This window comes from Schistocerca piceifrons, chromosome 1 (assembly GCF_021461385.2).
Source record: "Schistocerca piceifrons isolate TAMUIC-IGC-003096 chromosome 1, iqSchPice1.1, whole genome shotgun sequence".
Lineage (NCBI taxonomy): Eukaryota > Metazoa > Arthropoda > Insecta > Orthoptera > Acrididae > Schistocerca > Schistocerca piceifrons.
Window position 1 is genome coordinate 57,737,320 of NC_060138.1, and position 72,089 is coordinate 57,809,408.

Consider the following 72,089-nt stretch of genomic DNA (forward strand, 5'->3'; position numbering starts at 1 on the left):
TCTCACACAAAATAGACTTATTTAAACCTGTAATGCAATATATTTGACTCGTATTAGTTATTAAAACTATACGGGTGGTGTAGCTGTTGGACGTCAAAAGGACCTGTTGAGTCAGCCACACATTAAATGTCTGATTTTGAAATTGTCTATCGTGACTTCAACATTAATCTTCTGGCATATCCACGACGTACTTAAAATATTTCACCGCAACCGGCCTTACCTGATATACTTTTAAACCATCAACGTTGCTGGGGTGATTTCCTTTCTTTCAACCCTAAATTTTACAATAATGTGAATTAACAACCATTTGGCGTATTACGTGATGCTTTATCTCCGGTGTTGAGTAGTCGTGGTCCATGAAACGTTTGCGTTCTCAACATTTCGTCTTGAGACTCAGCGGATTCAGAGGCAATGCTGAAGATGTCCAACACACCTCTGAACTCAATGTTGTAAAAAAAGAAAAAAAAAACATGTGCCGCGATCTTACAGTGCGAAGATTTAGAACCGAAGAGAACCAAAATGTTAAAGGCCGAATTCCTTGGTAAATGATCTAGTCAAAATACAGGAAAAGTTTCTGTGTCGTCGGCTGAGTGACCACAGAAAGGTGATAAGCATAAGTCCCCCTGCAGTACGGTTTCAGGATAGGGAAATCCACAGAGGATTGGATAAATCACGCAGTGAACAATGTGAACATCTCAGGTGACAAGTGTGATATAGGCCTAAAGATCGAGCCGGCCGGTGGGGCCGAGCGGTTATAGACGCTTCAATCTGGAAACGTGCGATCGCTACGGTTGCAGGTTCGGATCCTGCCTCCGGCATGGATGTGTGTAATGTCCGTAGGTGAGTTAGGTTTAAGTAGTTCTAAGTTCTAGGTGACTGATGACCTCAGATCTTAAGTCCCATAATGCTCAGAGCCATTGGAACCATTTTTAACCTAAAGATCGAGACTGGGACCTCCTAATTTATGGCGGCCTGCCTTCCAAAAGACTGAACCAATACGAGATTATTGCTCAGAGAGGCGGATGCAATTAGAATACACCACAAAAAAAAGTGAAACAGTCACCTAAGGCTGCCCACATGTTTCTGTCTACGTCTGAGATGTCGTCATAGAGCTGTTACAGAACCGACTTCAGAGTATAACAAACATTAGAGGCTGCATCGCATCTGCAGACGATCTGATAATTATTGTAGCTGCTAACACAACGGTTTAATCGGAAGAAAACTGCAGGGTAGTTCTTCAAAGACTAAGTAATTAGTGCGTATAAAACAAGCTATAGATATCAGTACACAAAATAGTTTATATGTTTCCAGAATGAGATTTTCACTCTGCAGTAGAGTGTGCACTTACGTGGAAATTGCTTGCAGATTAAAACTGGGTGCTGGGTCGAGACTCGAAATCGGCACCTATGCCATTTGCGGGGAAGTTGTCTACCAGTTACCCATGAAAGCCAAAGGTCCAGATTCTGAGTTTTGGTCCAACACTAAGTTACAATCTGCTACGAAATATAAGTTTACATGTTAGTAACAGGGATAGCACAGAAAAATTTGAGTGCTCTGTTTTTCCTCGTGCCGTTGCAGAGTGGAACGGTAGAGATACAGCTTGAAGGTGGTTCATTGAACCCTCCGCCAGGCACTTTATTGTGAATAGCAGAGAAATCACGTAAATGTAGATGAAGTAATATTGGGCGTTCCAAAACAAGTACGAGAATAGTCTAGGTGATAGTTCTATCATTCATCTCGTTCTTTTGTTTTCTTTTGCCAACGGCCTTGCCCGCAGTGGTAACACCGGTTCCCGTAGATCACGGAAGTTACGCGCTGTCGGGCTTGAATGAGTGACCATCCGGTCTGCCGAACGCTGTTGGCAAACGCGGTGCACTCAGCGCTTGTGGGGCAAACTGAGGAGCTACTTGATTGAGAAGTAGCGGCTCCGGTCTCAGAAACTGACATACGGCCGGGAGAGCGGTCCGCTGACCATATCCGCATCCAGTGACGCCTGTGGGCTGAGGATGACACGGCGACCCGTCGGTACCTTTGGGCCATCATGGCCTGTGAGGGAGGATTTTTTTTGCTTCTTTTGGCTGCTGAATTGTCTCAGACAGAGGCAGCGTTAAAAATGAAATTCAAAATAATCCAAGCGATAGAGATATGTCTGCACGCTCCATTTGTTACAATAAATTTGCGCAAATTGTGAGCATGCTGTTTGATTTGCGTCCGTTCTTTAAGACTGCCACTAAACATTTGTAAAGTATGGGCATTAGCGACATATTTTGCTCAAGTGAGTATCTAATCGATTACATTAGATAACAAACTAAACAACTATAGTCTACAAAGCTAATTTACAGCCAAGTTAGCCCCCTTAGCTGAGTGGTTGGCACAGATGGCTACCAAACAGAGGATCCGGGTTCGATTCCCGGCACTGCCAAGAATTTTTGTGGGAGGACTGGTACGGGCTGCACACAGCTCCGTGATGCCAACTGAGGAGCTGCGTCAGCAAGCAGCAGCGGCTCTACAATCTGGAAATTCTGCAAAACTGCAGGGAGAGCGGTGTGCTGACAACATACAGCATACGCATGACGCCAAAAGTCAGAGAATGACACGGCTGTCAGTAGTTATCAATTGGGCCTTCACTGTCTAGACAAGGAGAGAGCGTAATATGACACAGTACTGACCAAACTAGAAGTACACCGTCCAGTCACAGTGATGCGACTGCCAGCCAACTGGGACTGGTTTCTCGGTTGAGGATCCATGGCGCGAGCAGTCAGATCGAGGTTGTCCCACAAATTCACGTTTGGGTTTCATTCTGGTGTTCTTTGAACGACACACGCACAATACACTGTGAATTATGTGACAAGTTGCAATGCCCTGCTGATAGATACCATCGTGAAGAGGAATTGATTACTGCATGTAGTGGTAGACTTGGTCCCCAAGGATAGATACACATTTATGTTGATCTACTGTGTCTCCCAGAACGATGAGATCACGCGGGAAAGACATCGAAAACATTCTCCAGACCATAACGTATGCAGGGTGTTTGCTCAGACGTTTCACGACGTATGCGCCAGTGGCCGTCTCTAAACTGGAGCATAAAATGAGATTCATTTGAAAATGCCACCTGTCGCCTCTCAGTGAACACCCAGTTGCGGTATTGGCGTGAAGCCTTCGTCGTCATGAATAACAGCCAATATGGATGCATCTGCTAGGCGCTTGCTGTGACGGCCCATACACAGATACATTCACTGAACAGTTCTTGACGAGACAGTGCTGGAAGGCCCTTTGTTTCATTTGGGTGGTTAGATGCCCAACAGTTGCACGTCTGTTTGCCTGCACGTATCGACGCAGCTGCCGTTCCGCCCTGTCATCTATGGTCCCTTGTGCATCCACACTTGTCTCGGTACCATTTTTGATTAGCGCCATTTAGCCGTTTCAGAAATGCTTGGAGACTTTGGAGACATGGCCCAAGAGACAATGATTGCTCTTTTGGACGTCAGGAATATCGCTCTGTTTCTGCATTACATCAAGGACTGCACTATTTTGGGTGTCCCATTGCACTCTTTATATGCCCTCCAATGGTAGTGCTGCCAGCTACCGTCTGTGAATCTTTGTTGCACGTTGATGACGCACGTTGGTGATGGTCAGTGAGCCATGCTGCAGCAGGCGTTGGTGCTGTTTGTAGGTATCCGCCTTCTGTTGGAGGCCAGACGGTATCGTTTTGTTGGCATGGTTGCGGTTCTTTGTCTTCTTCTCATGTTGACTGGCGCCGCTCGGTTTCGCAAGCAATGGCTGCAGGTCTGTGCAGTGGCCAGGACACACCGGGACCGCTGGCGGCGCGCATGGACTGCCGGATGGAAGGGCAGTGGTCACGAGGGTGAAAGATCTCGTCGTAAGCCAGATCCGTCAAGCTTTAAAACGAGTGCATTTCAGTCCAAGTAGAGAAACCTCCACCATTGTGATATCTCGAAATTCTCCAATGAGTTGGATTCGTGGTGCTGCTTGCAGTGTCGCTGAGGCGAATAGCAGCGAGTGGAGTGCTTAGGGAAAGCGGATCTGATTAGCTGTCCTCGATTTCTTGTTAATATTTACTGACTTCAATTTGTTAAGTTCAACTATCGGTAATTTTTCTTGCCTGGTGGCCGCCAACACTGCAGTTACTTCCCCTGGGAGTTAGTGTATGTAACAGCAGTGCACGTTTCCTCGCCTTGCCACTGCTGTCTGGTAAGGCGTGTAGTTTTGACAGCTTTCTTGATTGTGGGTTGCTTGGAGATTCTTCTACTCTGGTGTTAGTAGTTCCTTTCTCGTTCTGGGCGCTCTAAGCACAGTATTCTGCAGGTGGAGTCCAGACCGCCGGTTCAGGCTTTGGCGTATTTTTACATCTCTGCATTTCGTTTATTGGACGTCAGATAGCCTCAGCAAGATTATCATTAGTCATTCGTTGGACTGTCACCAGTCTGAGTTACCATCTTGTGAAGTGAATGCAACCCTGTGCTGCCTGTCTCATCGCTCGCAAAGGTGTTTGTTGCCGTTCTCAGAGGTCGATTCCTGGAGCACCGTCTGTGGCCCCTTGGTTCTTGTAAGACATGTGTGTTGTAAAAGAAGGTCTGATGGCCAGTAGTTCAGTATAACGTTCCTTCAGCCCACGCCTTCTGCGGGTATAATCAACCTCAGTACCCTTTAAGGAATTTATGTACTGGTCCTTGTGTTTTATTATTGCATTATTTATTACAGAATCTTGTAATGCGTACATTAAAGGTTATATATGTCTTAGTTAATAGTTCTCGACGCCTTCTGGAATAAATCTAGCAATGTAGTGTTCATTGGATGTTAAGGGTTGTGTTACAAAGTTTACCATAATATTATTTCACCCGTTTAGTGATCAGTTGCTTGTTTTTTAATTAACCTTTGCTACTGTATTTGCTATTTTACAGCAGGTTTTTAAACTTTTTGTATTATTGCCGTCCCTGTGTAAGGCCTTCAGCTGTGCTTCTGGTGCCGGCCGGTGTGGCCAAGCGGTTAAAGGCGCTACAGTCTGGAACCGCGTGGCCGCTACGGTCGCAGGTTCGAATCCTGCCTCGGGCATGGATGTGTGTGATGTCCTTAGGTTAGTTAGGTTTAAGTAGTTCTAAGTTCTAGGGGACTGATGACCTTAGAAGTTAAGTCCCATAGTGCTCAGAGCCCCCCCCCCCCTTTTGTGATTCTGGTCATTTCTTTTAATATTCTAATTTGGTATTTGTATTTTAGTAGTAAGCCTTAAAACCGTATTTACTGCCATTCCCGGCGTCTGATACCTTCTGCAATGTTTGTGGCGACTTACCTTTAATATTTCAGTAACTGTAGCTGTTGACATTTCCTGATCATTTCTTATCGGTTGTGTTCGTATTCCTACTTCGCCACATGACTACTATGCAGCTGTGTGACGTAACATCAGGTACTTCGTACGAATTGTTGTGGGGTTGTGGTAGCATCAGAGCAAGATTAGCGATTCCGTGGAGTATGAACAACATAACGTGAAATGTAATTATCCCAACGAGGAAATTAAACAATATTCTACTACGATACTGCCAACGGCGTTAATCTGACAGGAAGGAGCCATGTACGCCGAAAGACATCTGCAACGGCGCATTCACGCAAGTAATGATTCCAATTCTCAAAAGTGGTAAAGGTCCAAATGTCGGTACTAATTATAGACCTATTGCCTTGTCGTCGTGTGTTGCAAAAACACTGGAACGAATGGTAAAAAGGAGACTAGAATGGTGGCTTCAAAAAAGTAATTTGTTGCCTCGGAGTCAATACGGATTCAGAAAAGGCAAAGGGACCATGGGTAACCTGTTTTTGCTTTCAAACGAAAGAGACAGTAGTGGCAGCTTTTCTTGACGTTAAGGGTGCATATGACCACGTACAAATACCGATACTCTTGGACAAGCTGGCAGGATTCGTAATTCCTTCACGTATGATCTACGGTATCAGTACCCTGATTACTCACTTACGTCCGTTTCAAAGGTACCATGATCGGACCTTTTTATATCTCCCAGGGCTTGCCGCAAGGTGCAATTTTAAGTCCTCTCCTGTATTCTCTGTATACGCATGACCTAGAACGCATACTTACTGCCCCCCACAAAAATCCTACAGTATGCTGATGATATATGTGTTTATTTTACTGCTGCTTCATATCTTCAGGCCAAAACGGCATTAACCACAACCATCGCACACATCGATGAGTGGCTCTCTATCAATGGGCTGGAGATCTCGGCTGAGAAATCAGCAGTCGTTCCCTTCTCCAAGTCGACGGCAGCTCGCACGGAAGATCACATTACCTGTGGCAAGTACACCTTCCAAATAAAATCTCACGTTCGATTTCTGGGGATGATTTTTGACTCGGTTAAGGTGGGCGCCCCACATCCGATCCACCGTTGCCAAGTGTGAAGAAGGTTTAAATGTAATCAGATCACTCACTCGTGCCTGGTGGGGAGCGCACCAGAGTGTTTTACTCACCATGTACCGAGGGATAATTCGATCTCGATTAGACTATGGCTGTCAATTCTACCACACTGCGTCGAAGATTCATCTCCCCAAATTAGATTCTCTTCAATATAGAGGCATTCGTACTTGTCTTGGAGCCATGCGATCGACGCCCACCAATGCCCTTGTAATAGAAGCAGGGGAGATGCCCTGGAGCATTAGGCGCCAAATGTTATCGGACAAATACTACATTCAAGGCATGGCCATTATGGACAGTTCCGTCTATCAAAGGAGAGACTGCATTTATCGACTGTGGATTGCATCCCACGGAAGGAATAAAGTGACAGCCGTTTGAGCCAGCTTTGACACTAGGTCACCTGTCATACATTCTATACGGCGATCAGCGCATCTACTTGTCTTTGAATATGATCTTCAAACGCTCTGCTCCCAGATCCCAGTCCATTACGTACGACCTGGCTGGACGGTACTAATGTAAACGTTGGCTTCAATCGTCTCGTTCAAGCACAATGGCCGGGTTTTCTCTGTGTATATATACCGATGGCTCCAAAATTCCGCAAGACGAGTGTACAGGATGCGCTTTTTTCTGCCCTCAGATCCAGATCCACAAAACCTTCAAACTGCCTACGAGCACTTCAATTTTTACGGCGGAGACAGTGGCAGTTTTGGAAGCACTTGAGTATGTCTCTAGCACTTCCTTCCCCAAGATATTCATAGTATCTGACTCGCAAAACGTTCTTAAAAACATTCAGTACAGTAGATGGAACAGAACAACCAACAGTTATATCTTGGATGTGATATCTGAATATATTCGCAGCACACGCACGGGCCGGACGATCCATTTGTTGTGGGTACCTTCCCACTCTGGTATCCTCTATAACGATGAAGTTAATGCATTAGCCAAACAAGCGGCAACCTTAGGCACCGTCCTGGATCTGCACCTTCCTTATACAGACTACTTACGTGAAGTCGAGGACCACGCAAGACAACAATGGCAGGAAATGTGGAACGTTTCTCAACAGACAAAACGCGGCTATTATGCAGTGCTCCAACCTCGGATTCCTTCACAGCCGTGGTTCATGAGGACACATCTGGACCGATCCACGATTTCTACCATCGTAAGACTCCGCTTCAATCATGCCTCTTTCCCACAACATCTACATCGGATCAACGTTTACCGTTCACCAGCATGTGAGTGTGATCCTGAGTCGGAAGCTGATGCCAACCACATCTTATTTATGTGCCCCAAATTTGACGGTGGACGATTGGTCTTTCTGAAGACATTGCTGAGTATGGGCTACAATCTTCCTCAATCAGCTTCTTCTCTTTTGTGTACTAAAGACGTTCGTCTATATAAAGTGATAGTTAACTTCATCAAGAGTACTGGTTACAATCTGTAGGTTTTCATGGTGTACGTAAATTATAAATATGTCTTGCTGATAAGATATTTCAGAATTGGTGTGAACTATAAGCCAAGACACTTTTAATTATTTTCCAATTCAATTCAATTCAATTTTTAAAACATTATGTACAAAACTGTAACAGTTAAGCTCTTTATTCTTGTAAATATGCATTTCTGTATTTGTTTATTCTATTACGAGTACATCGTCACTATGTGTTGCCAATGGCTAAATTGAGTACACACTCAAAGGCCAAATAAAAAAAAATAAAAATAAAAAAGGCGCATTCAATCAGAAGAAATGTTTACCCACCTGCAGTCACGAGCTTTTCCGCAAAATTGACAGAGATATGCTTACCACAGTTCACACAACGGATATGAAGGAATATGTGTTATGACGTGCCGACTACCATCAAACCAGTTGCAAAGAATTAAATTCCTGGAGACATGATGAGTTGAGCTCCAGCAGTCACATTATATCTTTCACTTACAGCGTGTATAAGAGTTCTGGGCACAAGGAGACACAGCCTGTTTAGGGTTCCGCAAACAGATTTTAAGAGGGACGCTGAAAATTCACTGGTGCCAACTGCGTATTACTTACGTATGACGCAGTATGAGTACGGATTACGACAGTACATTCCCCCCCCCCAGCCTCATGTAGGGTTTGCTACAAATCCTCGAGTGACTGTGGAAGTATCAGAATCACATAAATATTAATTTGTGGCGATGGGATGTTGATGACGGACACATAGAGCCACGCACTTCACGAACGAATTAGTCACGGTATTGGAGAAACTTACCCTTCCAGAAAGACACCGGATGTGGCTTAGTTGCTCTGCGGCAAGATCAGTTTTCTACGCCTCGTACGGAATTACCTGAGAAACGTTTAGAGAGCAAAGGATAGGCCAAGAATGTCTAGTAGCACATTATCCTTGTTAGCCTCAACTTAATCCAGTCGTCTAGGGTCATCCCTATCTGGTCACGAGTGCAGGAGAGGCGCTGCAAACGATGTTGTGGTGTTAGCAAACGCATTTGCGTCGATCGGTTGCTGCCTATTAACGCCAAATTTCTCCGCACTCTCCTAACCGATATGTTCGTCGTACGTCCCACGTTGATTCCTACAGTCCTTTCACGCAGTATTGCTTGTCTGTTAGTAACGACAGCTCTACGCAAACACCACTGCTCTCACTTGATAGGTGAAATCCGTCGGCCGATGCGTTGTCTGTGGTGAGAGGTTACGACTGAAATTTGATATGCCCGGTACACTCTTTACACTGTGGATTTCGGAACATTGAATTCGCTAACGATTACCGAAGTGGAATGTTCCATTCGTCTAGCTCCAACTACCATACAATGTTCAAATCCTGTTAATTTTCGTCGTGCGGTCATAATGTCGTAAAAACCTTTGCATACCTGCGTACAAAAGAACTTCGTGCTTGGGTAGCTCAGTTGGTAGAGCACTTGCCTGCGAAAGGCAAAGGTCCCGAGTTCAAGCCTCGGTCCGGTACATAGTTTTAATCTGCCAGGAAGTTTCTCATCACAAAATGTTTCGATTCTTCTGTGAATAATCCTTGGTAAAATTTGGAAACATCATTTGTTAAAACGGTGCATCGGTTATATTCCTACCTGTCAGCGCATACTTTCTTTGGAAACAGAATTATGATTTCTATCTTGAAGTGAGAGGGTATTTAATTTATTTCTCCTATCTCGCATACCAGGTGAAATCCCTCGAGCCAACTTTTCTTAATCATTCAAAAAATTCAGGGCACATGAGTGAGGGATTCAGCTAACTACTGATACATTTAATGCGATACCTGTTGCCGATGAAAGTCCGATTGTTGTATAGCGACTCGTCAAGTTTTCCCTTGCTAGTTCCTGCAGGGCTTTATCTAGCAGGTGGATCAAGCGTGAGTATGCTGTTCCCATATAAAATGCATGGACTTCGACTGTTATAAGTAGGAAATGAGGTACATAGTCTTATTTTTATTAATTGTTAATATTACGTCATTCTTTTAAGATACCAAGGTAATGAACTAACTGTGATGTTCATATGGAATATACTAACCCACGTTGTTCCAATAGGTTTTTTTAATTTCTGGCAGCTCCCTTCCAACACGTCATCGCATTGCTCTTCTGCTTTCTCTTGAAATTCCGCAGTCACTTCCTTGATCCATCTGCCATCTACCCAAACGGACCGATGACTCGGCTATTTCCATTACTTTTTTATTCCTGTCATAATTACGTCTCCCATGTCAGTTTCCCGATTCATTTGCTTTGTTTTCCCTTCGCTCCTTCTAGCCCCGACAAACATCTTTCCAAAGATCGGTAAACAACACCCATTTTTTGAATCGTTTTCGCATTGGAAGGCCATGACTCTGTGACAAAGTCATATCTGATAATAGACACTCACCGTGGCATCGCAGTTTTCCTCTTCCCTAAATTTTCATCACTGTCCATATAGTAATTGTCTTCAGTTGTCGTACCTACATAAAACCATTTTCCTGCCATTTGTCATCATGACTTACCATGATATTATCTTCCCGTCAGTATGACTCAAAAAGGCTTTTGCTCTTACAGAATGCTTTATATTTAAAGGTTAGCAATTGAAACCTAATGATTTTGTTTCATTATTAACTCTACTAATGTTCAAGTGAGAAATACTAGTTTTTTTATCCCTTGTTACAGATTAATTCGTTAAACTGTGTTCCTTGGGTGTATATGACACGCGACTTTAAAAATTCACAAGATGTACAAATATAGGTAGAAGAATTGTATTTCTCTAAATCGGAGATATATGCATAATAGCAGTTTTGTAAGATGCGGGTGTGTACTTCTTTATGAAAAGTATGAAGTTGCACAGCAATGCAAGTCGCTTATCGTGTACAGATTAGTGGAGGATTAACGCTACCACTAATGTTACGTTAACCACTTCGTGCAGCTGTCATGGCGTGGCAATCGTGACGAAGCTGTATCTTTCTGACGACCAGCTGGAGCATCATTAAATGCATCCTACAGCGAGGATAGTATTTTCGAAGTAGAAAATACCACGAGTGACCACATAATTCATTCTGCATCTGAATAAGAAGAGATTTTTGACACAGATACCTAGGAGAGCAACATCCAAGCGGAGTACGTGGTTCAGTCAAGACAAACTTTTTCCACAAACTGGCAGAGCGCGTGTTGTAAAACTTATACAACTCATTCCTGATCAAAGACGCTTTATTTCCAGAGCAGGTTTGGATGTACCGTGCACTATTCAGTGTCCCCTCGACGATCACCAGTGGTGTACGGCCAGTGTAGGAGATCGCTCCCCACACCATGATGCCGGGTGTTGGCCCTGTGTGCCTCGGTCGTAGGCAGTCCTGATTGTGGCGCTCACCTGCACGGCGCCAAACACGCATACGACCATCATTGGCACCAAGGCAGAAGCGACTCTCATCGCTGAAGACGACACGTCTCCATTCGTCCCTCCATTCACGCCTGTCGCGACACCACTGGAGGCGGGCTGCACGATGTTGGGGCGTGAGCGGAAGACGGCCTAACGGTGTGCGGGACCGTAGCCCAGCTTCATGGAGACGGTTGCGAATGGTCCTCGCCGATACCCCAGGAGCAACAGTGTCCCTAATTTGCTGGGAAGTGGCGGTGCGGTCCCCTACGGCACTGCGTAGGATCCTACGGTCTTGGCGTGCATCCGTGCGTCGCTGCGGTCCGGTCCCAGGTCGACGGGAACATGCACCTTCCGGCAACCACTGGCGACAACATCGATGTACTGTGGAGACCTCACGCCCCACGTGTTGAGCAATTCGGCGGTACGTCCACCCGGCCTCCCGCATGCCCACTATACGCCCTCGCTCAAAGTCCGTCAACTGCACATACGGTTCACGTCCACGCTGTCGCGGCATGCTACCAGTGTTAAAGACTGCGATGGAGCTCCGTATGCCACGGCAAACTGGCTGACACTGACGGCGGCGGTGCACAAATGCTGCGCAGCTAGCGCCATTCGACGGCCAACACCGCGGTTCCTGGTGTGTCCGCTGTGCCGTGCGTGTGATCATTGCTTGTACAGCCCTCTCGCAGTGTCCGGAGCAAGTATGGTGGGTCTGACACACCGGTGTCAATGTGTTCTTTTTTCCATTTCCAGGAGTGTATGATGCATTTCATCAGACTACACTTGAATCCTATATTGGAATGTTATTGTAATCGGGATGGTATGAGTTGTACGGTGAATCAACAAAGAGTCATTGTGATTCTGAAACAGGTATGACCAGCTTTCCCACCACAACACCACAGAAGTGATTCTGTTGTACCTCACATGTGTTACGGTTCAATGAAATATCTGAGCGAAGATCACGAAGAGCAGATGAAAAGTTAGCGTCTATGAGAGTGCTTTGGTAAAAAGTGTGGAAATACTTTCGAAACCACATAATCCTGGCACAGTGTAACTATAGCTTAGCAAATGCAACCTAATGTCATAATTACAATAATTTTTAATAATATAAGGGTATTATACTCTTGATGGACAGTATCTTGAATGGAGGATACAAGATGTACATCAACAAAAGCAAAATGGGGACAATGGAATGCAGTCGAATTAAATCAGGTGATGCTGAGGGAATTATATTAGGAAATGAGACACTTAATGTAGCCAAAGAGTTTTGCTATTTGGGGAGCAAAGTAACTGATAATGGTCGAAATACAGAGGATATGAAATGTAGATTGGCAATGACAAGGAAGCGTTTCCGAAGAAGAGAAGTTTTTTAGCATCGAGTTTAGATTTAAGCGTTAGGAAGTCCTTTCAGAAAGTATTTGCGTGCAGCGTACCCATGTATGGAAGTGTAACATGGACGATAAATAGTTTAGACAAGAAGAGAATATAAGCTTTCGAAATATTGTGTTACAGAAGAATGCTGAAAATCAGATGGGTAGATCACGTAACTAATGAAGAGATACTGAATAGAACTAGGGAAAAAAGGAATTTGTGGCACAACTTGACAACAAAAAGCGATCGGTTGGTAGGACACGTTCTAAGGCATCAAGGGATCATCAATTTAGTATCGGAAGGGAGAGTGGAAGGAAAAATGGTAGAGGGAGACCATGAGATGAATACACTAAGCCGATTCAGAAGGATATATGTTGCAGTAGTTACTCAGAGATGAAGAAGCTTGCACAGGATAAAGTAACATGGAGAACTGCATCAAACTAGTCTCCAGACTGAAGACCATAACAACATACCTTAAATATCAGCCAAGGCATTATGTCCCGAAAGGACACAGCATATTTTAGGACAGAATCAGGGATAATTAGCATTGTTGTCTTTGTAGTCTGCTGTCTACACTCCAATTTTAACTGACTTTGAATCAAACTTTAAAACTTGGTGTTGTCATTAAATTTCATCTGCACATGACACAAAGAGTACAATGCCATAAACAAAATACAAATACGTTCTAGTCGCTTCAGTCTGGAACTGTGCGACCACTACGGTCGCAGCTTCGTATCCTGCCTCGGTCATGGATGAGTGTGATGTACTTCGGTTAGTTAGGTTTAACTAGTTCTACGTTCTAGGGGACTGATGACTTCAGATGTTAAGTACCATAGTGCTCAGAGCCATTTGAACAAATATATTTCTGCACAGGTGACATCATCATAAGTAGTTGTAGTCATTTCTGAGCGTCGTGCATCCATGAACCAAGCATCGCGTGTGGTTACCAGATTTCTTAGAGCCTGCTGTAGAGTAGTAAATACTCTACCTTTTTGTGATTTCTAACTTTCCGGCACAATAGTACACATTTACAGAGGGAACACTCTAGAATGAAGACAAGGCAGGTAACCACGCCGGAAGTTTGAAGTGATTTAGGGCTTCAGGGTGTATGGTGGGCGCCAGACGTAACTGGCAGCACTCGTACGCTGGCCTGCTGACGTGATGGAGGGGTCGATCGAACGGAATCCACTCAGGGAGCGTTGCAGCTCTCGGGCACGGCTCGGCAGCCGTTTGTCTGCCGATGTAGGTCGAGTGTGCCGCTGGGGAGGACCCATTTCCGCCTTCCCGATAACTAGGCTGGCAGCTGGCCTAGTTCTCTCAACACGTCTGGAGAGCCTAGCACATCAAGAAATAAACACGTGTGTGTGCGATAATTTACGGCTCCTCTTGCCCAGAAGAGGATCGAAGACCCTGTTTCTGTTGTGGTAGATATTTTTGTTCATCTTCCATTATTTTCGAGACCTTCGACATAAAATCGTCCGCGGCTGTGCTTTTAATGTTCTGGACGAGAGAAGCCAATATATTTTAAATCAGACTAAAAGAAATGGAAAACTGATGCGGATCTTCTTCTTTTTAACATACACAGGCTGTCTTAATATCCTCACTGTCAGTGCTCGCAAAACGTTTTAAAAGACGTAACGTTCCAATTGAAGTCAAAACAACAAAGTCCTACTGAACAACGGGAAACTGCACCTGCATCTTCTGCACTTCTTTTGACGTCAGTGGAGTATGAATGTCTGTGCTACAGTATCACGGCATGCGATCGCTCCTTACCTGTGAGTATGGTTTGTGTGCTGTGCAAAAATCATCGACGAATCTCTCTTACTTATTACGGAAAGTGTACCTATAGCAACAAATGCAGCCAATAGTAAGTGAAATATTGATGAGATTCCACATCTAAAAGTAATTTGTTTTGTTATGTTTTTGAACTTCCTCTGCTACGAGTGTGAATCCTAAGTCCTTCTTGGTCATGTCGACAAAGTTTTAAGAATTTCTTTGTAAAATTATAGACAGTCAAAATTAAAATGTCCTGTGGTGCCTCTCCTGCTCCAAGTCGACCCGTTTGATGTCCTACTTCCTTTAAAGATTCGAACTCCTATGTGTTAAACGGCTTCAGACGTATGATTGTATAGCAGCTGAGTTAATGTTGAGCTTAGTTTTCCACCTATCTCAGTATTTCCTGATATACGTGTTTTACGATGATGATTTATCCAGGTACATTCATTGGCATACGTGGTCACTTTCCACAAAATGTGCTCTGCTGAGATACCTCACAACAACGGCTTGCGACAGTTGGTACTAGAAGTGCCGTTGACGTCCGTCTGCAGCATGAACGTCGGTGCGTACCAATCAGTCCCGCTGACAGCGAGAATCACGTCCCTTAGAGTGGCAGCACCACCAGGAAGGGAGCCGCGCGCATAAGTAATCGTGCGCAAGCATAAGTTGTCAGTTGCAAGTTGTACGTCAGTTCGAGTCGTGCTAGGGAGTTCCTGCAGAACGTTCGACGTGTCCTAAAGTCTTCCAAATCGTCGGGTGAGATACAAATAGCGGCGTATAGACACACAGCGTTTAGTTTTCAGTATGAACAGAATACTGAAGACAATTATTGTGTATGTACAGAGATTTAGCTGCATACTGTTAGTCTGGAACATTCTCCGAATAGTACGTCAAGACTGAAGACTACTTTTCTTCTGATTTTAGTTCAGAGAACATTATTTAGTTTGTGTTCACGGAAATGTAGTGAACGCAGGACGGATAGGCTAAACCTGCATTCTACAATTGCTGTAACAGGGGTTACCAAAGTTGAGTAACACCTTTTACTATTCACTATTTGTTGTGTCTAGACAAGACAGCCTAGACACAATGAGAGGAAGCCGAAAGGCTCGCGCTTAAACTCACGCAGGCTGGCGTGAGGTCTGAAACAGGATACGTAATGAATGCTATAAAGAAAAGTACGTAGCTTCTGGAATACTTAACTTTAATCCATAATTGTATATCATCGCTCTTGTACAGATATAATCTCCATTTCAAAATACTTGGTGATGGTGCCTTGCTAGGTCGTAGCAAATGACTTAGCTGAAGGCTATGCTAACTATCGTCTCGGCAAATGAGAGAGTCTTCGTCAGTGTAGCATCGCTAGCAACGTCGGCTGTACAACTGGGGCGAGTGCCAGGACGTCTCTCTAGACCTGCCGTGTGGTGGCGCTCGGTCTGCTATCACTGACAGTGGCGACACGCGGGTCCGACATATACTAATGGACCGCGGCCGATTTAAAGGCTACCACCTAGCAAGTGTGGTGTCTGGCGGTGACACCACACTATTCTGTGTCACTATGTTCGCTGTCGTACGAACCACGCATCCGACCTGTCAGGGAACCTCTATTAGACATTTTCAGAGGCAGCGAGATTGTCATCAACTTGTATGTCCCCACCCCACAACGCAAAATGTGTTGCGAGTAGAGTCAGTAGCAAATAAATCATAAATTGAAACGACATGCCTGATGCTGAAGTTTGACTGCGTAAGTAGCCAAAATGTAATAAGTGATAAACGTCTTTCCTTTAATTATTTTTTCGAGGGGGTATCGGCTAGAAAAGTTTCGGAAAGTTTAAATGTTACGAGTTCAGTTAGTTGCAAGTCGCAAAGTGTTCGCACATTCAATTAATGGATGAATACAGTTTAGATAATTTGCATGCAGGGATTTACACAGATTCAAGACACATATGAATTTTCTAACTTTAATGCTTCACTTACTATGTTAAACTTATAATCCAAGATTGTACCTCTTAACGGTACCAATTAGGTCACTAATTGCACGAAACACTGGAAATCAAATTCTTGCTGCTCCTGTGAGCCGTTAGCTAGAGAACACGAAACTGGCCTTGGGCAATTTCAGCCGTTTTGTCGTGTAGTGGCAAGGTGGCCAAGAAAAGTATTATCATTCGCTGGTTACTAATTTACCTTTGTTAGCAGAAAATGCTGGATGGGGGAGGAGAAGGAGCGTGTTTCAACTTGGCGGACGCCCTGCCACAGTTCACCAGTAGCAACAGCCGTGTTAAGCCACGAATATATTTATCCTTGAGTCGGGAAAGGCAGTACTATCCAGCGAGTTCCTACACAACGGACATAATTGGCGTAAATAGATTTCTTTCAGTGGGTTGACATAACATACCTAATGTACACAGAGTTTTCGGTCACCGTGCACAATAATACGGAGCCGATTAATGTAGCGTATAAGGTGATTACTCCAGATATGTTCACAGCAGTGAGATCAACAGTATATGGGTTTTCTATAGTATCCTCATGGTTCTTACTTTCCAATTCTTTTGTGCACTCATGCCCAGAAACAAAGCACTTGGTAACATGGTTTCCATGGTTTTCGTTAAAAGTTTTCAGGCTTACTTACTTGTCCAGTATTTAACGATCGTTATTTACCTGCTGTTCGAACAAAACATATGCAAAATGCCAAATATGAACATTACCGATGGCCCACCGGTTAATAGCCATGTAAGAATTTCTTTGATGCAAAGCATTTTAAAAGTTTTTGATGACTTATCATAACTTTGAATCTTAACTGCCATCGAGGGTGACTAAAATGTCGCGTAGCTGCTCCACGGCATCCCAAGATTCCTCTGTGGGTGGCGTGGAAGCCTCAGAAATTCTGACATCCTATTACGACGATCGCAGTAACGATAAATAGGAATAAGCAATTGGCAGTCGCGATATTTCTCACCAATTTCTCGTTTTATACGAACACACAACTTTCTTAGGGCACAAAACAGTATTAACAAACACTAGTAAATCTGTCGTGTGAAATATAAGACGAACCGCCTTCTTTTTGTTTGGTATACTTGCCCACAAGGATATGTCACTTGTCTGGCGAGTATTTACATTATAATGTATTAAAAGACGTTACATGAAAGCCCAATGAAGAATGAATTGTTAAACTGGTGTAACTAATAACATATCTCTGATATCGATGCATGTATTTACTGTGGACAAAGGTCTTGGGGTCATAGACATGTCGTTACTCGTATCCACAGTCATGTGGGGAAGCGGGACCACTACCGAAAAGTTCCAAGTCGGAACAGGTGCCAAACCTAACTATGAGCCACTCGCATGCAAAACTGTATGTCTTACCATGAGACACATGCGAATAACCACCTACTCATGGTCTAAGTGAGGAACATTGGTAAACGGAGGGAAACAAAATATCGATACAAAAGGATCAAAAACATATCGAAAACAACAAAATATTGCGAACGTCTTGGTTTGTACTTCTTTACGCAATATAAGCTGCACATAAGAAAGGTAGCTGATTTCGTGAGATAACGCGTGGAAAACCATAAGTAAAATTACCCAATCGTCATTTTATCAGCAGACTTCTGTCTGTTCTACACAGTAAACTTCCTGCACCGGAGAACAAGCCTATGCTACAATATGCTTAGTAAAAGGCAGGTTATATCATTGACATACCAGTATTATCGTTTGAAAATGTAATTAGTGTGGTGCTTGGCACTGGACTACTTGAATGGAGAACAAGCTATAGTTAGATGTGTATACTGTCCTGTTCCACTTTGCTTTGACCAGTTCATTGAAATTCCACATCTGCACTTTAAACGCTGAATAGCTGTGCTACAATATCAGGTCAGCAGAAAAAAGTTTGTTGTTTAGACAGCGTAATTATTTTATGGAAAGGGAAATATAGCGTTAAGCCACTACACTGAAATACGTGTGCTTTTGGTGCTGTTGTATCGATATTTTGTTCTTTGCTTTAGCAAAGCTATTCTCATAAACGTTGAATAAGCGTTCGCTCAAATGCGTCTCATGACACGATTTGCAGTTATACATCCGATTAATCCATACGGAAGTTTTTTGGATGAGTGATATATATGCTAAGCACAACCTCGTGTGATTCTGAGCGTTTGAGGTGTCGCAGTTTCTTTGTAAGATGTGGTGCACTTGTCATCCAGCAGTACAGGAAAACTGAGACAATCGCGAATTTGTAACTCACTTACGGAGATATGTAAAAAGCTGAAACTGGAAAATAACCATAATATATCCATTTATTGTCGAGTAGTAAAAGAAAAGCTACAAAATGGGCTGCTCTGTACCCAACTGGTAAAGCTTCAGATCATAATCCAAAATTTCAGACTCCATTCTTTCCAGTTCTAGGTTTCCATCAGTATTTACATACACCGAAAGCTAGTTTTACGTTAAAAAGTGGTTCCGTGATTCGGAGTCGTTTTTCTGTACCTTCCGCCCGTAACTTGGTAAGGCAGTTCGCATCTGTATATTTTGACGATTGCTTTTCCTTTACACAGAAAAATAAAAACATATCAAATACTGACAAAAAGTCACTGCTCACTAACGTGTCCTCTGCTTAACGCAGAGTACTGTTTGGTCCCATGACTATACGCCTGCAGCCAGCAGTCTAGACCACCCTCCGCCTGTCACCGCTTGTCTGCTGCCGCAGTGCCCGTGTTTTGCGGGTAGCCTGCTCCCTGGGGACCCGTGCATTATTTATCAGCGCAGGACCCAGCTGACGTTCCAGCTGTGGGGAGAAGTCCTGACGAAAGCCACCGCTTACACACGGCGACACACGCACGAACTAGATTTACGACAGCCTACTACAGGAGTAAGGGACGTGATATCGTTGCAGCGCCTACAGCCTTAATGAAACTGTTCACGCAATATTTCCTTTAGTGTAATATCTATTTGTGGCCAGTTGAATAGACGTCTATGTACCTGTACACATCCAGTGTAAATTTAGAGAGGATTTAGAAATCGTCACACAATTTGTAAATAATGTATATTCACTTCCTTTAGTCAAAAGTGACGTCAGTTAACCGATTTGAAGTGACCGCAAAGATATCTAGACGAAGACGTGACGTGACGAGTTACTTTTGTAACAAGGAAAAATGCACGCGTGATGTAGGGGTAGCGCTGTGATTAGTAAACGAAACTTGCTCGGTCCCGGGTTCTAAAAATGCCACCGCTTAAATTTTGAATAAAAATCATCAGCAATGACGGCCGAAGTCTTCCGGCACAAAAAGTCGACTCCATTTAGCCAACGGCCTGTCAAAAAGGGCGGAGAAGCGTACAACGGTTCAGGACACTCTCTTGTCGTTGGGATCGTTGGGATGTGAAACTGCCCCTAAGGGTGGAATAATCAGCAATGATCAACGGCATGAGGATGCAGAAGGCAATGGAAACGACTGGATTAAAGACACATAATGTGTCTTCACATGTCATGTGGCCTGTAACTGAAAAAGTGTCATGATGATCTCTTGATATCTGCACTGGCAAAAAATACCGGACTAGTCCCTCATTTAATCTCCAAGGGGGGGGGGGGGGGAGAGAGTGAGAGACCGACCATGAGATTAAGACTGAATGACCAATAACCTACGAAAGGATAACATGCTACGAGACAGGTGGTGGAACATCAAAAGTTTGAATGTGGTAGAGTAGCCTGAAAACCTGGAAAAGGGATATCTTAGGGCTCTATGGAGATATAATAGGCGCCAATGAAGAAAAATGGGAAGAAGATACGTTGTCAGTAGGGAAGTCGGGCTGGGAGTGAGTTAATGTGAACAGTTTAGTGATAGGGTTGTTCTCATCAGAATCGGCAGCAAATCAAAACCGACAACGATAGTTTAGGTACACCTACCGTAGTCACAAGACGAAGACGAAGAGATAGAGAAAGTATATGACGATATACTTGGAACAGTCCAAGAGATAAGGGAAGATTTCAGTTAGTTTACACCATTGTCAGGCAGTGATCCCTAAATCAGATATTGAATTGTAAGCCGTACCCAGGACCGCATATAGACACAGATCACAATTTAGTAGTAATAAAGAGAAGGCTGAAGTTTGAGACACAAGTTAGGAAGAATCAGTTCGCAAAGAAGTGAAATAAGGAAGTACCACGGAATGAAGAGATGAACTTGGATGTTCACTGAGGTTATAAATACTACAACAACAAATATCTCAGCAGATAGTTCAGTTGAAGAAGAATGTATGTCTATAAAAAGGTCTATCACAGAAGCTGATAAGAGAACCATAGGTACGAAGAAGAAAACTGTGAAGAAACCATGGGTAACAGAAGAAATACTTCAGCTGATCGATGAAAGAAGGAAGGACAAAAATGTTCAGGGACATTCAGGAATAATGAAATATAGATCACTTAGGAATGAAATAAATAAGACCTGCAGAGAAGCTAAATTGAAATGGATAGATGAAAAATTTAAAGAAATCTACAAAGTCACGATTGTAGGAAGGACTGACTCAGAACACAGAAAAGCCTAAACAGGCTGGTAATATTAAGATTGCAATGGCAATTCCACTGTTACATGCAGAGGAGAGAGCGGATAGGTGGAAAAAGTTGACTGAATACCCCTACGAGGAGAAAGACTTATGTGATGATTTGATAGAAGAAACAGAAATCGATATAGAAAAGACAGGGGATCCCGTGATAGAATCACAATTTAAAAGAGCTTTGGAAGAGTTAAGTTCACATAAGACAGAAGAAATCGATACCGTCCTATCTGAATTTCTAAAATCATTAGAGGAAATTACAAGAAGACGACTATTCATGTTCTTTTGTAGAATGTATGAGTCCGCCTTCACACCATCAGACTTCGGGCAAAGCATCATGCACGCAATTCCAAAGATTTCAAGAGCCGACAAGTGCGAGAATTATCGCAGAATCAAGTTAACAGCTCATGCAATCGACTTGCTTGCAAGAATAATATAGAGAACAATGGAAAAGATAACTGAGGATCTATTAGATGAAGATTACTTCGGTTTTACAAAAGGTAAAGGCAACAAAGAGGCAGTTCTGACGGTTGATAAGACTACAGAAAAAGCAAGACATGGTTATAGGATCTGGCAGACTGGAAAAAGCGTTCGACAGTGCAAAATAGTTCAAGATGTTTGAAATCCTGAGAAAATTAGGGGTTATATAGGGAAAGACGGGCAGTACACAAAATGTACCAGAGCCAAGAAGGAACAATAAGAGTAAAAGATCAGGAACAAAGTATTCGAATTAAAAAGAGTGTTTGTCGACTATAAGATTGAGTGCTGATATCCTATACTTAGTGAAAGTGAAGAAGAATTACAGGATCTGATGAATGGAACAAACATTTTAATGAGTACAGAACACAGACTGAGAGTACATCGAAGAAAGACTAAAGTAGCGAGACGTACCACAAATGAGAACAACGAGAAACTTAGCACCAGTATTGGGGATGACGAAGTAGATGAAGTTAAAGATTTCTGCTACATAGTCAGCAAAATAACCCATAATGGATGAAGGAAGGTGGACATAAAAAGCAAACTAGTACTGGCGTAAAGGGCATTCCTGGCCAAGAGAAGTCCATCAGTATCGAACATAGGCAATAGTTTGAGGAAGAAACTTCTAACAATGTATGTTTGGAGTACAGCATTGTATAGTAGTGGGAAAACAGGAAAAGAAGAGGATCTGAGCTGTGGAGCTACAGAAGAATGATGAAAATTGGGTGAAATGAGGTTCTCTATAGAATAGGCGAGGAAAGGAATATGTGTAAAACACTGACAGGAAGAAGGGGCCGGATGGTACGACATTAGTTAAGACTCCAGGGAATAACTTCCATGGTTCAACAGGGGTAAATATTGTAGTGGAAGAAAGAGTCTGGAATACGTACACAAATAATTGCTACGGTGAGGCGAAGAAGTTGGCACAGGAGAGGAATTCTTGGGGTCCCGCATCAAACAAATAAGAAGACTGACGACTCGGTTTAAAAAGAAAGCAGTATATTTCAAACAGATCGTCCCCCATTTTGACAAAATCTAATTTCATTTGATGTGCACTCACGGAAGAAAAATATCGCAACATCAAAAATAATTAATGTAGAGTAACGAAATTTCTCAGTGATTAACGAAATGTTTCAAATGGCTCTGAGCACTATGGGACTTAACATTTGAGGTCATCAGTCCACTGGAGCTTAGAACTATTTAAACCTAACTAACATAAGGACATCGCACACAACCCTGCCCGAGGCAAGATTCGAACTTGCGACCGTAGCAGTCACGCGGTTTAGGACTGAAGCGCTTAGAACCGCTCGGCCACCACAGCCGGCAGTGATTAACATTGCAGGGTGGCAGGTTAATTAAACGCGAGGTGACCCATTGCAAACGTGAAATGCTGATACATTAATAACCCGTGTAACTACCAGAATGTTGAATGAAAGCTAGCGAAAGTGCATGCATTTTCTTGTGCAGGTGCTGCGTCTTACATTATGGGATGGAGTTCCATGCCTCCTGTTGCACTTGGTCGGTCAGAAAAATGACGATTAATGCTGATTTTGGATGACACTGGAGTTGTCGTCTTGATGTCACACATGTGCTCGGCTGCAAACAGATATGGTGATCGAGAAGGCGAAGGCATGGTAACGCTTTGTAGAATATATTGGGTTACAACTGCGGTATATGGGCGAGCGTTATCTTGATGCAAAACATCGCTCAAATGCTGTTCATAATGGCAGCACAACAGGTGAATCACCAGACTGAGGTGCATATTTGTAATAAGGGTGAGTGGAATAATCACGAGATTGGTCCTGCTGACATACAGTAATGGAAATAAGTACTCATACACCAGCGCGTGGAAAAGTAAACTGCCTTTATTGACAATACGAAACCAAAAACACTAATTGGATATGCACTATATACCCTGGCCGGTCGCCAAAGCCAATGCAGCTAGACTGGTATATAGAACGAGAATGAACAAGCCTTTACAAAACAACATCCAAACACGTCTGCCAAGTTCTCTACTCCGCTGGGAATTAAGTATTCGTACACCAAAAGAAAATGACACTTCTAAAAATGCCAGAACATGTTTAATACTTCGTATTCATATGCTCACCAACAAAAGCAAAATGAGGATAATGGAATGTAGTCGAATTAAGTCGGGTGATGCTGAGGGAATTAGATTAGGAAATGAGACACTTAAAGTAATAAAGGAGTTTTGCTATTTGGGAACCAAAGTAACTGATGATGGTCGAAGTAGAGAGGATATAAAATGTATACTGGCAATGGCAAGGAAAGCGTTTCTGAAGAAGACAAATTTGGTAACATCGAGTATAGATTTAAATGTCAGGAAGTCGTTTCTTAAAGTGTTTGTATGGAGTGTAGCCATGTATGGAAGTGAAACGTGGACGATAAATACACTCCTGGAAATGGAAAAAAGAACACATTGACACCGGTGTGTCAGACCCACCATACTTGCTCCGGACACTGCAAGAGGGCTGTACAAGCAATGATCACACGCACGGCACAGCGGACACACCAGGAACCGCGGTGTTGGCCGTCGAATGGCGCTAGCTGCGCAGCATTTGTGCACCGCCGCCGTCAGTGTCAGCCAGTTTGCCGTGGCATACGGAGCTCCATCGCAGTCTTTAACACTGGTAGCATGCCGCGACAGCGTGGACGTGAACCGTATGTGCAGTTGACGGACTTTGAGCGAGGGCGTATAGTGGGCATGCGGGAGGCCGGGTGGACGTACCGCCGAATTGCTCAACACGTGGGGCGTGAGGTCTCCACAGTACATCGATGTTGTCGCCAGTGGTCGGCGGAAGGTGCACGTGCCCGTCGACCTGGGACCGGACCGCAGAGACGCATGGATGCACGCCAAGACCGTAGGATCCTACGCAGTGCCGTAGGGGACCGCACCGCCACTTCCCAGCAAATTAGGGACACTGTTGCTCCTGGGGTATCGGCGAGGACCATTCGCAACCGTCTCCATGAGGCTGGGCTACTGTCCCGCACACCGTTAGGCCGTCTTCCGCTCACGCCCCAACATCGTGCAGCCCGCCTCCAGTGGTGTCGCGACAGGCGTGAATGGAGGGACGAATGGAGACGTGTCGTCTTCAGCGATGAGAGTCGCTTCTGCCTTGGTGCCAATGATGGTCGTATGCGTGTTTGGCGCGTGCAGGTGAGCGCCTCAATCAGGACTGCATACGACCGAGGCACACAGGGCCAACACCCGGCATCATGGTGTGGGGCGCGATCTCCTACACTGGCCATACACCACTGGTGATCGTCGAGGGGACACTGAGTAGTGCACGGTACATCCAAACCGTCATCGAACCCATCGTTCTACCATTCCTAGACCGGCAAGGGAACTTGCTGTTCCAACAGGACAATGCACGTCCGCATGTATCCCGTGCCACCCAACGTGCTCTAGAAGGTGTAAGTCAACTACCCTGGCCAGCAAGATCTCCGGATCTGTCCCCCATTGAGGATGTTTGGGACTGGATGAAGCGTCGTCTCACGCGGTCTGCACGTCTAGCACGAACGCTGGTCCAACTGAGGCGCCAGGTGGAAATGGCATGGCAAACCGTGCCACAGGACTACATCCAGCATCTCTGCGATCGTCTCCATGGGAGAATAGCAGCCTGCATTGCTGCGAAAGGTGGATATACACTGTACTAGTGCCGACATTGTGCATGCTCTGTTGCCTTCGTCTATGTGCCTGTGGTTCTGTCAGTGTGATCATGTGATGTATCTGACCCCAGGAATGTGTCAATAAAGTTTCCCCTTCCTGGGACAATGAATTCACGGTGTTCTTATTTCAGTTTCCAGGAGTGTAGTTTAGACAAGAAGAGAATTGAAGCTACAGAAGAATGCTGAAGATTAGATGGGTAGATCACATAACTAATGAGGAGGTACTGAATAGAATTGGGGAGAAGAGGAGCTTGTGGCACAACTTGACTAGAAGAAGGGATCGGTTGGTAGGACATGTTCTGAGACATCGAGGGATCACCAATTTTGTATTGGAGGGCAGCGTGAAGGGTAAAAATCGTAAAGGGAGACCAAGAGATGAATACACTAAGCAGATTCAGAAGGATGTAGGTTGCAGTAGGTACTGGGAGACGAAGAAGCTTGCACAGGATAGAGCAGCATTTAGAGCTGCATCAAACCAGTTTCAGGACTGAAGACCACAACAAACAACATGCATACCCTTCCGATGTATTACTTCTCGCAACCTCTGTGGCATGGAATGGACCAATTTTCTTGTAGTTCCCGATGTGATACCTTCCCATTCTCGAAGGAGAGCCTCTTTCAAAGAGGCCTTACTACGGATGTCGTGTTTTCTTACTCGTGTTTCCAGCTCACTCCCCAAGTGTTCGATGGGATTCAGGTCCGGACTCTGAGCTGGTGTTTTAAGAGTGTGTGGAGTGTTGTAGAGCAACCACAACCGGACAATATGCGCCGTATGTTTGGGATCATTGTTCTTTTGGAAGCAATAACTTCTAAGAAAACTCAAGGCGTCAACACTCTGTTTTAAGTCTGTTGTAAGTTCTGTTTGATAATGTTCATATACACAAATCTGTCCATGGTGCCTTCCACAAACATTAATTTTCCGACACCGGAGGCTGACATGCAGCCCCATACCATCACTCCGCCGCCTCCGTGCTTCACCATGGGTTGAATGTTGTTTCGATCGAGGTCTTCAAGGTCTTCTCCAGACCAAGATCTTACCATCCTTTTGCACGATAATAAATTTGCTTTTATCACTAAACAATACAGTATCCCACAAGTCTGCTGTCTTGGATACATGCTGTTTCGCGAATGCCATCCGCCACATCCTGTTTTTTTTTGCTGATGTAGGGCTTTCGTCTCGGGACCCTGGCTCTGTAACCCGAACGATTGAGAATGGTACGAACTTCCCTTGGGGGGATATCCTTTCGGAAGTGGCCGTGTACATCTGCGGATAGTGCCGACGCTGTCGTTTTTGGGCTTTTCTTGGTGATTATTAGTAGCATTCTGGTCTCTCTTGTTGTAAGCTTCTGTGGACGACCGTGTCGTTCACCATTTATTACTACATGTCTGTCCTTATATCGCTTAATTATAGATTGCACAGTTGCTCGGCTTCGTCCTATGATGTCCGCAGTTTCGGCATACGATTTGTGTTGAAGATATTAGGCGACAACGATGTTTCGTTCCTCAATGGTCGTTTCCTTCCCCTTGCGGTGCTTTCTGTTGTTCTACAGTAGTGACGCCCGACGTGCTGTTTCTTCACGGCCGCCACACGACTACACAAGTAAGGCATGCACTCCGGCCCTGCGTCAGCCGTTTGTTTGGTTGAAAGTAGTCCGCTGTATGAATACGTTTTGCCCTGTCATAGACCGTGTGGAGGGTAACATATTTTATTTTCTCAGAATAGATTCATGGCATACGGAAAGCTTCATTACCAAGAACAAGGTTATACGACGCTACATCATCGTACTTATTCGTATTGGCGCTGTGGGTGATTTACTATCCGAACACACCATCGTAGTTTGTCACCACCTACTGTATAAATACTTATTTCCATGATTGTATGAAATCGCATTCCAGACCATAACGCCTGGTGTAGTTCTAGCGTATCTAACATGCAGACAAGTTTGTTCCGGGCTCTCAACTGGTATCTTCCTAGCCAACACACGGCCATCACTGGCTGCGCGCCAGAGCCAGATTCATCAGAAAACACAACATAACTCCACCATGTCCTGCCATGAGCTCTCGCTTGATACCATCGAATATACAAATGGCGATGGTTTAAGTTCAGATGAACAGACGCTACAGGGTGTCTAAATCGGAGTTGTCCTTGAAGTAACCGACTTATAAGAGTTCGTTGTGTCACTGTGGTGCGAACTCAAAATGGCTCTGAGCACTATGGGACTTAACATCTGTGGCCATCAGTCCCCTAGAACAGAACTACTTAAACCTAACTAACCTAAGGACGTCACACACATCTATGCCCGAGGCAGGATTCGAACCTGCGACCGTAGCGGTCACGCGGTTTCAGACCGAAGCGCCTAGAATCGCACGGCCACACCGGCCGGCTGTTGTACGAACTCCGGTAGAAATTGCTGCTGCACGTGCGGTATTAAACGCCAAATCCATATGCCGAACTCGATGGTTTTCCCTCTCGGTAATGACACGTGGCCGTCTGGATCGTAATCATCTGGCGAGCATACGTTCTTTTGGCCACCGCTGCCAGCATTCATACACAGTGGCTACAATCCTGCCAAGTCTTTCTGCAGTATCTCAGAGGGAACATCCAGCTGTTCGTAGCCGTATTAGACGAACTACTTCAAACTCTGTGAGATGCTGATAATGGCGTTTTTATCGGTTTAAAGGAAGTCTTGCCTAACGTCAACTTACCACCTCCAGTTTCAAAAGTAACTAATGCGCACGACTATTACAGCGTTTATTTAAAGCAAACGTGATTTGTAGCTTCGTAGTGGCGCTACTAGCGTCGACAGTGTATATTCACCATCACTGAAACTAAATAGCTTATACTGCCTGCCAATTGCCCAGTAAGTTTCTGCATCGAGATTACGTTAAGTTGATGTGAAAGCTGTGCATTATAATTCAGACAAACGGGCAGAGGTTCCACTCTCGTGATGTTTTTACAAATGGTCCCTCTAAGTCACTCGAAAAGGCTGTGATATTGCACCTTTTCACCTCTTGTAACGTCGATTTGACTGCGATATGTGAACAATGACTGTGACAAAATACCACCTGATGAAATTACACTTGATACACTGGGGCTACCAATAGATTTCGGGCTTTATTCACTGGCGCTACTATTGGAAGCGTGAATCTATTGTAGCTTGAAGTTGATTATTTCTGGCACAGAAAGTCCTAAAGTAGGCCTTGAGCATCGTTGAGAGGCAGTAAGAGCCAGGCAGCGAGTGACAGCGGAATAGGGGGCATCACAGGCCAAGTTCCAGACATAATGAGACATAATGGATGAGTTGGCCATTAGCTATGTTTATGTCAACGCTATGTAAGGAGTTTTTCCGTGTGCACCCACTGATTTGTCCGGCATTGATATTCCATGCTGTGTGGGACTGGATGCTAGGAGCTGTACTAGATATTGCCTGAATTACCAAATACCTTCCACTCTTGCGTTCATGGTCAGTATTTCTCACAAAACGATACGCCAACCTGTATTTCTGGCGCTTAGTGGCTTACTGAAATATTTGTCTGAGCGTAATTATCTGAGCTAAGGCGCTGTTGCTTCAGATTATTTGTTTCTGTTCAGTCAAATATTTGGCTGTATTTTTAACTGTGCCTGTATTATGGATTTCTGTGTACCACTGAGAACTCCATAAAAGTGTACTTTGTTGGCTATACGCCATGTCAAAGACTAGATTCAGTAGTTAACGTTAATTTTTGATTTTCCTTTTGATATGGCGGCAAAAGTTTCGTAGACTGAACTGCGGTCTTATGCGTGTTTAAGAATTTGGCATTTAATCTATTTTAAACTTTGTTCGCTTTAGCAGAAGTTTCCCGTATTTAATAAAAGTGAAAATCGTGTCGTACATTTTCATAACTAAATACGATGGAAGGAAACATTGCTCGCAAGACGAGATTATTAACTAGTGCCTCGTAGAGGTAACCTCGTCATTTACCTTGCAGAACTATTTGGATTATGCAAGGTTCCTTGCGCTGTGGTTTGGCTAAATTACTGTCAGGCCTTATTCACTGGGCATTTATTAAGCTTTTCTGTGCCAAATTTTATTTAGCTAAGTGGTTTAAGAAATATTAGCTTCGCCACTAGTACGCATTCTTGATATTTTGTAAAATTGGTGAAAGATGAGTTTCTGAAATTTGATGGCGTGCTAAGATGCCTCATGCTGGCCGTTTCTAGAGAACGTGGTTATTAGTATTTGATTAACATGTTTATTTGGCCTACGTGGCCTATGTTTCACCAAAGTGGTGTTTATTAACGGTGCTCGTAGTCGTCTGAGCTCCGCTGCCAGTTTTTCAGCGGCTGATGACCGAAGGGGCTTGTAACTTATTGACTGCCTGTGAGACACGTCCGAAATTGCCTTGGCGTAGTGGTTCGCGCCACCTGCTAAGAAAATTTAAGTTAATTAGCGGCTGTTCTATTTAATGTTCAGATCAATAGAACCTTATTTCAATTTTAACTTAAGGTTGTACATGTCCTTTGGAATACGCCTGTATTGCTCATGTTATGGATTTAGGGTAGGTAAATTTTTTTCTAAACTTGTTTAAGCACAAAGTACTGTCTTGATTATTATGTTACACGAATATTTCCAGAGCACTTAACCATAATTACTGGTTTGAACCTAAACTGGGGTTGTAACTGCCTCACGTGCGAGCAACCGTAATCCAATTTGTAGTTTTCGTACTTCATAAAATTTTCAGTAGATTTTACGCTGATTTTAGTAGTTCATTTGACCTCTTGTGTGTTAAAGGCCTGTTTGATTAAAAAAATTGAATCAGCTACCCAAAATTCTTTGAAGGCCTTAAGTAAATTTTTCCTCAAGTATCAATGGTTCCCTTGTTGCTGCCCTTTGAGCAGCTTCTGTTTCATGAGGAAAGAAATATTTAAAAAAAAATTAACAACTTTATATTTATTCCGGCACTGAATTTCGTGGCTTGTTGAGGTAAAACCATCTGGTAAAGACGATTATTGCTGTAAGCAAATAATTAGCTTTACCCAGTCTCTCATAATTATTTGTGTTTACTGTATTTACTCGATTCATGCTGTTATCTACATCTACATGTACATTTATACTCCGCAAGCCACCCAACGGGGTGTGGCGGAGGGCACTTTACGTGCCACTGTCATCACCTCCCTTTCCTTTTCCAGTCGTGTATGGTTCGCGGGAAGAACGACTGCCGGAAAGCCTCCATGGGCGCTGGAATCTCTCTAATTTTACATTCGTGATCTCCTCGGGAGGTATGAGTATGGGGAAGCAATATATTCGATACCTCATCCAGAAACGCACCCTCTCGAAACCTGGACAGCAAGCTACACCGCGATGCAGAGCGCCTCTCTTGCAGAGTCTGCCACTTGAGTTTGCTAAACATCTCCGTAACGCTATCACGCTTACCAAATAACCCTGTGATGAAACGCGCCGCTCTTCTTTGGATCTTCTCTATCCCCTCTGTCAACCCGACCTGGTAGGGATCCCACACTGAGTGTTTTGTAAGCCACCTCCTTTGTTGATGGACTACATTTTCTAAGGATTCCCACAATGAATCTCAACCTGGCACCCGCCTTACCAACAATTAATTTTATATGATCATTCCACTTCAAATCGTTCCGTACGCATACTCCCAGATATTTTACAGAAGTAACTGTTACCAGTGTTTGTTCCGCTATCATATAATCATTCAATAAAGGATCCTTCTTTCTATGTATTCGCAATACATTACGTTTGTCGATGTTAAAGGTCATTTGCTACTCCCTGCACCAAGTGCCTATCTGCTGCAGATCTTCCTGCATTTCGCCGCAATTTTCTAATGCTGCAACTTCTCTGTATACTACAGCATCATCAGCGAAAAGCCGCATGGAACTTCCGACACTATCTACTAGGTAGTTAAATAAATGTAATCATTGAAACGATAAGTCACGCTCCATTCGGGGTTCGCCCTTCCATGCTTTCCTTGTCCTACACCTCCTTCGCTTATGGATTTCAGTGGTAGCAGAGCGTGGTCCATCGAAATCTCGAAACATGAGAAGATAGAGAGGATAATTGCGACCGATGACGTTTTTCTGCCCACACTAAGGTGTACACACACCGCGCTTGTGCCCTGGAGAAACAGCCAAATAACCAGTCGCAGGGTGCACGCCCACATCCAGAGATGCAGACACCGTGGTCAACTCGAAGGTAAGCGGATCTTTTGGAGGGTCCTGATGACGTTCTGGGGGCAGCTTGTCCACGGAAATTCGTACGGGGCAGCTAGGCGGGTGTCGGCGTCGGTGCCGGCGGCGAATGTGGTGGGGCGTCCACCAAAGTGTACGGTGCCAGCCGCGACTTTCGGAGAGGCGCCTGATACTGCCAACCAAAGCGTAGTTCCGGGTCTGTCGACAAATGTTCTGCTGCTACTCAGCCACGCGGCGCAGCTGGTTTTGGCGGCGCCGCAGTAGCCCAGAAAACCGTGGACGCAGAAGAAGAGATCCCAATTGCTTTGGCAGCGACTCCATGCTTCCAGCGCTGTTTCTTTCGGAAGACTTTAAAAACCTTCATACCGCAGCCGACACTTACCAGGAAAGTACTTGGGCTCGAACAAACAGATCTGTATGAACGTTTGGTTATAGGACCATTATGTACCTCTGAATGAGCTGGTGGGTGTCGTTTTTCTACAAAACTCTGCAGTCATGCTCTAAATATCATTGTAGATGTAATTGTAGACACCATACGCAATGCAGCAATCTTAGCTACAAATGTAAATGTGGAATGTCAATAAAATGCTCCGAGCAATACGAAAGACTGCAAAACGCACAGTGAAGAAGTGCAAGTTGTTCGCATGGCGTATTTGCACATTCTATAATATCAGTGCTGAACGCCACGTCAATGACACTTTTGAAGTTGTTCACTGGTTCACCAATATCGTAGCCAGCGTTCTGCCACAAGTAACGAAGCATTGGTCTGTATACTCCCGCAGATAACTGATTGTAAATGACAGAATCCATATTCATGAGAATCTGTCGTGGAATTTAGGCTGCATATTACTGGAACGTAGTTTAATGACGTCTTTTATTCTCTTGGCATACATTTTATATTGCCTGAAGGAATACACATCCAGAGGTTATGCATATTTTTTAGTTTTAGGCGGAATGTTTTTTTAATCTACATGTGTTCCGCCAGATGCTTCCAGTAGTACTCGTTCATCCTTATGTCCAGACCAGGAGTCACAAAGTACTAATGACTTTCTCGACAAATGTGGATTCAAAACTGACAGAAAAAACGTCTTCAGATGCTGTTTCGTCATCTTCCCACTCACACTTGCATCGACGACGACATTTGGAGGGCACTGCGTTTCTATTTCCCTTGACACGCGGGGTCCAAACTTTCCACTGGATTCTTGGAAGCAAATATAGAGTTTGTCTGCCAATCGTCCGTCCATTGATATAGCAACATCCATCGAGTAACTATGTGTTGCACAGTTAACTGATTGCAACATCGCGACAGTGTTTCTCTCCCCTTTCATGGATAGTGTTCTGTCACAACAAAGTTCATAGTTGAACTGACTCCGATCACAGTTCCATACAGAACTAATATCGATGTTTTCTCTCGTGATATGCTCATTGACGTCAGCAACAAACGTTTGAGCTCTCTCAATCAGCTCTTCTTCGTCATCCTTATCTTTTCGTGCTTGGAGCATAGTGATACCGCGTGATGTTATCCTAAACTCCTTTTTCAAATTAGTAATAAATCCTATTGAAGCTGTGAAGTTTGTACACCCGAGATTTCTGGCTACGTCCAGTGCCCAATGTTGTAAATGCTAATAATGAACGATGGAACCGCATTCTCGCGCTTCATCGAATTTCGCCATTACACGCTTCTTGATGGTCTTGAACAGCAGTGTACGATTTCCTTTGTAAACTGGATTTCCTTCTCTTTTCTATGCCACGTAATCCAGTATGTATTTAATATTGCTTTTAGACTTCAGTTTAGGGTATCTTTTCAGAAGCTTGTCGTATGTGTCGAAACCTCTTACGTAATAATCATCATACATGTTCTCCAGTGTGTTGCATCAAACGCCGTGATGATACTTGCAACTTTAACCTTCTTCTTGGGAGACGGTTGGTATTCACTGTCACTGCTTCCATCGCCTCTTCCCGCACTTGCCGTAGCACTACCGTTTGCAATGAGTTGTTCGTCATTATCATCCCTATCATCATCATTATGTGTTAGTGTTACAACAGTACCTGTTTCTAACTTATGCTCATATTTCTGCATTATAATAGATGCCAGAAAACATACGAATGATTCGTCTTCTAGTCGGGACCACTGGCAGGGTGCACACGCTGTCGGATTGTGAGGCGCTAGCTGCGACAGCTACAAAGGTTGTTGCGCACCGAATCTGGATTCTGAAGCTGAGTGATCAATTAACCTGTTATGAAACCTCAACCACTGTGACATCTCTTCGTTCACTGCCAGTTGTTGCTTCCTGGGACGTTTCGGCTAGCAGTAACGTATGGTGTGTTGGAGTCGGTGAAATTTTGTAGCCGTCTTCCTGTACCGTCTTTAACTATTAAATTGGTTGTTACATATCACTGAAGTGAACCAGTGGTATTTTCTGCCCTGTGGCCATTAACGCCCCACTTAGATGCCCTGGTCGTTAGCGTAGTTTTCCAGCAGTGTGTTTTTCCTCGCCATGTTGATGCTGTGCGGCACGGCGTGTAGTTCGACAGCCTTTCAGTTGTATGTTCATATTTTTTTCTTAGAGTGGTTATTGTGCCTTGGCTGTTTCTAGACGCCAATTTTGTGGAAGTAGTGCTGCTGGTATCTTCATCCTTGTCTGAGACTATCCGTTGTCGTGCTTTTGGTCGGGCGAAGGGAATTGATTAGGTTGCTGGTCGGTCCCTCAGCCGTCCCTGGGTCGCGTTGCCATCCGATTCTTTAACCTTCCTCTTGGCTGGCTGTTTTACCGATTATTTAACTTTCCTCTTGGCTGCCTGCTTTACCTCACCTTACGTAGAGCGACCCCTTAAGGTCGACCCTTGAAAGACTTTTGAGCACCACTGTTCTGTTTTAGATTGTGATTTTCATTTTAGTCTGAAGTACTGTGCGAGACTTTCAGCCGTATATTAAATTAGTTTGTTTTAATTTTGAAATAAGGCCTTTACCCTGCTTAAATTAAAATTTGAAGATTGATTTGCTTAAAAAGTAAATTCTGAAACTTTCTTCTATATGAAATTCGTGTTATCCAGCCATTAGGCCCTTAATTATTCAATGTCCAGTGCGTGGCCTTCAGCCGATTATTTACGTGAAATAGTTTTTAGAAGTCCCCCCCATGAACCATGGACCTTGCCGTTGGTGGGGAGGCTTGCGTACCTCAGCGATACAGATAGCCGTACCGCAGGTGCAACCACAACGGAGAGGTATCGGTTGAGAGGCCAGACAAACGCTTGGTTCCTGAAGAGGGGCAGCAGCCTTTTCAGTAGTTGCAGGAGCAACAGTCTGGATGATTGACTGATAGGGCCTTGTAACACTAACCAAAACAGCCTCGCTGTGCTGGTACTGCGAACGGTTGAAAGCAAGGGGAAACTACAGCCGTAATTTTTCCCAAGGGCATGCAGCTTTACTATATGGTTAATGATGATGGTGTCCTCTTGGGTAAAATATTCCGGAGGTAAAATACTCCCCCATTCGGATCTCCTGGCGGGGACTACTCAAGAGGACGTCGTTATCAGGAGAAAGAAAACTGGCGTTCTACGGATCGGAGCGTGTAATGTCAGATCCCTTAATCGGGCAGGTAGGTTAGAAAATTTAAAAAGGGAAATGGATAAGTGAAAGTTAGATATAGTGGGAATTAGTGAAGTTTGGTGGCAGGAGTTGGTTTATCAATGAACAAAAAAATAGGAATGCGGGTAAGCTACTACAAATAGCATAGTGATCGCATTATTGTGGCCAAGATAGACACGAAGCCCACGCCTACTACAACAGTACAAGTTTATATGCCAAGTAGCTCTGCAGATGACGAAGAAATTGAAGAAATGTATGACGAAATAAAAGAAATTATTCAGATAGTGAAGGAAGACGAAAATTTAATAGTCATGGGTGACTGGAATTCGGTAGTAGGAAAAGGGAGAGAAGGAAACGTAGTAGGTGAATATGGATTGGGGGTAAGAAATGAAAGAGGAAGCCACCTGGTAGAATTTTGCACAAAGCACAGCTAAATCATAGCTAACACTTGGTTCAAGAATCATAAAAGAAGGCTGTATACATGGAAGAAGCCTGGAGATACTGACAGATTTCAGATAGATTATATAATGGTAAGACAGACATTTAGGAACCAGGATTTAAATTGTAAGACATTTCCAGGGGCAGATGTCGACTCTGACCACAATCTATTGGTTATGAACTGTAGATTAAAACTGAAGAAACTGCAAAAAGATGGGAATTTAAGGATAAACTGACTAAAACAGAGGTTGTACAGAGTTTCAGGGAGAGCGTAAGGGAACAAATGGCAGGAATTGGGGAAAGAAATGCAGTAGAAAAAGGATGGGTAGCTCTGAGGGATGAAGTAGTGAAGGCAGCAGAGGATCAAGTAGGTAAAAAGACGAGGGCTAGTAGAAATCCTTGGGTAACAGAAGAAATATTGAATTTAATTGATGAAAGGAGAAAATATAAAAATGCAGTAAATGAAGAAGGCAAAAAGGAATACAAACGTCTCAAAAATGAGATCGACAGGAAGTGCAAAATGGCTAAGCAGGGATGGCTAGAGGACAAATGTGAGGATGTAGAGACTTGTCTCACTAGGGGTAAGATAGATACTGCCTACAGGAAAATTAAAGAGACCTTTGGTGGAAAGAGAACCACTTGTATGAATAATAAGAGCTCAGATGGAAAGCCAGTTCTAAGCAAAGATGGGAAAGCAGAAAGGTGGAAGGAGTATATAGACGGTCTATACAAGGGCGATGTACTTGAGGACAATATTGTGGAAATGGAAGACGATGTAGATAAAGATGAAATGGAAGAGATGATACTGCGTGAAGAGTTTGACAGAGCACAGGAAGACCTGATTCGAAACAATGCCCCGGGAGTAGACAACATTCCATTAGAACTACTGACGGCCTTGGGAGAGCCAGTCCTGACAAAACTCTAGCATCTGGTGAGCAAGACGTATGAGACAGGCGAAATACCCTCAGACCTCAAGAAGAATATAATAATTCCAATCCCAAAGAAAGCAGGTGTTGACAGATGTGAGAATTTCCGAACTATCAGTTTAATAAGTCACGGCTGGAAAATAATAAGGCGAATTCTTTACATGCGAATGGAATAACTAGTAGAAGCCGACCTAGGGGAAGATCAGTTTGGATTCCGTAGAAATATTGGGACACGTGAGACAATACTGACCCTACGACGTATCTTAGAAGCTAGATTAAGGAAAGGCAAACCTACGTTTCTAGCATTTGTAGACTTAGAGAAAGCTTTTAACAACATTGACTGGAATACTCTCTATCAAATTCTGAAGGTGGCAGGGTTGAAATTCAGAGAGCGATAGTCTATTTAGAATTTGTATAGAAACCAAATGGCAGTTATAAGAGTTGAGGGACATGAAAGGGAAGCAGTGTTTGGGAAGGGTGTGAGACAGGTTTATAGCTTCTCCCCGATGTTATTCAATCTGTATATTGAGCAAGCAGTGAAGGAAACAAAAGAAAAATTCGGAGTAGGTATTAAAATCCATGGAGAAGGAATAAAAACCTTGAGGTTCGCCGATGACATTGTAATTCTGTCAGAGACAGCAAAGGACTTGGAAGAGCTGTTGAACGGAATGGATAGTGTCTTGAGAGGAGGATATAAGATGAACATCAACAAAAGCAAAACGAGGAAAATGGAATGTAGCCGAATTAAGTCGGGTGATGCTGAGGGTATTAGATTAGGAAATGAGACACTTAAAGGAGTTTTGTTATTTGGGGAGCAAAATAACTGATGATGGTCGAAGTAGAGAGGATATAAAATGTAGACTGGCAATTGGAAGGAAAGCGTTTCTGAAGAAGAAAAATTTGTTAACATCGAGTAAAAATTTAAGTGTCAGGATGTCGTTTCTGAAAGTATATTTGTGGAGTGTAGCCGTATATGGAAGTGAAACGTGGACGATAAATAGTTTAGACAACAAGAGAATAGAAGCTGTCGAAATGTGGTGCTACAGAAGAATGCTGAAGATTAGACGGGTAGATTACATAACTAATGAGGAAGTGTTGAATAGGATTGGGGAGAAGAGAAGTTTGTGGCACAGCTTGACTAGAAGAAGGGATCGTTTGGTAGGACATTTTCTGAGGCATCAAGGGATCACAAATTTATATTGGAGGGCAGCGTAGAGAATAAAAATCGTAGAGGGAGACCAAGAGATGGATACACCAAGCAGATTCAGAAGGATGAAGGTTGCAGTAGGTACTGGGAGATGAAGAAACTTGCACAGGATAGAGTAGCATGGAGAGCTGCATCAAACCAGTCTCAGGACTGAAGATCACAACAACAACAACAGTTTTTAAGTATATTCTTTAAGGCAATTTTTTATAGCTTGTTGTTCAGGCCTTCAGACGTTCTTGTTTTTGGTGCGGTTTTGGGCCTTCAACCCAGGAAGTACCTGAAGTTTTTGTAACTAGGCCTTATTGTTTTATTTTGATCCTTTTAAGGCAATGTGTAATTAAGTGGTGCTTCGGAAAATAAATTTTGTGCAACTGACAGTAACTGATTACGGCCCCCTCCAAAACCATAACCAGTTCCGCTCTATCCTGCGAAACCGAATTTCAAGGAGATCATAAAAAGTTTTCAGCATGCACTCCTGTGTGTGGGAGGGACTGAGTTTCTCCACGAGACTTTTGAACATTCGAACGAAGCGTTCAGCTGACTCCAATTTAAAAGATGCACTAATCATACGCTGTAAGCCATTGGCGGCACAAAAGTGTTGGAAATCGGCTGACAATGCATTGTTAGCTGCAAGAGGCAGAAGGCGTGCTTTCTTAGTGCTGCACAGTTTAGCGATTATGGTCGGGATAAACTCACGCTGCACTCTCTTCTTCGGCATGGCAGTGTAGAAGCGTAGCACAGAAACGGCTAACTGAAAAATCCGTGCAATACGCACGATTATTTAGATGTAAAAGCAAGCTTAGGAACTTTCCTTTGTTTGGGACCGCGTGTACATGACTCGTGTACCGATTTGAAGTTCCAGATTCACATATTTTAGCGTTAGTATCGGTTCTGTATAATCTTCCATTGATTGTGTCAGAACCCGTTCTTTTTTCTTTTTTTATTGTGATATATTGTGTAATTTCGGACATTAGCGAGTGCCGCTATAAACTCGTACTGTTATCGTCAATTTTATCTCAAAATTAATTGTTCTCTTTTAAAATTTTAAGAACGGCACTCCTGCCATTGTTTAAAACAATCCTTCATTAATTTAACTATATAATTTATGAGAAGTAGATATTTTTTTAGAATTTTTGGACGCTCACAAATGTATAATTTCGTAAGTTACCGGCACGAGTGTTTTGGATATATAGCCTATCGTGTAGCAAATTAGCATTTGTAGTTCATATTTACTCCCAAAAACTACATCAAACTTGATTTTCATTGTATATCAACCAAAATAAACGTGAGTTTTTCAGAATTTTGGGAAGCTGGCATTGTCCTTTATATAATCCACGAGTAATTTGTAATAAATGGGGGCTTGTGATTTAGTTACTGTAGCAGATATTCTGATTAACATATTGTATTGCATGTAGTTTTTCCTTAAAGAGGAGTAGCACCTATATATTATCTACAAGTATCGTAAATTAACTCAGTTTTCCAGTTTGCTAACAACTATAATTGATCTCAAAACCTTTCAGGAAATCAGTAATTTTCACCCCAGGTTTTAGTATCGTCTTAATAGAAATCCCATTTTGTGCATTTGCTTCAGTTCATATAGGAAATCAGTAACTTTTAGCTCAAACAATTGAAAGATAAGCTGAGAGTTTAATTTAAAGTTATTTGTGCACAACATTGTAATACAGTGCACCAGCCAAAATGCAGCCACACTATGAACGCTGTTCTTCAACACGGGTTGAGTTGGTTGACCTTCCTAAGGAGCTGGAAATCGCCCTCGCTACTGTAAAACGAATGGCAGCTTCTGCAAATCGGTGTGTCGGAAGAGCTTCCGGGAATCGTTTACCACTACACGGCGAGAGGCATGTTAATAGTAGATCTAGGCTTCCTATACAGGGTGGTTGGGGACCATGGAGAACTGGGGGGGGGGTGTCATATATCGATTCCCTAACCATCAAGTTGGAGGTTACCAGAATGAAATTTTCACTCTGCAGCGGAATGTGCGCTGATATGAAACTTCCTGGCAGATTAAAACTGTCTGCCGGACCGAGAATGGAACTCGGGACCTTTGCCTTTCGCGGGCAAGTGCTCTACCGACTAGGTACCCAAGCACGACTCACGGCCCGTCCTCACAGCTATAATTCCGCCAGTACCTCGTCTCCTACCTTCCAGGAGTGCTAGCTCTACAAGGTATGCAGGAGAGCTTCTGCGAAGTTTGGTACGTAGGAGACGACGTAATGGCGGAATTAGAACTGTGAGGACGGGCCATGAGTTGTGGCTTGGGTAGATCAGTCGGTAGAGCACTTTCCCACGAAAAACACGGGCCCTGAGTTCGAGTCTTGGTCTGGCACACAGTTTTAATCTGCCAGGAAGTTTCAGGTTGGAGCTTCTGTTTTCACTGAAACTGGAAATGGGCCAATGGGATTCACTGCGACTGTTTTGGGGAAATTTGTTCTTTCTTGTGTCAAGTGGAGATAAACTCAAAAGAATAGCGGTCTAATAATCATGGGCAGTTAGGGAAATGGCAGCCAAGCACAGGAAACGACACCGGGTGCACTCAGTATGTATGCCTGAGGGCCTCATTCAGCATTTGAATACGCTACTCCGGGAGGCATTGAGGAAACAGGGTACAAAGAATTGGAGATTGTGGCGCACGTGAGATCAAGAGATTCCTGTAGTTTGGCCTCCGAGATAATACTTGGGTCGTTCCAGTAACTGGCAGAGAAGGTTAAGGAGACCAGCCTTGTGCATGGAGATTCAACGAAGCTGACCATTTCCAGCATTGTTCCCAGAACTGATTGTGGCCCTTTGGTAATTCGTCGTGTGGAACGACTGAAACAGACATTTCGAAGGTTGTGTGACACATGAGAATGCGACTTCTTGGACTTGCGCGTATGAGTTGAGAACTACAGGGTCTCCTTAAATGGGTCAAATGTCCACTACACGTCAGAGGCTGCTACTCAGGTAGCTGACTGTGTGCGGGGTGCCCACAAGGGTTTTTAAATTACGCGAGTCTCGATCCAATCAATATAGCAATAGCTGTAGCAAATACTCAAGTACCAGTGTAAGATCGAAAGAGATACTCTCCACAGGTGGGAGTATTAAAATTGAAAGGAAGCTCTGTGGGACTATATAAATGATTGAGAATGTTGGCATAATTTTAGTGTTCTGAAAACATTTATTTTCCAAAAACAGACATAAATTGTGCTATACAAGTTGTTGATTGATTACTGTAAACAACTAACAGTTGATTTAAGAGTACACTGGACAAGTATCCTGGGTGGCAGAGACAGTTTAACTAGTGGAGTGAGTCAAGTACTCTGGCCCTAAAAATGTGGGTACCACAATCTAAATTGATCTGACGCTGAGCAAACTTTGACTGATCAAATCTACTGAAGTGTCTGTACATAGGTGCAGCTGTGAACAAGTGGTGACTGAGATCTGTACGCCCTGACAATCCCACAGAGGCATTTCGTTACCCTGTTTGCCTCGTGTGGCGATGAATCTTGCAGCTGTCGAGAAGTGTGCAGTGGATGTGAGACTTGGAGGCGGTACCTGTGAAGTCATCGCAGCAACGAAAGAAATGCAAAAATCTCACGGTCTAGCAGTCAGACAGACGGATTACAATTTACTCTCTACTAGAGCCCTGAAATGACGGTAGATTTCAGTGTGTGACACACCCTTTCGCTGGTCGTACGAAGGACCAGTTTGTTCGTTTATACAACAGAGCACACAAGGAAAGCAAACGTCAAGCCTGGTAAGCCAAAAACGAATAAGTGTGCCCTCGGCAAGCGAGTAGTCCAAGACGTTGGTAGTCATACTGTTCGTATGGTAAGAACTTCACCACAGGCTCCCCAGTGTAAACCACTCGCAAGTAAAGTGAGTCTCAGGACAGGTCCCAAGTGGCAACCGCACATGCTAGAGCTTTAACCAAAAATGCTTAGCAGACCAAAGTCCCGCACCAGAGTGCCTCTCACCTCTCCAGAAAAATAATCCGTTTACCCGCAAAGTGCTTGGATGACACCACCTTCACCCCATCTTGAGCCAAATACAGGGCTCTAGAGGCGCTAAATCTCTCCTCCCACTCGACAGCACAAACTCATATTGAACCAGGGCAAGAGTTAAGAAACCTGCGTCTCTGGAAGAAAAGAAACAGCCAATTACTGGCTTTTTTTAAGTCTTTGCAGAGGGCGAAGATATTTTTTCCGATGTCGTGTCTCTTCCTACAGCAACAAGCGAACAGATACAATCTCAAAGATCTTTGTCTGAGTCATCAGTGCCGTGGAGCTTGTTAGTCCTCAGATACCAGATTTTCCTTATACAACCGAGGCGGCCGGGGCAAGTAGTTCACTGGCCTATTTGCACTATCGGTGAACACGAAAACACGTGCATTTTTATTATGCATGACTCTAAATACAATGCTCGATTTACGACACCACTGTGTGCACGCGTTCCTTCCTACCGTTACCCTAGCCCAGGCTTCTGCTGGCGCCACGGCTGATAGCGTGGCATTATTCGCTGGAGTCCTGTCGCGACTAGGGGCTGCACCGCCTGCATTGTATGGCTGTGGACTTGTCTGGCAATATTTACTAAGAGATCGGCTTGCCGCCAGTAGCATTCAACTCCCAACATGCCGTTTCTACAAGCTAAGAGAAATAACTCATGCTTTTAGCGCCCTACAAGGCTCCATCAACGTCTGCTGCGGCTGTTAACTTTCTAGAGTCACACTGAAGGTGCGTCAGGTTGTAATGAAATCCTTAATGATTTTCTGTGTGCGAAAAATTGATGAGAGAGTAACTTGTCCTCTCTCAAAATCCTTACGGTTTAAATGCCGAAGCATTCGCTACAAACTGCCAGTTTGCAACACTCCTGTAAAGCAGTGAAGCTCACATAATACTGTGTATGGAAAGCTGATTGAACCTTGCAAATGATACCAGTGTTAGTTTTTGGGGAAAAACTGTGTGTATGTCGAAAGGAAAGGTAAATGGGAAATGGAGTTTGTATATTTGTCACAGTAGACAAGAAACTCAAATCTACCGAGACAGAAACTGAAGCTGCTTGTCAGATTGTTTGACAAGACCTAGTATCAGGGTGGATATAAAATGGTAATTGTATCCTTCAATGACTACTGTAGCAGAATATTGTCAAGTGATCTTTCACAGAAACCAAAGAAGCCCGCATCTCGTGGTCGTGCGGTAGCGTTCTCGCTTCCCACGCCCGGGTTCCCGGGTTCGATTCCCGGCGGGGTCAGGGATTTTCTCTGCCTCGTGATGGCTGGGTGTTGTGTGCTGTCCTTAGGTTAGTTAGGTTTAAGTAGTTCTAAGTTCTAGGGGACTGATGGCCATAGCTGTTAAGTCCCATAGTGCTCAGAGGCATTTGAACCAGAGCCAAACCAAAGAAACTATGGTCTTATATAAAGACTGTAAGTGACACCAAAGTGAGTGTCCAGTCCGTAGCGCATGAGACAAGAACTGAAATTGACGGTGGTAACACAATAGCTGAAATGCTTAACTCCGTGTTTAAACGTTCTTTTAGTGAAGAAAACTCGAAAAAATAGCTTCAATTTCATCCTCGTAAAACTGATGAGATGAATGAAACAAGCATTAGTGTCAGTGGTGTTCAGAAACAGCTGAAATCGGAAGAACTGAACCAGTCAACGGGGCCCAATGGAATCCCTATCAGAATACGCAGCTGAGCTTGCCCCTCTTCTAACTATAATACACTCCTGGAAATTGAAATAAGAACACCGTGAATTCATTGTCCCAGGAAGGGGAAACTTTATTGACACATTCCTGGGGGCAGATACATCACATGATCACACTGACAGAACCACAGGCACATAGACACAGGCAACAGAGTATGCACAATGTCGGCACTAGTACAGTGTATATCCACCTTTCGCAGCAATGCAGGCTGCTATTCTCCCATGGAGACGATCGTAGAGATGCTGGATGTAGTCCTGTGGAACGGTTTGCCATGCCATTTCCACCTGGCGCCTCAGTTGGACCAGCGTTCGTGCTGGACGTGCAGTCCGCGTGAGACGACGCTTCATCCAGTCCCCAAACATGCTCAATGGGGGACAGATCCGGAGATCTTGCTGGCCAGGGTAGTTGACTTACACCTTCTAGAGCACGTTGGGTGGCACGGGATACATGCGGACGTGCATTGTCCTGTTGGAACAGCAAGTTCCCTTGCCGGTCTACGAATGGTAGAACGATGGGTTCGATGACGGTTTGGATGTACCGTGCACTATTCAGTGTCCCCTCGACGATCGCCAGTGGTGTAATGTCAGTGTAGGAGATCGCTCCCCACACCATGATGCCGGGTGTTGGACCTGTGTGCCTCGGTCGTATGCAGTCCTGATTGTGGCGCTTACCTGCACGGCGCCAAACACGCATACGACCATCATTGGCACCAAGGCAGAAGCGACTCTCATCGCTGAAGACGACACGTCTCCATTCGTCCCTCCATTCACGCCTGTCGCGACACCACTGGAGGCGGGCTGCACGATGTTGGGGCGTGAGCGGAAGACGGCCTAACGGTGTGCGGGACCGTAGCCCAGCTTCATGGAGACGGTTGCGAATGGTCCTCGCCGATACCCCAGGAGCAACAGTGTCCCTAATTTGCTGGGAAGTGGCGGTGCGGTCCCCTACGGCACTGCGTAGGATCCTACGGTCTTGGCGTGCATCCGTGCGTCGCTGCGGTCCGGTCCCAGGTCGACGGGCACGTGCACCTTCCGCCGACCACTGGCGACAACATCGATGTACTGTGGAGACCTCACGCCCCACGTGTTGAGCAACTCGGCGGTACGTCCACCCGGCCTCCCGCATGCCCACTATACGCCCTCGCTCAAAGTCCGTCAACTGCACATACGGTTCACGTCCACGCTGTCGCGGCATGCTACCAGTGTTAAAGACTGCGATGGACCTCCGTATGCCACGGCAAACTGGCTGACACTGACGGCGGTGGTGCACAAATGCTGCGCAGTTAGCGCCATTCGACGGCTAACACCGCGGTTCCTGGTGTGTCCGCTGTGCCGTGCGTGTGATCATTGCTTGTACAGCCCTCTCGCAGTGTCCGGAGCAAGTATGGTGGGTCTGACACACCGGTGTCAATGTGTTCTTTTTTCCATTTCCAGGAGTGTATAATATAGATCCCTCGTACGAAGGACCGTGCGCAGTTTTGGAAAAACATGTAGGGTAGTAGATATGATCAACAAAACTACAGTCCATTATCCTTGACATCGATTTGTAGCAGAATCTTTGAACATATTCCAAACTCAAACATGATGAGGCATCTTGAAGAGTGAGACCTCCTCAATACTAACAAGCATGGATTCCTAAAATATCGATTATGTGAAACTGACATACTGAAAGCTTTGGATAAAGGCAGACGGCTAGGCACAATATTTCTCGATTTCCGAAAAGCATTTGACACAGTACCACATTTACGTTTATTGTCGTAAGTATGGGTATCAATTGAAATTTGTGTCTGGGTTAAGAACTTTTTGATAGGGAGGACAGAGCATGTTATCCTTGATGGAGAGTCATAATCAGATGTAGAAGTAGCTTCGGATGTGCCCCATGGGAGTGTGCTGGGACCCTTGTTGTTCATGTTGTATATCAGTGACCTTGCGGACGATATTAATAGTAACCTCAGACTTCTTTTCAGATGATGTAGTTATCTATGATGAAGTACTGTCTGAATAAAGCTGCATGAATATTCAGTCAGATTTTGCGAAGATGTCAAAGTGGTGTAAAGACTGACAACTTGTTTTAAATGTGCAGAACTGTAAACTTGTGCAATTCACTAAACAAAAGTCCTAGTATCGTACGACCATAATATCAATGAGCCACTGTTGGAATCGGCTAACTGATGCAAATAACTGGGCACAACACTTCTTAGGGATATTAAATGGAATTATCAGATAGGTTCAGTTGAGGGTAAAGCAGGTGGTAGACTTCGATTTATTGGCAGAATACTGGGGAAGTGCAACGAGTCTACAAAGGAGGTTGCTTACATATCACTCGTGTGACTGGTTCTAGAATATTGCTCAAGTGTGTGGGATCCGTACCAAAAAGGACTAACCGGAGATATTGAACGTGTATGGAGAAGGGCAGCCCGAATGTTCACGGGTCTGTTTGATCCGAGGGAGAGTATCACAGAGGTACTGCAGCAACTAAACTAGAAGACTCTTGAAGATAGGCGTAAACTATACCGAGAAAGTCTCAAGGGACGGCTTTAAATGATAACTTTAGGAATATACTCCAACCATCAATGTATCGCTTACATACGGATATTGAGGATAAGATTAGAATAACCACTACACGCGCATACGATTTCGAACAATCATTCTTCCCGCTCTCCAAACGTGAATGGAATGAGAAGAAACCTTAATAACTCGTACAATGGGGCGTACACTTTGCCATGCATCTCACGGTGGTTTGCAGCGCATAATTGTAGAAGTTGATGTAGAAGAGAATTGCGGTCCACTGTCAGAGACACTGAGCTCTGGAAGACCTTCAAATCATAAACGGAATGTAAAGCCGATACCGTACTTTCAATAGTAATGAATGTCAATGGGATAGAAAAAAGAAAACTTACTGGAAGCATCTACCCCTAACAAGTGTCGCGTGTTTCCTAATGGACTCGCGAAACCAACATGAATGCGTTTCCACGGTTCGGACTCGTGTGGCGACTCAAAAAGCATTCCAGCGGAGCTGACTGATTTTATGCACAAATTTTGAAACGAGCTGCCATATGTTCAATCGGAGCATGCACTCCTCTGCCAAGTACAATGACGGCGTGCGAGTTGCTTTGTGCGAACTATGTCACAGTGACATAGCTGCAATGAAGATAAGACCTGTCACTGCAGAGAGTGAGCGTTCACAGCAAGGTCGTTGTCGTTCTCTGTGTGCAATAGCAGAACACCTGATCACTCCAGAAGTGCGTGACAGTGGGAAAAGAAGTGGAGCGCCAATGGGTGGGGAATTTCTTTCAAACTGCGTGGCCACACATGGTCAAATATTACAAAATAAAATGCAAAACTGCTTCAGAAGCAGTGGCTGTACCAACACGCCGGAAATCTAGAGGAAAACTGTAGAAACTTTCAAAATCCTGTGAATAGATTTAAAAACATGATTCCGCAGACGAATCAGATGCTGTCTGTGTACCGACTGGCAACCGAGAAAATATATCAGCGTTCAAATGTTGGGCAGTGGACCTGTACAACAACTCGTACCGATAGTTAAATAATATCAGAGCCCAACGGTGTAATTCTTGTGTAGTCCAAGGTGAGACAGACTTGCACATTGAACAAGAACTTTCGTCTGTACAAATATTGGTGGAGTATCGTGACACCATAAATAATGGCATGAGTCTCATTTTCAAGTTGATTGTAGTTACTCTGCGCTTTGTTACGAGTTTTCGAGGTAATACGAATAGGCATTTCAGAAGAACCATTCTTACTGGAGAGCACAGTCCGATCCCACAAGAAGATTCACCCGCAGCAAACAGGAAATGCTCAACTGCACCAAAACAGTCTAAATTTGCCAAATATTCGACAGGTGAACGGCCTGCGACGACGATGTCGCCTAAATAGTTTGTACAAGAAGGGATTATTGTTGTTAGTTGCTACTGGAACCGTTGGAAAATTTCAGTAGCTGAAGCACTACCAAACAGTAAACTTTGAAATAGTAATAAGTCTAGATAAGTGTGTCTCAAAAAAATATTGCTCGGTTTGTACGTTCAGCGGTAACTCTACAAATGACTCTAGCAAGTCTATCTCGAAGAGTGTCTGCTTGTCCCAGTCTGTCCAGTTCCTCCAAACGTGGAAGTGGAAAAGAATCCACTACTGTTTTTTGGTTAATTGTTACCTTAAAGTCCGCAGACAAACGTTAACCACTCGAAGACTTCTTCACAATGACTAAGCCTGATGCCCACTGGCTTGCAGGAACCGGTTGGAAAATCCAATTTTCTTGTCATCTTCGCAGTTCCCGAGGATCCTGCTGACATAGTGCTTGAGGAAAAGGTCGTTTGCGAAAAAATCGCGTCCATTCATTGTCTTTTAAAGTTACGAGTGTTTCAAAATTCTTTACCTTTACTAAACCACAGTTCCTTGTACTTACCGCACAAGTCAGAAACGTTCATGTGAGGCACACACTGCTTGGAACACACAAACTAAACAAATGAAATAAATCTAACTCAAAAACGTTTGCAATGTCTTTAGAATCGAGCACACTTTGTCACATCGTTAACAGTTGCTGGCAAACTACAAACGCCAAACACTGGAATTTCATGTTCATTGTAGGTCAGACAAAATACAAATATCAAAAAAAGTTTTGCATCATCCCGGTTCCCAGAACTCATGAAGATAGACGTTGACTGTGGGTACTATATCATAGACACAGTGCCTTTGACTGTTCAGAGATGTCACTAAACCCGCCCAAAGATGTAAACAACGATGCATGAGCAGCGCCTATTAGACGGAGGGGGTCCGATAGCCGATCAGTTCTAGCCATTCCTCCAGGAAGGAGGTACACGGCTCGTGTTGTCTGTAGTTTAACCATGCCTAGACGGTCAATACCACGGTTCCACCGCGGCCGCATTGTTACTTTGCCCAAGGAAGGGGTCTCAACAAGGAATGTGTCCAGCCGTCTAGGAGTGAATAAAAGCGATGAGAGAGACACGAACTGTCGATGACATTCCTTGCTCAGGCCGCCCAAGGGCTACTACTGCAGTGGATGACAGATTTCTTCGGATTATCGCTCGGAGGATCTCTGACAGCAACGCCACCTTGTTGAAAAATGCTTTTCGTGGAGCCACAGGACGTGGTGTTACGTCTGGAACTATGAGCAATTGGCTGCATGATGCGCAACGTCACTCCTCGTCCATGGCGAGGTTCATCTTTGCAACACGACACCATGCAGCACGGTACAGATGGGCCCTACAACATGCCGAATCGAGCACTCTTCACCGATGAGTGTTGCATATGCCTGCAACCAGACAACCGTCTGAGACGTGTTCGGAGGCAATCCTGTCAGGCTGAACGCCTTAGACACATTGTGCAGCGAGTGCAGCAAGGTGGTGATTCTTTGCTGTTTTGGGGAGCCGACGTACGAAGTAGGTGGTCACGGAAGGCGCCGTAATGGTTGTACGGTACGTGAATGCCATCGTCCGACCTATATTACAACTATGTCGTCAGCATATTGGCGAGGAATTCGTCTTCATGGACGACAATTCGCACCTCCGTCGTGCACTTCTTGTGAATGTCTTCCTTCAGGATAAATACATCGCTCAACTATAGCGGCCAGCATGATCTCCAGGTATGAACCGTATCGAATACTCATGTGGTAGATTGAAAAGGGCTGTTTATGGACGAAGTCATCCACCAACCACTCTGTGGGATCTACGCCGACTCAACGTTGAGGAGTGGGCAGTCTGCGTGGTATGCAACGACGAATACAGGCTTGCATCGATGCAAGAGGTTGTGGTACTGGTTATTAGAGGTACCGGTGTGTACAGCAATCTGGTCCACCACTCCTGAAGGCCTGGCTGTATCGTGGTACAACATGCAATGTGTAGTTTTCACGAGCAATAAAAAGGGCGAAAATGATGCTTAGTTGATCTCTATTCCAGTTTTCTGTACAGGCTCGTGAACTCTCAGCACCGAAGTGACGCAAAACTAATTTTGATGTGTGTAAAATAGTTTGCTGTAGCGGTGGGCTACCGACTCTGTCGCAAGTGCTTCTATATAACGTGGAAACAGAAGCACAGTGTCTAACTACAATATGGAAGAATTTGGTTCGACCCGTGCCTGAGAGAGTGCTGTGGTCCATACCGCATGCACTTGTTTGTAAAGGTTCGTCTTCATTACTAAGTCCTTTATTTAGGTTCCACTATTACCAGTTTCGGCTACTGCCAAATTCAGATCTGTTTATACAAAAAACAAACAACAGTGGTATAACCAACTGAATTCTCCTAGCTGATGCAGAATGTATAACAGGCCTTGTGATACGTAAGGAAAATAAAATATTTATATGATTAACAGCCACGTATACCAGCTATACAAACCATAAAATATTCTAATGTGGGTATCAACGTCAAAATTATACATGCGGTACGCAGTAAGTGCTGGTGATGCCCAGGATGCGTTTCGTATTTATGCAAATATCTGAGGCCATGAGAGTTCGCCATAGCTAGGGAACATGACTAAACAATGTCGTAAATTCAATCGTTAGAATGCGGTCTGGGTATTCATTAGTTAAAATTACTTTTCGTGGCAAGATGAGCGTCTTAAATAATACATGAACTAACATAATATACGTGGAATTAGAACTAAACTTAAAATCCAAGTTAAAGGTGTACAGAGTAATAATGGGAAGCTCCAAACTAGCAAAGCCAATAACACACAATCTTGTAAAAGCCAGAATAAAAAGCTTAAAACTGACATCACATCTATAAACCTACATCTTCCAGCGTGGCGTTACAATTAAACCAGAACCGTAAGTGTAAGGTAATTAACAACAGAGTGGCCATTTATTAAATGTTCGATAGTTGATAACACATCCGGAGTGGGATCTGAATGGCACCGCCTCGTGGCTTCTCTATATGAAGTTTGTGTTTTCCTGTGGCGGAGCTTGCGAAAGAACGCCCAGTATGCACCTGTTGAAAGCGAAGCTACGGTGGCCTCGTGCTAGCTCGAGTGCGCCTGTTGCCCTAGCCTTGCTTGCCGTGTGAATATACTGGCTGGATGACGTGACCTTGACATCCACATTGAAAGGAACTAGCACTACAAGGGCAGTCTTTACGATCATGCCACGAAAAACACTGTAAGCACTGCACACGATACCTGTTATTTTGTAGTCGGAGAAGTGTGCCTACGATTGCGCCGTGTAGTGCGACCATTCCTCGTCTTGGCTGTGGTACGGTCAAAATTTTGGGCTAGGTACCAGTGGCTGTGCTGCTTGCTTCTTCATAAAGACGTCAACTAGTTAATAGTGAGCAGCAGTCATTCAGTCTGCTGCGCCAGAAAGTGTGCAACATCGGCAAGTTACAATTTCTGTGAAGCCTCAGACATCGAGACATGTAGTAGGATACGCACTAATACAACAGAGCATAAACAGTACAATAGCCTGATAAAGTGCGAAACTCACTCACTCTCAAGCAGGCAGCTGACATGAAAGACGAGCATCTTAAGCCCCAGTGCTCGTCACCATTTTCTGTGACTGTGAGTCCTTTGATTACCCTGGGAGATGACTCATCGAACGAAACATTTGAAATATTAGTTCATTTTATTATTTGAATGAGTAACAAAAAGATTTACTTAACTTGATACAGTTCTTTGCGCAGGAATGCTTGATACTGTACTACTTTCAGTCATTACTAGAGCGCCACTTCATGCACTAATTCACAATTCTTCCCTTGAAGTAAAACATTCCACGTTTACAAAAGTATGTTCCCATCTGACACTTGAATAACTCCTCAGTACTTCTGGACGCTGATTGCTTCAGCTGAAGTAGTAGACTTGCAGAACGCTTCCTTGCGCGGCTCAATATTGGCCTCCGTACGTGGGCGCTGCTGTACTGAGAGAGAAGGCGTGTCTTCTTCAGCCTCTCCCATTCGCCGTTGCGGATAGCAGTGAAACCTCGATAACGACTGTGGTACCCATGTGTAATCCCAACTTTGGTGTGGTACCATAATCTAGGGACGACACCACCGCTTTTATTACGTTAGCTAGGTACTCTAATCTTCGAGTTTAATATTTTATCAATGGGAGTTGTTCACTGGTCGTAAACATTGAAACTAACGTGTTTTGTTGCATCTCTGTATTTAACGTTGTGCTGCTAAGATTTTATATAACCTCTGTTCTTACTGCACTGTTATTGGTATCATAGTTGTGTATTACCATATCAACATCTTATTTAGCTACAACGTCCAAGCAATGTCCACCTCACACTGTAATCCTCCCTGCTGCGCCTAAATGTCGGGCAACGGCTTCCTACAGACATCACAGGTCTTAACAAATCGCTCACCCACTTGAGACAGAAATCAGCTGACTGCTAGGAATTTAGCAGAGACGTCACTCGGTCCCTACCGTGGAAGGCAACCAACATCATTTTTTACTTGCAGGCGATTCCAGCTGATTTGGCGTCTGAGGAACCTGGACAGGAGATTGAGCTCTAATTAAAACAGCCTAAATTACAACAGGATATATTGTCCTAGTATTTACGAACATACAGTGAGGAGCTGCCTTCATTGACAGGATAAATTACATTCAGTGATACTAACCATTAAATGCAGGAATCAACAGAGGTGACCATCAGCGGGAATTAAATGACCACTGGAGTATGAAGAATTCGATAGCGCTGAATTCATGTCAGATGAACCCTAACGTATTATAGAGGAAAATGAACTCTTAACCTTGAATTAGCGATCGAGGTGAGAGAACGAGGTGGTTGTGATGACGTCTTTATCACATGAAGACATAGTCGCACTTGCCAATTTCAGACGATATGGCCTATATAGCGTGTTCAAAAAGAGTTTCGAATAATTTGCGAGGTAGTAGTACTCATCAAAACAGGAAAAGTGAGTCCAATAACATGGGACCGAAAATGCATACTTCCTGAGTTAAGTCCCTTAAACATGGGTTCTGAAATGCATACTTTCTGCGGTAAATGTTTACAGGAGGTGCTCATCGTGGTGTCCATTCATAACAATGCAACCGTCTGCACTCCGGCATAACGAATGATGAACTCTTTCAAGTATACTCAGTATCCTGTTTTACCTGCTGGCACGCATTGAATGTGCTACCCTTTAGTGCCCGCACAGCGTTGATTGGCGTGGAATAGACCAGTTGCTTCAAGTGTGCGCCTAAACAAAAGTCCAGGTAACGGAGGTCGAGGGAACGAGCAGGCTAAGGTGTGTGGCCCTCCCGACAAGTGTCTGCGTAGGATGTCCGCGCACACTGTGACGAAAATGTGCTGGTGCACCATCACGCACAAGCTACATTTGTATTCGTTACTGTAGTGCCACAGATTCTGGCAAGGACCCAATATATTAATGAAAAAGTCCAGATAATGGGGCCCATATAACTTTTGTGGTAGTACGTATGGCCCCGTTAATCTACCGTTAAGTACACCTTCACATACGTAGATTGAGAATCTGTGTTTATGTCCTCTTTCCTGAAAGGCTTGCGAATTTATATCTGCCCAAACATGCTGGTTATGGAAACATACAAATCACTTGTTAACTCTGACTCATGGATTAATATACTACGGGCCATTAAAATTCCTACACCAAGAAGAAATGCAGATCATAAACGGGTATTCATTGGACAATATATTATACTGGAACTGACATGTGATTACATTTTCACGCAATTTGGGTGCATAGATCCTGAAAAATCAGTACCCAAGACAACCACTTCTGGCAGTAATAACGGCCTTGATACGCCAGGGCATTGTGTCAGAACTTGGTTGGCGTGTACAGGTACAGTGCCCATGTAGCTTCAACACCATACCACAGTTCATAAAGAGTAGTGACTGGCATATTGTGACTAGCCAGTTGCTCGGCCACCATTGACCAGACGTTTTCAATTGGTGAGAGGTCTGGAGAATGTGCTGGCCAGGGCAGCAGTCGAACATTTTCTGTATCCAGAAAGGCCCGTACAGGACCTGCAACATGCGGCCATACATTATCCTGCTGAAATGTAGGGTTTCGCAGGGATCGAATGAAGGATAGATCCACGGGTTGTAACACATCTGAAATGTAATGTCCAGTGTTCAAAGAGCCGTCAATGCGAACAAAAGGTGACCGGGACGTGTAACCAATGGCACCCCATACCATTACGCTGGGTGATATGCCAGTATGGCTATGACGAATACACGCTTCCAATGTGCGTTCACCGCGATGTCGCCAAACAGGGATGCGACCATCATGATGCTGTAAACAGATCCTTGACTTATCCGAAACAATGACGTTTTGGCATTCGTGCACCCAGTTTCTTCGTTGAGTACACCATCGCAGGCGCACCTGTCTGTGATGCAGCGTCGTCGAACTGTTCGTGCACATTGTTGCTGCTTTGCAAACGTCCCCATCTGTGGACTCAGGGATTGAGACGAGGCTTCACGATCCGTTACAGCCATGCGGATAAGATTAATGTCTTCTCGACTGCTAGTGATACGACGCCTTTGGAAAGCAGCACGGCGTTCCGTATTACCCTCCTGAACCCACCGATTCTGCTAACAGTCATTGGATCTCGACCAACGCGAGCAGCAATGTCTTGATACGATAAACCGCAATCGCGATAGGCTACAATCCGACCTTTATCAAAGTCGGAAACGTGATGGTACGCATTTCTCCTCCTTACACGAGGCATCACAACAACGTTTCACCGGCAACGCTGGTCAACTGCTGTTTGTGTACGAGACATCGGTTGGAAACTTTCCTCGTGTCAGTACGTTGTAGGTGTCGCCACCGACACCAACCTTGTGTGGATGCTCTGTAAAGCTAACCATTTGCATATCACAGTATCTTCTTCCTGTCGGTTAATTTTAGCGTCTGTAGCACGTCATCTTACTGGTGTAGCAATTTTAATGACCAGTAATGTAACATCCTGGATGTGAACAGAGGATCAGCGACACACTTCTGCAACAGCTATTGATAGAACAGTTCTCTTCCATGATAACCCAGTGGCCGTAGCTCTGAACGTAGTATAAATGATGTGGATGCAGCAAATTTTCATGAATTTCTCCCCAGATAAGACTGTGAGATACACATTCTGCTGCTGTTAATCGTCGCACACTGGTCCCAGCTGTTTCTTCCACCGAAAGCAGATCACGCCCCCTGTATCAGGCGTGCGGACTCTGCGGTCCCGTACACTGTCAGTAATCCGAGGTGCAAGCGTACCAATGTACGGCAGGCGCCGGAGAACTCTGGCAAACAGCTTATCATTGGTGTGGTGTCACCGCCAGACACCACACTTGCTAGGTGGTAGCCTTTAAATCGGCCGCGGTCCGGTAGTATACGCCGGACTCGCGTGTCGCCACTATCAGTGATTGCAGACCGAGCGCCGCCACACGGCAGGTCTAGAGAGACTTCCTAGTACTCGCCCCAGTTGTACAGCCGACTTTACTAGCGATGGTTCACTGACAAATTAAGTTCTCATTTGCCGAGACGATAGTTAGCATAGCCTTCAGCTACGTCATTTGCTACGACCTAGCAAGGCGCCATTATCAATTGCTATCTATCTTGTGATGCATGTACCGTCAGACCGATGTTCACCAATTATGGTTGAAAGTTCAATATTCCAACAGATACGTACTTCATTTGCTAGACTCAAATCCTTTAACTGTTCCAGACCTCACGCCAGCCTGCGTGAGCTTAAACGCGTGCCTTTCGGCTTCACCTCCTAGTGGCTTGGCTGCCTTGCCAAGTCACAACAATAGGGCACTCTGAGCTGTGGATATTTTTCAGCGTAGGGGACACACTGCTCACAAACTACTTCAATTTGCTAAAACATAGCACAATTATCATATATGCCATCCATTTGTCGAGTGGTAGGCTTGCAGTGCAAGAGGAAACGTAAATGTACAAATACTACACCATTTGTACCTACAAACCGCGCAATAATGGTAAACACATAACTGTATCCGCGTTTGGAAGAAGGTAAAACATCCTGATACATACCCAGGATTGACAATACTGTACAATAAGGCACAAAAGCACGTCGAAAACTATCTACCATTACGTAGTCTGCAGTCAGTTGCGTAGATCGATTGGCGTTGTAGGCTGCGTTAGAGTACAGTGTCTGTTGTTGTGGCCTTCAATGCAGAGACTGCTTTGTTGCAGCTCTCCATGCTACTCTATCCTGTGCAAGTCTCTTCGTCTCTGAGTAATCACTGCAACATACATCCTTCTGAACGTGCTTACTGTATTCATCTCTTGGTCTCGATCTACGAATTATACTCTCCACGTTTCCCTCCAGTACATCATTGGTGATCCCTTGATAACTCAGAACGTGTCCTACCAATCGATCTCCTTTTCTGATCAAGTAGTGCCAAAAATTCGTCTTCTCCACAATTCTATTCAGTACCTCCTCATTAGTTACGTGAAATACCCACCTAATCTTCGGCATTCTTCTGGAGCACCACTTTCCGATAGCTTGTCTACACTATTTATCGTCCATGTTTCACTTCCATACATAGCTACACTCCATACAAATACTTTCAGAAAGGACTTCCTGACACTTAAACCTATACTTGATGTTAACTAATTTATTTTCTTCAGAAACGCTTTCCCTTCCGTAGCCAGTCTACATTTTATATCTTCTCTATTCGACCATCAACAGTTACTTCGCTTCCCAGATAGCAGAACTCATTTACTTCTTTAAGTGTTTCTTTCTTATCTAATTCCCTCAGAGTAACATTTAATTCGACTACGTTCCATTATCCTCGTTTTGCTTTTGTTCGTGTTCATCTTATATCCTCCTTTCAACACATTGTGCATTCCGTCCAACTGCTCTGCAAGATCCTTTGCTGTCTCTGTCCGAGTGACAATGTCATCGACAATTTTTTTTGTTTCCTTTACTGCTTGTTCAATAAACAGATTGAATTACATCGGAAATAGGGTAAAACTCAGTCTCAGTCCCTTCTGAATCACTGCTTCCTTTTCGTGACCCTCTACACTTCCAGTTGCCATTTGGTTTCTTTACAGATTGTAAACAGCCTTTCTGTATTTTCTGCAAATGCTAGGAACTTAGGTTTCCCCTCCTTAACCTATCTTCTGAGATATACCATAGGGTCAGTATGGCCTCAGGTGATCCAACATTTCTACGGAATCATCCCCGAGGTCAGCTTCTACCAGTTTTTCAATTCGTCTGTAAAGAATTCGTGCTATTACTTTGCAATCTTGACTTATTAAACCGATAGGTGGGCAATTTTACTCCTGTCAACACTTGCTTTCTTTGGGATTGGAGTTATCATCTTCTTCTTGAAATCTCCGTGTTATTTGTCCTGTCTCACAAATCTTGCTCACCAAATGGAAAAGTTTTGTCATAGATGGCTTATCCAAGGCAATCAGTAGCTCTAATGGAATGTTGTCTACTCCCAGGGCCTTGTTTCGACCTAGTTCTTTCAGTGCTCTGTCACATTTTAATACAGTAAATAAGACATCATAATACCCTGCCGACATATTTGAGTTAACGTTAAGTCACCGACTGCGCTAATATGTGCAATCAATCGTCGCGCAGTCCTTCGTAGAAATACGTGTTCATATCGGAAAGTTCGCGTTTCCGGACCCATGGTTATTGGACTTACTTTTCTTGTTTCGATGAGTATCTAACACGTTATTTCTGAACGCCCCGTATAAGGTCAACAATTCTATCTTCTACTGAAGATAATGAGCAGAATACATTCATTTGATTCAAATCCCCCTCTAATGGGAGTGTATAGCGTGCACGTTGGAGTCGCCCTGCTGCAGCTGTTGGTCCGAAGTTGTTGTTGTTGTTGTTGTGGTCTTCAGTTCTGAGACTGGTTTGACGCAGCTCTCCATGCTACTCTATTCTGTGCGAGCTTCTTCATCTCCCAGTACCTATATCCTTCTGAATCTGCTTGGTGTATTCATCTCTTGGTCTCCCTCTACGATTTTTACTCTCTACTCTGCCCTCCAATACTAAATTGGTGATCCCTTGATGCCTCAGAACATGTCCTACCAACCGATCCCTTCTTCTAGTCAAGTTGTGCCACAAACTACTCTTCACTCCAATCCTATTCAACACCTCCTCATTAGTTATGTGATCTACTCATCTAATCTTCAGCATTCTTCTGTAGCACCACATTTCGAATGCCTATATTCTCTTCTTGTCTAAACTATTTATCATCCATGTTTCACCTCCAGACATGGCTACACTCCATACAAATACTTTCAGAAACGACTTCCTGACACTTAAATCTATACTCGATGTTAACAAATTTCTCTTCTTCAGAAACGCTTTCCTTCCCATTGCCAGTCTACATTTTATATCCTCTCTAGTAAGGCTAAGAAACGGGGCGTGTGGCAGATGCGCTCTGTCATTTTATAACTTCCGAGCTCTTGCATACCAGAGGGTCTCTGAGCTCAATAAATAGTGCTTTATTTCAGTCAACTTAGGAACATCTCTCGCATGTGTGTGTGAGTATGTGTGTGTGTGTGTGTGTGTGTGTGTGTGTGTGTGTGTGTGTGTGCGTGTGTGTGTGTGTGTGTGTGTATGTGTGTGTAAATACAATCTAACGTCTACACCAGTTCAGTGCAGTAATGTGTCCATTGTAAATAAGTATTTATTAGTTGTATTACACGTTTATTGCCTTATGAATACATATAAAACTTTTTTATTCTTAATTCAGTGCATTAATAGTTGTAAAACGATTCTTTCATATAGTGTTCATTAAAAATGACGACCACGCCTCTTGGGACCTGTGGAATGGTACATTAGCTTGTTTGTTTGAGTTGTAAATATTTGTCATGTATTGTTGTTTTTCTGACTTGTTCTACACCCAGGAGGACCTCCTCACTACGGATCAATTGGAATGAAAGTAAATCTAATCTAATCTAATCTAATTTACCAGCAGTGATGCCAGTTTTTAGCTGCGTGCCACTAATGTCTGCAGGCGAAAACTATAGTCGCCTTTGTAGCTGCGACAACACTATAACGTGTGATAGCGACCTTTACATAACTGCGTTAAGCGGCTGGTTGATTTAAGTGCACGAAACAGCCGCATCCAGCCCACTGTAACTGTAATTGATTTTCTTAAACCAGCCTGATTATACTACCAACTACACGGAGATGCTGTAGTCAAGAACTGACTGGTTGGACAAGGTCTTCTCTGCACAAGAATTTCCCCTCCTGTCTTTCCTCCGAGTTTTGAAAAGTCGTTTACGCAGCATTGCATCTCCTCTGGGAAGAAGGGATGCCGTTTGAATTTTCTCTGAATTAAATGATTGCCTCCGTTTTGAGCAAATAATCTGACACTCTCCGACTGATCACATCCAATGTTAGATTCTGACATATTGTTCCTCATTGTGTGAGAAACCTATCCGATACTGTCTTCTCTTTGCAATTTCAATCGATCATATCTTATATATTATTAAGCGGTCTGCCCCCGGTAGCTGAGTGGTCAGCGCGACAGACTGTCAATCCAAATGGCCCGGGTTCGATTCCCGGCTTGGTCGGAGATTTTCTCCGCTCAGGGACTGGGTGTTGTCCTAATCATCATCATTTCATACCCATCGACGCACAAGTCGCCGAAGTGGCGTCAAATCGAAAGACTTGCACCAGGCGAATGGTCTACACGACGGGAGGCCCTCGTCACACGACATTTCATTTCATTTCATTATTACGCGAAAAGCCGTAACGATTCCTTAATGTTCGTTAGTACGAACTCTCGCTATTACACTCGGAGTATCTGAACACAGTAGTCACAATGTTATTGCGTCAGTTCTCATCAAAGACCATTGCAAACACAAATAATTTACCGTGTGACAGTTGCTGAACTATATGAAATGAAATCATCATAACTTTTGAATGGTTTGCGTTTCGACGTTCAAACTGCACGGCTGGCCACGGGTGTGATGGTAATTAGTATGCGCAAGGTTTGGTGTAGCCCGCTTTCATTTGGCTCGGTTTGTCAATAAGCAGAACTGGCACAGTTGGGGGACTGAGATTCGCATTTCACGATCGAGAAGTCTCTTCACCCACATCGGATGACTGTGAGGTGTGTGGTGTTCAGTCACGGAAAAATCTGTGCTATAGTCTTTAATGGCACGGTGACTACCGAACGTTTCGTGAAGGTTTTGTAAGATGATTTCATCCCCATTATCCAAAAAGACCATGATTTCGACAAGATGAAGTTCATCCAAGACGGAGCTCGATCCCGAGGAAGCAGAAGAGTGTTTGATGTCCTGGAGGAGCACTTTGGGGACGGCATTCTGGCTCTAGGGTGCCCAGAGGCCACTGGCACGGGCCTCAATTGACAGCCCTATTCTCCGGATGCGAGCACATGCGACTCCTTTTCGTGTGCTGTATTAAAGACGGGGTGTACAGTGAAAACCACAAAACCATTTCTGAGCTGAAAACAGCTATTCAGGAGGTTATCAAAAGGATCTATGTTCCGACACTTCAGCGGGTCATTCACAATTTCAGTATTCGTCTGTGCCACATCATCGCCAATGTTGGCAGGCATATCGAACATGTCGTAACCTAAAGCCGATTATCTGTACTGACGTTTGCACCCTGAATAAATAGTGTGAACACCGTAGATTTTTATACAGGGTGAAAAGTATTTAAACCGACAAACTCTGGGAGGTTGTAGGAGACATCAAAACAAATACTTATCTTTAATGTCAATTTTTCCTTATGAGGATTATTTAAACCGATGGAGGCCGTATTAAGCTCATCAGTTGTTAGAGGCCGTATTACGATCTTCAGTTGTAGGAAACTGCTGTCCACCAGTGTCTTTGTTTACTAAAGGAGCGACACGCCTGAAGCGAGTACAGTGATATGGTTGGTGCGTACTACGTAGCGCACCACAACGGACGAGCTGCACGGCTGGTTTATCAACAATTTCCTAATCGGAATATCCCGCATCATATGACCTTTGCTGCTGTGTACCAACGTCTGCGTGAGACCGGGTCATTTAGCAGATTACCTGGACAGGGACGCCGTCACACGGCAAGAACGCTGCAATTTGAGAATGCTGTCTTGCAGCATGTGGAGTGGGATCCTTCTAGCAGCACTCGTGCAATTGCACGTAACATGTGGACGAATCAGACGAATGTAAGAACAGTCCTTCGAGAGCAGTTGTTACGTCCATTTTACTTACAGCGTGTCCACAACCTGGAACCAGTTGATTACCCACGCAGAGCACAGTTTTCGTGGTGGTTCCTGAAAGAGTGTGAAACGCATCCTACATTTCCATCCTCTGTGTTGTTTACCGTTGAAGAAACATTCGGGCTTGATGGAGTCTTCAAATTGCACAATTCACTTGTTTGAAGTGAGGATAACCCACATGTCACAGTTACTAGCGCTCATCAAGTGCGGTCCTTCGCTAATGTCTGGGTCGATGTTGTTGGGGACTGTTTCATTGGGCCGTGTCTGCTACCTAGGCCATTAAATGGCAGGCACTATTACAATTTTCTCGCCAGAGCATTGCCAGGATTGCTGGAAGACGTCCCGTTCCCTACAAGACAACGCATGTGGTTCCAACATAACGGGGCGCCGTCACATTTCAGTCGTCGTGTGCGTCGATTCCTGGACCAATGGTTCCCAGAAAAGTGGATTGGTAGAGGTGGTCCTGTTCCATGGCCCGCTCGATCCCCAGATATTTCCCCTCTGGACTTTTTTGTGTGGAGAGAGATGCCCAACCTTGTTTACGCAACTCCTGTTGCATCAGATACATCAGAAGAGGATGTGGTTGCCCGGATAGTAGCAGCAGCAGGAACAATTCAGGATACTCCTGGGTTTTTTTGCCCGTGCCAGACAGAACATGATCCGTCGGTGTAAATTTTGTTTACGTGTCAATGGAGGAATTTTTTAAAATCTACTGTAATTGAAATTGGGTTGTGTTAATGTGTTGTCCTTAGTCATAAAAAATGGGAAAGTATTTACTGGTTTAATTAATTTGCCGCCAGAGAAATCTTCCTCTACCGGTTTAAATATTCCTCATAGGAAAAAATGACATTAGGGAAAAATATTTGTTTTGATGTCCCCTACAACCTCCCAGAGTGTGTGGGTTTGAATACGTTTCACCCTGTATAGTTCAATAATCGTCACCCTGTAAGATCAGCTTAAGTCATACAACTTCACACCTGCCAAATAAAATTAAAGTACGCCCATATGATAGGTAGTTAGTAATTGAAAACAACTCAGAAGTCCTATGACCCGACTAAAATGAGAGTCCACAAATATTTACAAGTTTCATTCCCGACCTCGAAATTATTCTATCTTCCCGGTTCATAGATCGAAAAGTGCGACATACACGCCACGCATAAACTTACCACACTGCAGGGTACTGACAATATACACTGCTGAAAGAATGAGGACGAAGGACGATGCGATCTGACGTGCGCTCTTATTTAAAGACGCCGTCACAAGACCACATACAACGTGACGACCAATCAGAATTTAAGCAGATACTGCACGTAGATACATATAATAAAGCGTTCGACACAGTATTTTGGTCAGTTTTCGATTTTTAATAAAATGTTTATCCATTACTTCCATAATTTCATATTTCATTTATGTACATATATTTCGCCACATCGGGCGGTCTCGCCAAATGTAACTAACTGAATTTACTTTCAAAACCTTTTCTTAAGAATTTACTTTATTTACTAGCGGTTCATCAAGAACATTAACACATTTAATCACACTATGTGAGTGTGGAAGTAGTAGCCAGTGGGTAACTGATGAAAACAAATCAAATTTCTTTCAAAAGATGGAAATTTTATTCCTAAAAATCCTTTTTTTAATTAGAAACAGATTTAAAACTATAACCAGTAAGCACCCTCTAAATATCAAGTTACACTTTATTCAGAGGCAGAAAGAACAAATTTTTGACAGTATGAGCTTTCGGGCTGAGAACCTTGCCCTCCCTTTTGACACGGCCGTAGTTACGACCGCTCACTACAACCTCTGAAAGATTACACTGGTGCAAATCTGCAACACAAGAAATTACTTTAAACAAAAAATTTTAACAACTCACACAAGCACATAAACTATGCACCCTGTAGGAGGGATGGAAATGGTACAAAACACTAACATTAAAAGATTAACTTGCCACCGAAGGTGCAACTTGATTTAAAAAAAAACTCTTACAGTGGAAGGGTGGCAACTTTATATACTAAAATGACCATTTAAATAAAAACCCATGAAATGCAGTCTTACATAAAATATAGAAAGTTGGCCAAAGATGCTCTAGATTACACATATACCGCCTCTCAAGATGACAGGCAAGATAAAAAACATATTTCAGGAATTCGGCCGTTACACTTCAAGCAATAAATTCGTTAACACCGAATTCGACAAACATGACAGAGGCAGCTATTAATGTTCGGCAGACCGACAGACAGACAGACAGACAGACAGACACTAACTGCCTAACAAATGCGGACGAGAAAGAGACGAGCAAGCTGGGGACGAGAGACTGACCAAGAAAACTAGTAGAATTTAACAAGTCAATGAAACAACATATCAGCAATCACTTAAGTTCTAATAAACTGCGATTTCTGTCGAAGACCTGGCGCAACACCCCCCAAAACGCTCTCCCGAACCGTGCGCTGCCAGCCGCTTCAACGGACGCAGGAAGGAGCGCCGATCTCCCGTCTCACGGCGTCGCAGTTCGCACCGGCCAGACCGATGCCGTCGGTTGAATCCAGTTGCTCTCGTGTCGGCCGCGAAGCCACTAACCCTCGTTATACGGCGCGGTCCACTGGGCTCACGTGGCGACCTCACATGCGCCGACGCTCAAAGCTGACAAGTCATCTTGTGTCTCAGTGCGCGACCTACAAAACGGTCGATCCAACCGCCAATGACCATTCCCTGATCAAACTCGAGCGGACTGGTGGCCTAACACATACTAGCACTCCGGACGACAAACAGACTCACACTGACCCGGCTGACCAACTGACTAGACTCGCCACCTAGCGAGTTCATAGCGCCCCTTAAATGCACGTGAACAGGCAACTTTCCCACCAGAGGGAGACACCAAAGCTGCGATTGCCACAGCGGCGCCACTGCCAGAAACGGTGAGCGACTGCTTCACACTACGTGCTGCGGCCCGGTCTTCTAAACAGCAAGTTTTACCACGGCTCACTATATTTGTCTAAAATTAACTCAAGTGCTTATAACATTCCATATTTTAGTTTAATTAGAAAGTAATATATTCATATCATTTCCGCGTCCATCTGCTTGCAATTATTGTATCTCAAGTGTGAATTGTGTAGTGGACTCAGATGTTACAATGTATATAGATGATTATCATATTACTAATACTATATGCTAATAACATTGTAACCGTTGATGTTAGAAATGTTGTTCAATTTTAAAAGAGCTCATGCCATTGCTGCGGCTCCAAAGCTGTCATTAGTTTCTTCGCAGCATGTCTTTAAGGCATTTTACGTATTTCCAGTTATGTTTCATTTACAGGGTGATTCAAAAAGAATACCGCAACTTTAGGAATTTAAAATTTAAAACTCTGCAACGACAAAAGGCAGAGCTAAGCACTATCTGTCGGCGAATTAAGGGAGCTATAAAGTTTCATTTAGTTGTACATTTGTTCGCTTGAGGCGCTGTTGACTAGGCGTCAGCGTCAGTTGATGCTAAGATGGCGACCGCTCAACAGAAAGCTTTTTGTGTTATTGAGTACGGCAGAAATGAATCGACGACAGTTGTTCAGCGTGCATTTCGAACGAAGTATGGTGTTAAACCTCCTGATAGGTGGTGTATTAAGCGTTGGTGTAAACAGTTTACAGAGAATGGGTGTTTGTACAAAGGGAAAAGTTCTGGACGGCCGAGAACGAGGGATGAAAATGTAGCACGCATCCAGCAAGCATTTGTTCGCGGCCCAGGAAAATCGACTTGCAGAGCTAGCAGAGAGCTGCAAATTCCACAGTCAACTGTATGGAGAGTCCTACGAAAAAGGTTAGTTATGAAACCTTATCGTCTGAAACTGGTTCAAACACTGTCTGCAGCTGATAAGATTAAAAGAATCGATTTCTGTGATTTTATCCTTGACCAAATGGAAACAGATGAATCTTTCGTTTCAAAGATTGTGTTTAGTGATGAAGCAACTTTCCACACTAACGGGAAAGTCAACCGTCACAATGTCTGTATATGGGGCACTGAAAATCCGCGGGAAACAACTCAGTATGAACGTGACTCGCCTAAGGTGAACGTTTTCTGTGCCATTTCGGCCAATAAAGTTTTTGGTCCCTTTGTCTTCGAAGGTGCTACTGTAACTGGACTACAGTATCTGGAGATGTTAGAGAATTGGCTGTTCCCTCAGCTCGAACAAGAAGCACAACAATTCATATTTCAGCAGGATGGAGCGCCACCACATTGGCACTTATCTGTCCGTAACTACCTGAACGTCAACTACCCGAGGCGATGGATCGGCCGCCAGGCAGCCCGTGGCAGAGCACTTCATCAGTGGCCTCCAAGAAGCCCTGATCTTACCCCTGCGATTTTTTCTTATGGGGGTATGTTAAGGATATGGTGTTTCGGCCACCTCTCCCAGCCACCATTGATGATTTGAAACGAGAAATAACAGCGGCTATCCAAACTGTTACGCCTGATATGCTACAGAGAGTGTGGAACGAGTTGGAGTATCGGGTTGATATTGCTCGTGTGTCTGGAGGGGGCCATATTGAACATCTCTGAACTTGTTTTTGAGTGAAAAAAAAAACCTTTTTAAATACTCTTTGTAATGATGTGTAACAGAAGGTTATATTATGTTTCTTTCATTAAATACACATTTTTAAAGTTGTGGTATTCTCTTTGAATCACCCTGTAGTTTCAACATTATAAGTTACAGGTCTCCTCCATTTTAGTTCAACCCGCCACCGTGCCACAGAGTTCATACACACCTGTTTCCACATGGGAAAACCCTGATGACGGATGTGCCTCATGGCTAGCTAGCTCAGTGCTCTTCCCATCTCAATCAGGCTGTCTCAGTCCAGCGACAGCTGACTGCCCTGACACTTCTCCACTCCATGCTACAGCTGTCCTGTAACATTCAGATCCCGTGTGCCAATCGAGCCATATGCTCACAAAATCGCAACATTATGTTAAAAATGAGTACAGTGACCTGTATTTCCAATGCTGCATGTTCTGCAGGGTGGACTAGTCTGTTAACTAATAATAACAGACGTTTGTCGTACAGGAATCGCAAAACGTAACTGGCATACTGACAAAAGTAAGGTTTCAGTTATAAAAATTGAAGCTATAAATTAAGTATTATAATTATCAAAGGAGAAGCTACTCACTTCCTTCCTCTAAAATAGTACACTTTGGTATATTTTCATAACTGCTTGCCGCGCATGTGTGACATTTCTGTAGCTCAGGTATTGATAGTATCTGCCCTTGTATGTCTCTGACCTGTTGCTGGGAATCTGGAGGACGCTGGCCCACAACAGGGTGTGTGAGCAGCAGGGGTTGGGGGAAGGGGATATACGGACTGTGCAGAAAACAGGAGGGAGTGACTTGCTGGCAGCAGTATGGGGAGATGGAGGTCTGGTTTTAGCTAGGACATGTGAGCACTCCGTTAATCGTCAGACAAACTGGGCTGTGCCAATTCAAGTAAAACATTGCATGAAATTTTGAAGAGTCGCGGAAGGTAAAAATGCCTTGCGTTGACTTTGCGTGCGGTTGCTTTTAGTTCCTACATTGCAGTAAATGAAATATAGATAAGATATCCAAATCTGGTTCAAAATTGTGAGCACAGCATGTATCATTTTGTTCTCGAGCTACTGGATTTTACCATATATCCAATGGACGATGGCGAGCGAATCATATGGTCATAACAATACACCTATGTTATACACGAATTAAGATATCAAAGGAATGTTGCATTAAGAAAAGAAAAACGGTTGTATTTTGGGTCCGCCACTATACAGTGATCCTTTCTTGTTTTAATTAGCACGTAGAAATCATGCCTCTTAATGACTAAGTATATTCATATAAAATTTATATACGGAAACTGATGAATATTTAAGACTTGTTTTATAAAATTTTGAGACTCCTGAAGATAATTTCTTACCGACTGAATAGTATCACGGCTATTTGCAGTAAAATCTGGAAATGTATATGCTTACTGATAACATAATGGGTATACATTTGCGAAATTACTTCTGTGGTGCGACTAAAGTTCAAATAATTAACAGAATCCAGCGTATTTATAACTTTGTGTACTGAAAATGACAGAATGGTATACCATGGAAGTATTGATGGTTGTTGAGAACATTGCCTCTTTGATTTCCCGTAAGTTAGATAATCAAAGGAGCTCCCACTATTGAACTGCGTATTTCACTAAACTGCTGCTTAAGCATATACTACTCTGTTAACCGTCGCCTTACCACTTCCCAGCCAGCTCCCTGCCGCTTCACAACTGACAAACAGAAACGATAGTTTAATGGCTGGAGATACGTGTGTTCAGTAAACGAAGCTCGGCACATAATTTTCGTATTCGTGTTTGGTTTGATAAATATTTCATCAACAAAATCTTGACTTACCTAACTTAGAGGTCATTTATCTTCAATCGGGTTCCAATACGCGGAATAATGCGTGGAAAAGTGTATACCAAAATAATATATTTCACGTATGAGCGATTGTTAACCACGAATTTACTGGTATGACAGATCTGCACCTCTTCCATCTTGCGATGTCGAATCAGTGCCTAGTTGCTCTTCTGATCTCTGAAAGCAGAAAAGCTACTTGTTAGAGATTGACATAAATGAAGTTAGCAGTGGTCTAAATCGCAGTGGATAAGGAGGACCAAAGGCAATAATTGATCATTTTTCATCATGTCATCTCTTACTATATTTTATACAGTAATCACTATACCGTTTTCCCTCCATAATATAATATAGTAATAAATAATGTGGAATTGCATACAAACATCCGCCGTGCAGGGGCAAGACAAGTTTACCAACAAATATCCCATTCAGTGCTTGCGGCGTCCACGTCCAAATGTCGATTAACACAACGAACCCCTTTACTCCAATCAATACGAAATACACCGGAAAAAGGTGCTGTTGACAATCAAAGTGACTGCGAGTGAAGTTGCTGGTCGAAATGATAACGGTCAAAAAAGTCGATGATGTACATTAATAACAATACGAGTACCGAAAATAAAGGTCGTAATCGTGGCTAATAAGAGAATTGCTGTATCATTGATGGCAAATTTTACTAAAGGGGAGTGTAAAGAGTAGATTTTCCTACTCCCAATAAGACGGGATTCATTTCTACTTGTTTCTGTCAGAATTGGTGTAGGCCCATGTCTTTTACTATGAAACAATTTTATTTAGAAATGCCTTAGGTGATTGATCGATGTGCATTGGTTTCTTTGTATTACGCAGAAGATTAGATATTCACATAAAAATTTATATGTGGAAATTGATGAATAATTGTAAATTGGTTTATAAAATTTTTGAGTCTACTGAAGATTATTTCTTGCTGACTGAAGAGTATCGCAGACGCAGGTATTTGCACTATAATTTTGAAATGTATGTGTGTACTGGTAACACAACATGTATAAATTTGTGAAATCATTTCTCCAGCAGTAACTAATGTCCAAATAATTCAGAGAATTCCGTGTATTTCTAACTTTCTGTACTGTAAACGATGGGTGGTCTCCCATTGAAATATTGATGGTTGTCGAGGAAGTTATCTGTTTGCATTACCGTAAGTTACACAAACAACTTTGATAAGACTGTCATGAACACTCTTCTCCTTCTTTTCTTGCGTGCGCTGTTCTGTGTTTCCTGGACCAGTGCCGCTTTTTTTCTGACAAGCGGCAGTCAGAGTCTGATAAGCGGTTCTCTGTTGAACGTACCAGTGAGGAATCCTTTCTGGGGACCTGTCTTTCTTCTCAGGGTTTCCTTTCTTCTAATCCTCTTATCTACTTCTTTTTCCACCCGTCCAGGGACATATTAGAGGAGTTATTATCGCCTTGCTCTCTAGAAGTTTTTCATCCGGTGCTTTCGCAAGAGACTTGTATCCGTCGCGCGGCATGGCGATCTCTTCCGTAGAATTCTAACGAAAAAATTTGAGTTTTCTTTTTCCGGGGGAATCTCTATCGGGGATGCTTTCCTAAGTGTGGGCGTGTGTTTCCGAGAGCTTAGCACTGGAGACTCTACAAGTTTCGCGTCTTTCTTTAAGCTTTAGAGAATCGGGGAACGTTGGCCTCTTTCATCGATGTAGGTACAATGCTATCTGTGTGATGTAACACACCATTACTGCGATTGTGATATTTAAGTCTAGGTTAACACACGTCATATCGTTGTATAATAAATTTCTTTCGCAGCAAGGAGCTAGGATCATTTATTTATTTATAAACCGTTTTCGAAGTATTGCAACTCAATTTCAGAGTAATAATTCGCTTCATTACCTTATGCAGTAATCGTAAAATCTCATTACCCACTATATATTACATAGATGTTAATGAATTGTTTCTTGTTGTTGCACGTGCTGAGATTCATCTAAATCATGGCTGATGAGTCTAGTTACAACATGGATGATCGGAAATGAGTATGTGAGCTCAAGAACGATCCCATATTGAAAAATCAGCGTGATTTCATTGCAAGATTTCAGAAACCTTCTCCACCAGAACCAACAATTTTTCGGTGCAAGAAAAAACTCTTTTCGACTAGCTGCATAGAAGATAAGTCGCTTTCAGGACGTCCACTAACACGGCTACGTATGTCAAATATTCACCAAAAATGGCCATTCCTGAGCGGTTTTAGGAAATGGTAGTTCCATACTCCATGTTACAAAAATTAATAAGGAATGATTTGAAGTTAAAGGCATTTAAAACATCGCTTTTCAATTGGACTGAGTGATAATGATATGCTGAAACGTCTTCAGGGTTGTGGTCGAATTCTCGGTGTGACTTCACAGCACTCTGCAGTGCGAAAAAAGAGAAACTTTTATTTCTGGAGTAAAGAAAATTCTTATTTTTATGAACAACTTGAACACAACTCACCACATATCATTATCGGGTTGCAATGTCTGGAACATGGTATTTCCACATTTCTTGACTGTGCTGTGAATAGCATTGTGTATCTCACTGTGTTATCTATTCATTTATTCCGCATCTACAACATCTGGGACTGATTGGTCGTGAATGTATCCAGCAGGATAGAGCAGCTCATTATTCTGGGTACATCTCCGTTAGATATTTCCTGATTGGTCAAGGTTCCACCCATTTGGCTGCATCTTCGGAGTTGCCATCTTGAAGCCCTGATTCGCCATCGAGAGAAAACGCATTATAGAGGCTCATTAAAAATTTGTTTGCTGCCACACGATACGAGATTGACGATGCTGTTCGACATGCATTTACAGCCATCACGACAGAAATATTCGGGCAGAATTGCTCATTGTAAATGAAGAAAATTCATTGTCTTTTATGAAAACGATGGTTTACACGCAGACATTGTGTATTAAATATTATAGAAATGCCACACTACCTCAGCGTTGTCCTTCGCCATGATCCCACGTTAATACAAAGCTGCCATCTATGGGTATGTGGACACGAGATAGGAGGTAACGGGACTTTGCAATCAGTCTCTCTATATATATACAGAACACAAAAATAAATAATTCATTTAGAGTAATGAAGTTTGATCAGGTAACATACACTCCTGGAAATTGAAATAAGTACACCGTGAATTCATTGTCCCAGGAAGGGGAAACTTTATTGACACATTCCTGGGGTCAGATACATCACATGATCACACTGACAGAACCACAGGCACATAGACACAGGCAACAGAGCATGCACAATGTCGGCACTAGTACAGTGTATATCCACCTTTCGCAGCAATGCAGGCTGCTATTCTCCCATGGAGACGATCGTAGAGATGATGGATGTAGTCCTGTGGAACGACTTGCCATGCCATTTCCACCTGGCGCCTCAGTTGGACCAGCGTTCGTGCTGGACGTGCAGACCGCGTGAGACGACGCTTCATCCAGTCCCAAACATGCTCAATGGGGGACGGATCCGGAGATCTTGCTGGCCAGGGTAGTTGACTTACACCTTCTAGAGCACGTTGGGTGGCACGGGATACATGCGGACGTGCATTGTCCTGTTGGAACAGCAAGTTCCCTTGCCGGTCTAGGAATGGTAGAACGATGGGTTCGATGACGGTTTGGATGTACCGCGCACTATTCAGTGTCCCCTCGACGATCACCAGTGGTGTACGGCCAGTGTAGGAGATCGCTCCCCACGCCATGATGCCGGGTGTTGGCCCTGTGTGCCTCGGTCGTATGCAGTCCTGATTGTGGCGCTCACCTGCACGGCGCCAAACACGCATACGACCATCATTGGCACCAAGGCAGAAGCGACTCTCATCGCTGAAGACGACACGTCTCCATTCGTCCCTCCATTCACGCCTGTCGCGACACCACTGGAGGCTGGCTGCACGATGTTGGGGCGTGAGCGGAAGACGGCCTAACGGTGTGCGGGACCGTAGCCCAGCTTCATGGAGACGGTTGCGAATGGTCCTCGCCGATACCCCAGGAGCAACAGTGTCCCTAAGTTGCTGGGAAGTGGCGGTGCGGTCCCCTACGGCACTGCGTAGGATCCTACGGTCTTGGCGTGCATCCGTGCGTCGCTGCGGTCCGGTCCCAGGTCGACGGGCACGTGCACCTTCCGCCGACCACTGGCGACAACATCGATGTACTGTGGAGACCTCACGCCCCACGTGTTGAGCAATTCGGCGGTACGTCCACCCGGCCTCCCGCATGCCCACTGTACGCCCTCACTCAAAATCCGTCAACTGCACATACGGTTCACGTCCACGCTGTCGCGGCATGCTACCAGTGTTAAAGACTGCGATGGAGCTCCGTATGCCACGGCAAACTGGCTGACACTGACGGCGGCGGTGCACAAATGCTGCACAGCTAGCGCCATTCGACGGCCAACACCGCGGTTCCTGGTGTGTCCGCTGTGCCGTGCGTGTGATCATTGCTTGTACAGCCCTCTCGCAGTGTCCGGAGCAAGTGACACACCGGTGTCAATGTGTTCCTTTTTCCATTTCCAGGAGTGTATTTAAACGATTAACATTACAAAATGACAGGTCTATGAAAGTCATTACAAATTTTAAATGCTGGTACATTAATAATCAATGTAACTACCAACATATTGAGTGCAAGCATGCAGTAGTGCATGCATTGTGTTGTACAGGTGTCGAATGTCAGTTTGTGGGATGGAGTTCCACGCCTGCTGCCCTTGGCAGGTTAACATCGGAACTGTTATTGCCGTTTGTGCATTACGCTGGCGTCGTCGTCCGATGATGCCACTGTCGATTGGAGACAGATATTGTCACCTAAAAGGCCAAGGTAGCACGAAGACACTCTGCAGACCGTGTTGGGTTACAATGGCTGTGTGTGAGCAATCGTTTTTGTGTTGGAACAAACCCCCTTGAATTCTGTTGATGACTGGCAGCGCAACAGGTCGAATCACGAGACTGACGTAGAAATTTAGTATCAGAGTGTTTGGAATAACCACGAGAATGCCTCTGCTGCCATACGAAATCGCACCCCAGGTACAGTGTGTCTAGTAAATGGTTCAAATGGCTCTGAACACTATGGGACTTAACATCTGAGGTCATCAGTCCCCTAGAACTTAGAACTACTGAAACCTAACTAACCTAAGGGCTTCACACACATCCATGCCCGAAGCAGGATTCGAAACTGCGACCGTAGTTGTCACGCGGTTCCAGACTGAAGCGCCCAGAAGCGCTCAGCCACCACGACCGGCTGTGTATAGCATGCAGACCCTAAACTGGCCTCCTCCTAGCCAACACACGGCCATCACTGCCACCGGAGCAGGACTATCTCTCATCGGAAAGCACAGCAGACTTTCACCCTGCCACCAAGCGACCT